At 32.8% G+C, this 70,125-nt stretch overlaps 8 protein-coding genes and 2 pseudogenes across 15 annotated transcripts in view; 3 read left to right on the top strand and 7 right to left on the bottom strand.

Annotated features, from left to right (window-relative positions):
• The window catches only part of PAT2 (protein affected trafficking 2), a 10,117-nt gene extending 6,969 nt beyond the window's left edge, over nt 1-3,148 (top strand). For both annotated transcript variants that reach the window (XM_011028910.1, XM_011028911.1), the window contains exons 10-11: nt 1,528-1,794; nt 2,514-3,148. In XM_011028910.1, the coding sequence (XP_011027212.1) occupies nt 1,528-1,794; nt 2,514-2,862 (616 nt within the window). In that variant the 3' untranslated portion in view covers nt 2,863-3,148. The remainder of the gene's footprint in view (nt 1-1,527; nt 1,795-2,513) is intronic.
• A 143-nt stretch (nt 3,149-3,291) lies between these two features.
• LOC105127562 (ternary complex factor MIP1 leucine-zipper protein (Protein of unknown function, DUF547)) lies at nt 3,292-7,512 on the bottom strand. Of its 2 annotated transcripts, none has more exons than XM_011028908.1 (11): nt 7,182-7,512; nt 7,006-7,113; nt 6,763-6,879; nt 6,355-6,685; nt 5,800-6,211; nt 5,604-5,703; nt 5,455-5,514; nt 5,201-5,284; nt 4,650-4,757; nt 4,396-4,542; nt 3,292-3,848 (listed from the first exon to the last, which is right to left on the bottom strand). In XM_011028908.1, the coding sequence occupies exons 1-11, from the start codon at nt 7,200-7,202 to the stop codon at nt 3,687-3,689; spliced, it is 1,650 nt and encodes a 549-aa protein (XP_011027210.1). In that variant the 5' UTR covers nt 7,203-7,512; the 3' UTR covers nt 3,292-3,686. The 2 variants fall into 2 exon arrangements, with proteins under 2 accessions (XP_011027210.1, XP_011027211.1); XM_011028909.1 differs by having other exon boundaries at nt 7,006-7,078.
• A 531-nt stretch (nt 7,513-8,043) lies between these two features.
• LOC105127560 (elicitor-responsive protein 1-like) lies at nt 8,044-11,385 on the bottom strand. The gene is made up of 5 exons (XM_011028906.1): nt 11,100-11,385; nt 10,351-10,416; nt 9,452-9,590; nt 8,840-8,975; nt 8,044-8,394 (listed from the first exon to the last, which is right to left on the bottom strand). Exons 1-5 carry the CDS (start codon nt 11,164-11,166, stop codon nt 8,338-8,340), a joined length of 465 nt encoding a protein of 154 aa, XP_011027208.1. The 5' UTR covers nt 11,167-11,385; the 3' UTR covers nt 8,044-8,337.
• A 2,926-nt stretch (nt 11,386-14,311) lies between these two features.
• On the bottom strand, nt 14,312-17,026 carry LOC105127561 (elicitor-responsive protein 1-like; annotated as a pseudogene).
• A 2,481-nt stretch (nt 17,027-19,507) lies between these two features.
• On the bottom strand, nt 19,508-23,855 carry SCL30 (SC35-like splicing factor 30). Of its 6 annotated transcripts, none has more exons than XM_011028904.1 (9): nt 23,726-23,855; nt 23,243-23,294; nt 22,990-23,160; nt 22,820-22,897; nt 21,410-21,574; nt 21,278-21,315; nt 20,541-20,613; nt 20,260-20,442; nt 19,508-19,893 (listed from the first exon to the last, which is right to left on the bottom strand). In XM_011028904.1, the coding sequence occupies exons 3-9, from the start codon at nt 23,151-23,153 to the stop codon at nt 19,773-19,775; spliced, it is 822 nt and encodes a 273-aa protein (XP_011027206.1). In that variant the 5' UTR covers nt 23,154-23,160; nt 23,243-23,294; nt 23,726-23,855; the 3' UTR covers nt 19,508-19,772. The 6 variants fall into 6 exon arrangements, with proteins under 6 accessions (XP_011027206.1, XP_011027202.1, XP_011027204.1 ...); XM_011028900.1 differs by having other exon boundaries at nt 23,251-23,294; XM_011028902.1 differs by lacking the exon at nt 23,243-23,294 and having other exon boundaries at nt 23,657-23,855.
• Nucleotides 23,856-27,371: 3,516 nt separating this feature from the next.
• LOC105127559 (uncharacterized) lies at nt 27,372-29,781 on the bottom strand (annotated as a pseudogene).
• A 1,994-nt stretch (nt 29,782-31,775) lies between these two features.
• LOC105127556 (protein kinase APK1A, chloroplastic) lies at nt 31,776-34,991 on the bottom strand. Its single transcript, XM_011028899.1, has 6 exons — nt 34,510-34,991; nt 33,483-33,808; nt 33,060-33,195; nt 32,805-32,947; nt 32,585-32,708; nt 31,776-32,411 (listed from the first exon to the last, which is right to left on the bottom strand). The coding sequence occupies exons 1-6, from the start codon at nt 34,559-34,561 to the stop codon at nt 31,945-31,947; spliced, it is 1,248 nt and encodes a 415-aa protein (XP_011027201.1). The 5' UTR covers nt 34,562-34,991; the 3' UTR covers nt 31,776-31,944.
• Nucleotides 34,992-40,758: 5,767 nt separating this feature from the next.
• On the bottom strand, nt 40,759-43,996 carry LOC105127555 (triosephosphate isomerase, cytosolic). The gene is made up of 9 exons (XM_011028898.1): nt 43,877-43,996; nt 43,676-43,751; nt 43,368-43,491; nt 43,149-43,233; nt 42,873-43,005; nt 42,256-42,350; nt 41,802-41,880; nt 41,109-41,191; nt 40,759-41,010 (listed from the first exon to the last, which is right to left on the bottom strand). Exons 1-9 carry the CDS (start codon nt 43,913-43,915, stop codon nt 40,960-40,962), a joined length of 765 nt encoding a protein of 254 aa, XP_011027200.1. The 5' UTR covers nt 43,916-43,996; the 3' UTR covers nt 40,759-40,959.
• Nucleotides 43,997-51,829: 7,833 nt separating this feature from the next.
• Nucleotides 51,830-54,671, top strand: LOC105127554 (DNA replication complex GINS protein PSF2-like). The gene is made up of 8 exons (XM_011028897.1): nt 51,830-52,057; nt 52,132-52,206; nt 52,323-52,437; nt 52,603-52,699; nt 52,781-52,811; nt 52,892-52,978; nt 53,804-53,956; nt 54,230-54,671. Exons 1-8 carry the CDS (start codon nt 52,010-52,012, stop codon nt 54,248-54,250), a joined length of 627 nt encoding a protein of 208 aa, XP_011027199.1. The 5' UTR covers nt 51,830-52,009; the 3' UTR covers nt 54,251-54,671.
• Nucleotides 54,672-66,187: 11,516 nt separating this feature from the next.
• On the top strand, nt 66,188-69,436 carry LOC105127551 (uncharacterized). The gene is made up of 3 exons (XM_011028895.1): nt 66,188-66,718; nt 67,692-67,908; nt 68,434-69,436. Exons 1-3 carry the CDS (start codon nt 66,506-66,508, stop codon nt 68,922-68,924), a joined length of 921 nt encoding a protein of 306 aa, XP_011027197.1. The 5' UTR covers nt 66,188-66,505; the 3' UTR covers nt 68,925-69,436.
• Nucleotides 69,437-70,125: the final 689 nt, after the last annotated feature.

The following is a 70,125-nucleotide window of genomic DNA, read 5'->3' as shown; positions in this document are numbered from 1 at the left end:
TAGGTTTATTGGGGGATTGAACTACATAATTTTTTGAATTTACTTTTTACAAGGTTATTCTAGTTTCTTAACTCAGACCATAAATTTGACGAGTTAACTCAATTGATTCAAGTTTTTGTTTTTCTCTTTTCCTAATTGATTTTTTTTTCTCAATTTTATCCTTCAACATTTGGTTGACTAGGAATTAAATTTCGTGATTTGTTTTGGTTTGCTTTCCATGAGATTATTCATATCTTATGACTCAGGTAATAAGTTTAGAGAGTTAACTCAAGTCATTTGTTTGTCTTTTTTAATCAATTTTTCAATTCCAATTCCATCCTTCCAATTATGTTTATTGGGGATTGAATTTCATAATTTTTGTAATTTACTTTTTATGATGTTATTCTAGTCTCATGACCTGGACCACAGATTTGTCGAGTTAACTCTTGTTTTCTTTTCTTTTCTAATCGACTTTTTTCCTAATCAATTTCATCCTTTAACATTGAGTTGATTGAGAATTAGGCTTTGTGATTTGTTTCAGCTAGCTTTCTATGAGGTTATACTTGCTTTATGACTCGGGTCACTAGTGGTAGATTAATCTGAGTTGACTCAATTTATTTTTTGTGTTTTTTAATCAATTTTTATTTTTTTAATCAATTCTCAACCTGGTTGATTGAGAATTGAGACTCATAATTTATTTCAATTTGTTTTCATTGGGGTTGACTCGAGTCATTTTTTAGTTTTTTTATTATTTTTTTTTTTAAGTTTTATCCTTCAACATTAGGTTTATTAGAAATTAGACTTTGTGATTTTTTTTTTTTGCTTTTTAATGGGATTATCATAATCTCATGACTTGACATGCAAATTGACATATTAATGCATGTTGATCTGATTCGATCTAATATGTTACTGTCTCAATATTTATAAAAAAATATTATTTTTAATATTTATTTCGAGTTAAACTATTTTTTTACTGATCATCTGAGTTGTCTTTGGACCCACTAAGTTGACCAGGTTATATTGCAACAATCCCCATATGGTTTAAAATATTTTTTCAACTAGAAAAAATATTTTTATGTTAATAGCTTTTTTGATCCAACCCCAGCATAGCATCGTAAAATATTTTTTCAACTAGAAAAAATATTAGAAAAATATTAGTAACACCTAGATATATTTTTATGTTAATAGCTTTTTTTATCCAACCCCAGCATAGCATCCGCCAGTGATCTAGTTGATTTCTAATTCCAAGTATTCATGCAACTAGGAGTTTTTTTGGGTATCCTATTATTGTAAATGTGGATTAATGGCTGGAACTGGGCATTCTTTTTTTTAGATTTGTGGTTGTGATTAGTGGACTTTCTTGGGTTTCCGTCATGTTTCATACTTAAGTGGTCAGGGGTACACAATCAACTTGATCTTCAGGCAACCATAGGAAGTCTGTCCCATCTAACATAACTCCAAGGTTTCTTTGACCATATAACATGCCCTTCTGTTTTACTGGATTTTAAGCATTAATTACAGCCACCTGTTTTTAACTCAATACTGCAGCTCACCATCTCATAAGGATGTGCCAACACTGGTTCCTATGGAAGAGATTGCTTTACTGGAACCTGGTCAGACAGTAAAAAAGATTGTCCATGTTTGTTTCCATCACCATCTATTGCCTCTGAAGCTGGCGTTACATTGCAATGGCAAGAAGCTTTCTGTTAAGTTGCGGCCTGATATTGGATATTTTGTGAAACCACTTCCAATGGATGTTGAAACTTTCACAAATAAGGAATCTCGTCTCCCAGGAATGTTTGAGTACACCAGGAGGTCAGCTCATTTTTTTAGGCATATTATTATTTTTCATAATTGATATTTAGAGAGATAAGGAAATGAAGGACTTATATTTCATATTCAGAAAATCTGCTTATGCTTTTTTTTTTTCTTCTGCTTTGTCATGTTAGCATCATTTTTGTATTGGTGATCTAATTGTTTCTGGTTGTGAATCCAGAAAAGTTGTCGGAAACATCTATGGACAATTTTTTTTAGCTTTGAACTTTTGGATTTAGAAATATGTTGTTGGTTCAACATATCTCCTTACAGTTCATTTTGGTAAATCAAAAGTTCATCTCACGTTCTCTGGGAAGATGCAAGAAACAGTCTATTCTTCCTGGACTTTGAGGGTTTGATGATTGTTCAAGTAATAATGATACGAGTAGGAGACTTTTATTATCTTGAAGTTTCATGACCTCCTTCCTGATATAGCACAGTCAAGATGGAATAACACAAGAAAATATATATGTAATGTCATTTATACTGATAGCTGCTGTAAAATGTCATTACATGTTGAAAAACTTCACTTCTAACTTCCCATGATGAACTGAAGCAATTGCAAAAGGCGTTGTACACACACATAAAAGAAAGGAGATTCTTTTATACTTGAAAATCTCTTTCTTTGAGTGACAGTGCAAGTTTTTATCTTCCTTTTCTTTTTTAAACCTACATTGAGCATTCTGAACCAACCTGGATATTTTTTTTTAACGTGCCAGTTTCACCTTCATAGACCACATTGGGGAGCTCAACAAGGAGACTGGTGACAATGCGTTAGTGAAAGACAATTTTCTATTGGTCTGTGAAAGCCTAGCATTAAAGATGCTTAGCAATGCAAATTTTTCTCTCGTATCTGTTGACATGCCAATTTCTGCCAAACATGATGATGTCTCTGGTTTGTGCTTACGATTCAGTGGTGAAATTCTGAGCAACGCAATGCCTTGCTTAATTACCATTACTGCTGAAGGTAAATGCTCTGAACCGTTAAATGTGTTGGTAAAAGTCAACTGTGAGGAAACTGTATTTGGCCTAAATCTGTTGAATAGGATCGTCAATTTCCTTAGTTGAGTCCTCTTTTTATTTGCTTGTAATTGTTGATTGTGATCAAAATAGTGAACTCATTGATCATTGGGTTTGATAAAAAAGGTGAAATACTGGGAATTTGATTGATGCCATTGCTTTAAACTGTAATTGAACTTGCTAATTTCTGTAGCTGCTTACATACTTTAAATATTGCCTTCCAAATTCTTTTATGTCAGACAAATGTATAGCTTCGAAATCATTTATGTAACTTGAAATCGCTTGGATCCTTGTCACTGTTATTGTTGAAAGGTTTTCTTTGTTCTTATTGATATGATACTGTTGTTTTCCCTTTGAATTTCATTTGCTGTTTCTGTTTCTTATGGACGAGAGATTCGTTGTCTCAATTAAGCCAAACCTTTACTGGTGGAATTTTCCCAGTGTGATAAAAGCATTGGTTGCTCAGAGAAAACCAAGTAGTCCAATGTTATGAACATGCTGCTTTACTTCTTTGTAGAACAATGTGCTTTCATATAGGTGGTCGTTGTTTGGCATTGTGATTTATTTGGTCTCAACTTATTACATTATGGCTGCTGTCTAGTATTGATAAAGGCTAATAACCTATTTATTTTCCTACACGAGAACATTCAAATTTATAGAATTTACATCAGTTTTGCATGTCGAAATTGATATTCATTTGCTAAAAGTCTGATATTAGCTCAGTCATTCTAAATAATTGAAAGGAGCTGGTTAGATCTCAAGCTAGTTACAACTTATCCTTGCTCTTTTGCTCTTTGAGATACCAGGCACTGATAACTCACGTGCAGACATTAGCAGTTGTGATGGGGCTTCTCACTTTCTGTTTGTGAGTCTTAAAAGGGTAGCAGGTAGCGAAACTCTGATTCATAAGGCTGCACTTCTACCATTTTTGTCAACGGAAATTTTGATTCTCCGTTTAGGCACTCCATCATCAGTCTTTTCAGTGATCCAGAGCGTGGCAATTGGCTATAAATCCATTCTAGTAGTGATTCCATGTCATCTGCAAAATCTCGCATGTGCCACTGCAAAAGCTTGGGCACCACGATCATCCTCTTGCATGTAACTCCCACTGAAGCTTCCAGATACTCCACCTTTGCTCTTCCCAATTCATTTACCACCTCTTCTGGGGTATAGATCCTAAGCTGAATATCAGATCCCATTGTGAAAAAAAAAACTTTACGGGTCTACACTCGTGGTTCGAAGTAGATGGATTTTAGAGATCAAGTGTTGAAAAGCATTATGCACTTACCGCGGGAGAGGACCAACTTCCTCGGCAAAGAGCGAATGTCACATTTGGCTCTGGATACCCCAGACCATAAGCATGCCGTAATAGCATTTCCTTCTCATCCGCATGGCCCTTGTAAGCGAAAACATAACCTTATCAACTATTATATAAAGCGAAGGTAGGAAAAGACTGCATCATGGCCTGAAATCGGATTTGATATCCATTCCGTTGCTGTTCACCTTGAAATGGAAAATCTAAGCCTTGCGGTTTTGGCTTTCTTTAGGGTGTTGTGAGTGTGCGATATACTCAGATGAGATGTCATCTGCAAAATCTCGCATGTGCCACTGCAAAAGCTTGGGCACCACGATCATCCTCTTGCATGTAACTCCCACTGAAGCTTCCAGATACTCCACCTTTGCTCTTCCCAATTCATTTACCACCTCTTCTGGGGTATAGATCCTAAGCTGAATATCAGATCCCATTGTGAAAAAAAAAACTTTACGGGTCTACACTCGTGGTTCGAAGTAGATGGATTTTAGAGATCAAGTGTTGAAAAGCATTATGCACTTACCGCGGGAGAGGACCAACTTCCTCGGCAAAGAGCGAATGTCACATTTGGCTCTGGATACCCCAGACCATAAGCATGCCGTAATAGCATTTCCTTCTCATCCGCATGGCCCTTGTAAGCGAAAACATAACCTTATCAACTATTATATAAAGCGAAGGCAGGAAAAGAGTGTGCATCATGGCCTGAAATCGGATGTGATATCCATTCCGTTGCTGTTGACCTTGAAATGGAAAATCTAAGCCTTGCGGTTTTAGCTTTCTTTAGGGTGTTGTGAGTGTACGATATACTCAGATGAGAACATTGAAGTTTATAGGATCTTTCGCAATAAAAAAAGAAGATGGATTGGAAGAGGAATGCAATTTTGAAAATTCTGAAACGTGGCAGGGAACCGTCAATCTAGGTCCATAACATTGAAGTTTATAGGATCTTTCGCAATTAAAAAAGAAGAAGATGGATTGGAAGAGGCATGCAATTCTGAAAATTCTGAAACGTGGCACGGAACCGTCAATCTAGGTCCACGAACAGAATGAATAATTAGATAACTATGAACTTACATGGTTTGGTTCACATGGATGCCGGAGAATAAAGTGTTCAATGGCTAGAGCATTCAGCACTATCCCACCCACATTCACTGCAGCCTGGATTAGAAAAGTCCCATTAATTTACTAATGGTTACCGTAACTGGGAAAAAGAAAAAAAAGCTGGTGGTCATAGTTGAGCACAACGCCATGTCAATGTTTGTGTAGCCGAATATTGGGCATTTCAGGCTTGATTTTTTAATCCATGGTTTGTCTACGAATTGAGATACCTTGTTCATAGTCGCCAGCAGATTCTCCTGTGACGAAGGTAGCCCATGTTCTAGAAATCCCTGAAATTTTATGACAAGCAGAATCTCATTAAATATTTGACAGACATTCCTCTCATTTGCTACATGAAACTTGAGATTTCTTACAGTACATGCATTATGCAGGCGTTGTAGATATTGATCCAAAATGCTAGCTTCTGCTTGTAGGTCAAGAATGTCAAGTCAACGTTACATAGTCTACGGATTAAAACCCTGAAAGAGGTACAGAAATAGAACATGTGAGGAACTTTGAAATTTGAATTATCGGTGTCTAAATAATCATCATGCCCTGAGAAAATCAGTAAGCACCTCAATTTTCCGGCCATTGGTAAACACTCTGATAAACGACGAACATCTAACGAGTTTCTTTGTATCTGAATGAAGTTCTTGTAAGGCCCAATGTCCCTGACAGTGCTATCCAAATCTGGCATAATGCGGTAAGGGTCGAGGTTTGATTCATTGTGGTTGAAAGGAAAGATAGATGCTTTATAGTTGAACAAGGTCTCTGGGCCCTTTGAATTCATGCAGGATAGGCTAAGTTTTGGAACAATAGCTAATTCTTCTCTATCTTGTTGGGGTGCCTGGTGTAGCTCAAGGAATATTCCTATTAGGCTTTTGACAAGTTCTTCTGACAGTTCATTTGGATTCTCATTACAAATTTCTTTGCAGATATGGTGTTCATTTTGTATTCTTCCTGTATGCCTCCTTGGTTTCTCATTTTCTGTGCGGTACAAGAACAGAGGAGACAATAAAAAAGTGGATTTTCCTTGTATATTTTTTTCCTTCGTCTACTTTTTGACAAAACTTAGAAAGTAAAAAGACAACAACTTGAGCCAGGCTCAAGGAATGTTCATGCAAGCTTACTAGTGGAACTTGTAGACAACATGCTTAACATTTCTGCTGCAGAACCTACAGAGGGTCTTCTGAATTTCATTTTCTCCTTTCTGTATTCGTCATAATGTTGTGATCTGGATAGCTGATTGAAATCGTCTTCGAGCACTGATCGATTTTCCAGTCCGCTTGGTGGTAATTGATTTTGTTGCTTCATCATCTTCTTTTGCTGTTGCGGCTGCCTTTTCCATTCCATGTTCTGCTTCCTCTCCTGATACAAGTTGAGTTTCAGCTCATCAACTTTTCTTTCAAGCCATACGATCTCCTCCTCCACCATTGCCAGTTCTGCAAGGAGGCTCTGAACCTGCACATGCACCAATCCTCTTTATAACATCAATTCCATAGAAAGAGTGATAGCACTACCCACTTAATTGCTCTTACTTGGGGTGGTATCAGCGTGGCAAGACATGGATGTGACGACACTGAACCATGGAGTGCACACTGCAGAACCTTGTTTATTGCCTGTTCCTCGTTTAATTCTGCTTGCAATTTCTCAACCTGCAACGTTTACAAGCCAAAGCCACCATTAGTAATCCTTTAATGACATTTTTTTTTGCTTCTACTCCTATATGCTATACAGAACAAAAGGCCAGGTGGAGAAATGATCGAAATAAGGTTCTTCACCTCCTCCTCGAGATCGACTCTTTTCTGTTTCTCATCACTCTGTTGCCCAAGGTAGTCTTCAAATTTCATTGTTCTTGCAAGGCCAAAAAATGAAGAGAAATCTACAATCTAAGAACAGTGGCAAAGGAAGTTACAAGAAGAAGGTGCTTATTAAAACAGAGAGATAGAAGGTTCACCTGGACAGTCGTGGGTGCCATTAAGGAAGTTGAAAGATACAAGCCTTGAAGTGGAAGTGAAAAAAAGGGGGGATGGAGGATTTGCAAAAAGGGATAGTGAGAATCTGCGGTGGAAGAATCTTTAGCTGTGATTGGTGGCGGTGGTAGCAGTCGTGGTTGTTAATGTTATTAGTGAAATGCATGACCATCCCATGAACCCAACACAATACATACAGGTCATCCATTAATTTCGACCAATTTGTAAGTGTTGTAGTGGCAGACGTGAAACCCATGAACAATTCGATGCACTTTTTCGAAAAGTTTCTTTTTCCCTTCCATTTTCCTTCCTTATAAGTTACTAAGTAATTACTAATTGCTGTAATGATTTATTTTAAATGAGAATATAACGAATTGCACCAATAAAAAAAAAAAAAAAAGCAGAAAGAGAAGACAACGAGCGAGCGACTTTAACTAACAAGACAGTGACCGATAATGATGGGAATTTTATTTCATTTCAGGGAACACCGACATAGCATTCCTTTATTCACCAGAGGTCAAAGAAAGAAAGAAAGAATATTACCCAAATTTTAACTAGAAAAAGGGGAAATCAACAATTCCTAAGAAGAATCTAAAGTTTTCCTAGCGTGTTCAAGAGTACAGTAACTTTTGTTTGTAATCTATCTCAAAATTATATTTCATTTAAAAAATATCAAATTTAATAATTTTTAAGTGTTTTTTTATTATTTTAATTTGTTGATATCAAATATTAAAAACCTTAAATATAATTATTTTATTTTATTTTATGTATGAGCATATAATTAAATATGAGATTCCATGCCAATAAATTTGCAGTTCAATTAACACCTCGTGTTCTCTTCTGGTAAGTCTCTTGTTAAAGCTTCTCTTTTATAACCAAAATAAATAAATACAGTAAAATAAAATAAGCGATTCCATACAAATTCAAGTAGCAGAACATATCAACAACGACTTAAAAAAGAAAAGAGAAAAATAGGAAACTTCCAACCCAACACTACAATGCCATGCAGCCTTGAGCTGGAGAGACTCTCATGTGCAGTCTACGAGGAACAAGATTACTGAGTTCCCGGTTTAGGGTTGCAAAGGCTTCCGCAAAAATTGCAAACCACGGAAGTTTAACTCAAACAGATTAGCAAGAGACCTAAAAACTGCTTTGGTTCCATCCGCCGTACTCTTCCCGGTCATAATCCTTTTCCTCCTACAGAATCCAACAAAATAACCACAGTATGAATCAACCAAGATAAACAATGGCAGGCAACAATGCATGTACTTCTGTTATTCAATTTTTAACACTGATTTGATTTGATTTTGTCTAGACTTATAGCCAACAATGCTCATTGATTGTTGCTTCATGCATAGCTTGGGCTAGCTACACTTTTATGGTGCTTATAAGATCTAAAGTAGTATCATTTTTTCCTTTTTATGAATCATTTTCTGGGGCATCATCATCTGTTAGCTACCATAAACCACTATAGAATTCTAGAAAATTCGTTAGTCAAGGTGGAAACGGGCTTAGAAACATTGATGCTAGCACTCAATGAGACAAAAACGTTTCAGTCTCCTGCTAATTAAGAGAAGTGAGAAACCAAGACAAAGAAAACACCGTGCACTTATGCAGGAATAAAATATATATATATATATACCTTGAGGGTAAAAGTGACACCAACTTGAATCTCTCCAATATATGATTCCGTAGCACTAACCACTCTATACTTGCAGGGATGTAGCTCAGCAGATCCATTTTCCACTCCTGATGTCAACAAATCCTTCACATAGATCCTACATGAACAAAAAATGGAGAAATAAACATGACAATATGCCTAACATACAACAATCCATTTATCAATATTACTGGATTTATCTGGGAATAAAAATAGTAACTCTGTTCGGATTCTTCTATTAATTCATTTTTCTTGAAGAAACTTTCTCATCCCCGGTACATCAATCAAAAGTCTGCCCCTGCAGCATAAATTGCATAATAATACTTAAGAAGCAACCCTGAAGCTTTTCATTTGTCAGTATTGTCATGGTTTGAGGCATTTTCTCTGGCAAACGAATTTAGTGACCTGGCTCCTATGACATCTTCCTCCTTTTCGTTCAAAGCAAGCTTTATATGCATGATTTCTAATGGTAGATAAAGCGCATAAAACAACCCGAAATGTATTGCCTCAGTAAGTAGCTTTATATGTGGGGGGAGATTATTGAAACTCAGAATTGTAATCGGTAAGCTAATTCTAATTACTACTATGTCTTACGTGGCTTCACCAATGAAGTCGTCGGCAGAGAAGGTGTCTTTGTCCATGATTTTAAGACTGAGCTTATATTCGCCAGCTTGTCCTGGATACTCTACCTTGAATGTGAGCCTCTCATTCCAAACTGGATGACCACCTTGACCTGCACCGTTGATATGTTCACAAAGCAAAAGTTAATTTAAACAAAAATCCGGTTGTAAATATGGTGCATACCACATACAATTAAATTCTAGGCTTACTTCTTTCTATCTGTATGATTGTTTAAGATTCTTGATTGCTTTTCCGTTGAGCAATCATTGAAATAAGTACAGGTGAACTTAGAATATGATTGCACATGAATGAGTGAACTACGGTAAAATTAACATGGCATCGCCTTTGCTTGCAATGCTAAAAATGCAGGCATTGTTGCTGTTCGAATATAGCAGTTGCATATAATGCAATGCAAGCAATGCTGAAACACACACCCTTGTTGCAAGAAGAATGGTTAATTCTAGACCTTGATTTGTCCAGAAATTCTCTATTCTTTGGCTTGTTTTCATTTCTTGCCAACTGAATCATGAATCATTTACTTTTACTAATCAATGCAAGGATTCATTCATATACTAGTTGCTGTAATTATGTAGCATTTTTCTACTGTTATATACTTTTAAAGGTAATAAAGAACTACATATCCCTTTAGGCTGCAGATATTGATTGGCTTAAAAAACTCCCTGTTGACATAACTTATTGGGACAATGCTGGCATTGATCAGTGACCAACTAAGTTTTGTGATTTGGAATTGGTCCAAGGAAGGATTATTGGTTGTTTTGACTTTTGAATCTGATAAGTGCGCGCGCGCACCCACACACATATAATAGAGTAAGATAATTATTAAATATCAGTTTGCGTAAGCCACCAATTACCTCTAGCTACACTGCTCTTGCGCTCTTGGCTTTTGTATTGCACGATAACATATGGATCCATATCACCTGCCATCATATCAAATATACTGAAATTAGAATCTTCAGTTCACAAGCAGTCAGAACTTTAAAAAAGGAAAGACTTTAGTTGTTAATGTGTTTCATTTTCCAATGAGAGGATTCATCCCCGCACAGGTCTCTGGCTTTGGCACAAGTATGTGTGTTTAATGGTCTGATTACAGAGTGGGGGGGGGGCCCCCCCCCCCCCCCCCCCAACTTGCTTGTATCTATGTCCCTACACAAGTCTACCAGAGACATGCGATGGCTATTATCGCATTATTTCACTAATATATGTTTAATTGTTCATGATATACGGTTATGAATGGCAATTGTTCATCATTTCACCACTATGGTCTGCTCTTCCGTGTTGCAGCCCATTTAAAACCACCTTTATCTGAATTGAAGTTGAAACTAGACATAAAAATGGCAATTCAATGAAAGAAATGAGATTTCTAGCCAAAAAAGAAAAGGAAAAAAACCCCAAGAAAATAGGATGATGAACGGAAAAAAACCAGATGGAGCCAAATATCACGACACGCATTTCGGGAACCAGAATAGCAAGTACCAAGAAAGGGACGATGACAGGATCAAAAACACAGAAAAGAAAAGAAAAACATGATATTTTACATAACTTGGAACTCTAAATAAAAGAAACAAATATACAAAGAAACACAAAAACATGGAGATTGTACCTATGAAATCAGTATCTCCAAGGCCTTTTGCATTCACCAGCAGCACTTCCAATATCCCGCTAGCCATCTCTTTGTTTCTCTCTCAGGCTTTGAGCTAGGATAATTCTATATGATTCCGATTCAAGGGTCTTTGGCGATGACTTGTTGAAGCCTGGTATTTATCGAAAAAGAGTCCATCATGGACAAATATATAGCACTTGATGATACAATGACGGACTGTGAAGATTCAAGAATGACCAACCATTGCCTGTCTTCGGTCAAATCATTTCATTGTTTTTTTCTTTTTCTTTTTCAAATGATGAGAGCTAGTTTTTGTTTTTTAGCTTTTATACATGTTTTTAAAAGTATTTTTTATTTAAAAATAATACTTATCAAAAACAAAAAAAAACATGAAAATTATTTTCTGAGAAAAATAATACTTATCAAAAACAAAAAAAACATGAAAATGATTTTCTGAGTTTTTTAATATTAATATATCAAAATTATTAAAAATTATTAATTTAATAATTTTTCAAATCAAATATATTTTAAAAAATTATCTTTTAATTGGAGTAACAAACACCCCTTATCAGTACCAGACTTTTAAGTATTCAGATGAACGATTATCGAAAGCTACAAAATACAAAAAGACTCATGTCAAGTGGCGGGTGTAGGGGTGCCGTGGCGGTAACCGGAGCTAAAATGATGAATAACCTATTAAATAATGTTCACACGTAGTTGGAAGGTAATCCTTTCTTTCTTTCTCTTCTATTTTTTCATGGGCCATCAGTCCAATTCATAGATCTAGTTGCTCATTTATATTAAGCTGTTTTTATCTGATTTATATCGAAGGACGTGGATCTAATAATAGCTTAATTAATTAACTATCAAAGCAAGTTTGCATTAGATATAGACATTTTTTATTTTAAAAAATGTCTTCTCCCTAATACCTCTTACAAATTTCTGCAACGATTTCTATGATTATTTTGAATGTTTATACCAATTAAAACCAGTTATGAACATCGATGTTCCCTAGCAGGATTCCGCAGGAAATTGGACGGCGCCGTCCGATTCCATGGCTGCATGCTTTCTAATTTGACCATGACCGCATGTTTCCTTTGATTTCCATATAAAAACCACCCTCTCTCGAAAAAAGAAAAGAACAAAAAAAAAGGGATGTTCTAACTTCTCCGAAGGCTCTTCGGGATGGCTGCCCTTAAAGGTGTGGGAGAGCCCAGCTATTCCTGGAAGCGCCTTCTGGAAGTTGCTTGATACGAGCCTATGCTTCGTTTTGAAAGTTCTTCGCTCCAACGCGTCATTAATGGCTGCTGCCATTTTTATTTTTATTTTCATGTTCATTTTTGTCATTGCATCATTAATTTAATGGCGCGTATTTGATGATTTTTTTTCTTTGGTCACAAGAATTTGAGGGGACGAATTCACCCGTTCATGATACAAAGTTGTTTCATAAATTAAATTACTAGCTAGTAGCTCAGCTTGAGATCGAAAAAAATAATTGGGAATCCTGTATATAATTAGAGAAATAGATACATGATTCAAGTTTCCAAATGTAATGTTATGTTTCTGTATAGTTTTTTTTTTCTTCCAACGTTTTAAATAAACATAACTTAGATCAAATGTATTTTTATTTTCTGTAACTAAACGATGTAATAGAAATGCTTTACGTATTTTTTTTTATATAACAAAAGGTATCAAGTCATTTTAGTAATTAGCAATCACTAATTAATTTATTTAATGTGATATTTGTTTTAAGTAATTAATTAAAAAATTTGATGTGACTTTTTATTTATTCTAAATTTTAAATTAAATTGTATAGAAATTATCTGGATAATATTATGTTAAATTAATCCTAATAAATTTGTTAAACCTGTAATTTGGGATTTTACTTTTAATAAATTAAATTAATTATTTTATTTTATTTTATTATATTGACCAGTAGATCCAACCCATGACACCTATCTGCACGCTTACCACTTGAATAATAACACGGGGTTATTAATCAATAGTTTTTAGTTGTTTTATTTATTCTTTTTATATTGTCCCGTCTGAAACTTAAAAGTGCTCGTTATTAATTTGACAAACCTCAGGAAGTGGGCCACGTACAAAGAGGACACGATCTGAGGTCTTTCTCTCCTCTCTCTAATTATAGCAACCATCACCTGTAATATCACAGCTTTAGGCAACAAATATTGGATTCCAACAAGTAAAACCATGGTAAGAACCTGAATGCCACCACTGCAAAAGAGAGAAAGCCTGCAGATAGATCATGGTGACTTGCTAGTAGGAATGGTTGGTTTCTTACATGTGAGTTGATGGGCTGCCACGTTAATTTTGCCTTCAACATCCAAAATCCCAAGTGATAAAGTGAACACAAAATAAGACAATGTCCTCCCCTGCCTCAAATGTATATGTATAGCATGGACATTACACGCGTGTAGCTCGGAGCGGTTCAGATGGTATGAGGCCATGTATTGCAATTTTAGTGGCTTACTTTTACATGAATTTTCTTTCTTTCTTTCTTTTCTTTTCCGGCCACGCCACACAACATTCATAGCACTAGGAACATATGTATTTTTATAATTTAAAAGTATTTTTTAAAAATATTTTTTATTTATTTTGAAATGATTTTGATGTGTTGATATCAAAAATAAATTTTAAAAATAAATAAATATTATTTTTATATATTTTCTTATAATTTTTTTAAAATAATTATTATCATAATAACAAATAAGATCTAAGTGATGGGATAGAAAATAACATCTAATTCCCCTTTTCTCAAAAAAAGTTCTTATTTAAAATTTTAAAATTCTCCAAAGGTCTTAGTTGCAATCTATTATTGTTGGAAAGATGATTACAAACATGTATTTTTGTCAATTTTAAACATCCATCTTCTAAAACAACGAAATTGTTTATGTTATATCAAGCTCAAATAATAAATAATGATATATTATTAGTTATTTTATGTATTTTAATTTTTTAAAAGAAAAATTAAAAAAGAGAATTAATCTATAACACACCAAAAATAATAAAAATATCCTCATTTATAATTTATTTATATTACTAATTATTCGCCTTGCAATATAAAATTACTAGAGCCAAACGGATTCTGATCCGAATCCGTTTGGCTCCCCTACATGTGACCATCCTGAGGTCATTAAGATAGAAAAAACGTTAGGAGGGTCAAAGATAAATTGCACTAGTCTTTTTAAAAAAAACAAATCCGTGTTGATAAAAATACATGTGCAATGATAACACTTACGAGGAAAAAATAATCTTGTACAATCCGAGATTACAAATAAAAAATTTAAAAATCACAAAGCGTTGCAAAGCATGGGGATTCATTTATGAACAGTGGCAATGAAATCGAACTAAACAGAGCTTTGCTTCCATCCACCATAATCTTCTCCAGCTTCTTCCTCTTCTGCCTGCAGAGAATCCAACAAAACAAGATGCATTATTTTTACTTTTTTAATTCAAGTTTTAGTACTGTATATATATATATACATAACCCATCATGCATCGATTATCTAATCATCAAACGTATGGATTACCTTGAGGGTAAAAGTGACGCCAACTTGAATCTCTCCACGATAAGATTTGTCAGCATTAACCACTCTATACTTCTGAGTCTGTAGTTCAGCAGTTCCATTCTTCACTCCTAATGCCAACAAATCTTTAACGTAAATCCTGCATAAAAGAAAAGGATTGAAATAAATCTAACAAGATTCATTCAGAAGTGATGCTGTTAATGGATTTATTTTGCTTGTGGGCTCTCCCGTTTGATAAAATTTAAGAAAAAAATCGAACTAGTAATTTTTCATGCTTCTTTTACTTGCTAGTATCAAACTCTTGGCATGGTGTCAGGCAAATTTCTCAACTAAATAAATTTAATGACAAGCATTACTTAGGTCTGGCTCCTGCTAGTTCAAGTATATTTTCCTCCATATTCTCTGTTAAAGCTATGCTTGCTATTTGCAATCAACCCAAAATGCATTGCTCCACCCTAAATAGCTTTATATATAGCATATGGAAATCAAAAAAATACTGCAATTGGAAATTTTAATCTATAAAATTAATATACATTCGCCACACACATATATAACAGTGTCTTACGTGGCTTCGCCCACAGAATCATCAGCAGAGAAGGTGTCCTTGTCCATGATTTTAAGAATGAGCTTCTAGTTGCCACCTTGCCCTGGATACTCTACCTTGAATGTAAGAGTCTCATTCCACACTGGACGCCCACCTTTACCTGCACCATCGATTTGAAGTTACTTAAAGAAAGCACTTCGTCTGTAAAACATCTGTGCATGCCTTGTACAGTTACAATCTGTCTTTACCAGGGGCTTCTCAGTTGAACAATCACTAAAATAAATCTAGATCAATTATGGAATTTAGAAATCGCATGCTTAGAGGTAAAGAATAATATATAGTATAATTGACATTGCAATATTGCCTTCACTTACAATGTTAATTTTAATCTATAAATTCATGTCTGTAATATTTGCTGTCAATACAAACCAAAGTATACGTTAACCAAATTATTTGCAACATGAGTTGTGAATTGTGATTTCATTAACATTGCCTACATCCTTGCCAATAACGACATTTTAAGTACAATTATTCTTTACTACCTGTTGGCAATAATGGAGATTCTTTTGTAATCCATTTACAAAGATCAATGAAGAATTGCGCATTCCTTTAGGAGGCGGCTACAAATTTGACTGTCAAAATAAGACCTTATTGGCGCAAGTTGCTGGGGGAATTTCTACACTGGTTGGTCACCATCTAGCACAAGGAACTTTCGTGATTTGAAATGGGTCAAATCAAGAAAATAATCCTTAATTGATTTGTTTGAGCCTCATTAATTGTTCTCGAAGTCTATCTGTCAAAGGGGTTGATAATGCTTGGAGGCTAGTGCCATCAACGGAAGATAGCATATAATAAGATAAGATTAGGGTTTTTTTTTTTTCAATTTGATTTTCTTGTGGAACTAAGATATATTAAAATACACATCAGTTTGAGTAAGTAAAGAACTAACCTCTTGCTACTTTGCTCTTGCGCTCTTGGCTTTTGTATTTTACCAGAACATACGGGTCCATGTTAGCTGCCATCGTATCAAAATTAAAATCTTCGGAGCTCACATTCGTAACCGAAAAAAAAAACATTTTGCAATTCATTTTTAATGAATATTCAGTGTTCAAGTAAAAAAACTCAATGCTTTTCTTTTCCAAGTCATGTTAAATAATTGGTATGTACAAAATAGAAAAGTTAATGTTTAAGAATCGAGGTCCCTTTTTAGCCTATTAATGTTTTAATGCCAACCCATTTAGTGCATGTTTTTCGAATTATTTTTTGTCTAAAAATATTAAATTAATTCTTTTATATAATATATTTTATATTCTTAATATGTTAATATTAATAAAATAATAATTTTGAAGTATAATATTTTTTCAATTGAAAAACACTTTTAAAAAAATTATTAAAAATACACTTAATAAAATCTCAAAACCATCTAAATTAATTTGAAACGGATTTGTTGAGAGTAGATATACAAATGGCATAGAAATTTAATTATTAAAAATAGAAGAAAGAGTTTTCTTGCTAGAGAAAAAAAATCAAGAAAACATCACGATATGGACGAAATGAAATCAGAAACTACTCCAGATGAATTTGGAGTACAAACAAGATACGCACTCGTAGAAGTGCAAGAACATGATCAATCAAAGATATTAGAAACAACTGATCAACTCAAGATGAAATTGGAAAAAACAAAGAAGATGCATACTCGAAGAGCTGGAGCAGTAACATGATAAACCAAAGAAATCAGGGTTTCCAAGGCCTTTTGCCTTCACCAGCTTCACTTCCAATATTCCAACGGCCATCTCTTTGTTTCTCTCTAACTCGACGATCCTATAAGATTATATATTATCTGCACTACTTGTATGTCGACGATCCTATAAGATTATATATTATCTCAGTGTCTTCTGCACTACTTGTATTTTCAAGCGTGGTTTATATCGAAAGAGTCCATCATGCATGGACATACATATACTCGATACAACGACGACGGGCTGTTTTAATCAAGATTGACCAGATCGTATTGGCTGTCTTCGGTCAAATGTACGAAAGCAAGATAGTTGTTGTTTTGTTCCCTGTTCCATTCTTAATCACATGGGCAATTAGGGCTTAAACTAAGCTACATCAAGTGGCCGATGTCCTTTATTTTATTTTATTTTTTCCCTTTCGAAAATAATAAGAAAGCATGGTGGCAAACAAAGAAGCAAGACGTGACGTGTTGTTTTTATTTGTCTACATGAGTTCAAATTGATAGAAATCAATAGCCTGTCAATACATTTCACATTAAATTGCTCAAGTTTAAACCTCTCTAACGCCATCTAGTAATCAATAGCTTTAAGTTTGTTGTTCTTTTATAACAAATACACACAATTAATGGTCATCATGAAGTCTTACGTACAATTAATTAATTAGATTTACATATAAACTGATCCGAGAGTATCAAAACTAAAATATTATATTCATAATATTATATTTTCATAACAAACGGATATTCCTCGCACCATTAATTAATCATTTCTTATGGATAACAATATATTTTTTGTTACAATGAGATTATTGGCAACCAATATGAGATTTGAAATTGCTCTCGATTTGAATAGATAAATCTTTTTTTAAAATAAAGTGTTTTGTTTTCTCTGTTGGGTCTCTTGTAGAGATCAATTCGAATCGGTTCATACCATAAATCAGTTTGATATTTAGGGATTCAAGGAGGTATAAGAGAATCGTCCAGCAAAATAATGTATAAATTAAAGATAACTCATAATTAAGGGGGAAAAGACAAAGAAATAAAAAAGGAAAATGACCGGTTAATGAAGAAACGGTCTTCACGACGGCTGCCTTCATGGCATGAGAAAGCATCGACTTTTCTGGCCATTAAACTAGTTTCCTGCCTGCCTTGGAATTTGTCTACAGGCCTAGATTTTCTTAACCTAAGTCAAAGTATTTCAAGGCCAAGTTCTCGATGATACATCATCAATGGCTGCTACCGCGTTTTTTATGAATTTTACTTGTTCATTAATTATGTGCCTTCAAAAGTGACGCCGTTTGACTTCTTGGTAATCACGAATCTTATGGTCGATGGCTTGTACCTACCTAGAGGTTTTCAATTCAGTAGCATTTTATAGGGTGCAACTTTACAGAATTCACTTTTTAAAAAGCTTTAAACAAACGTTCTTTACTTCCCCGGATCTGGCCATGCAGTTACATGTTTATTTTTATATTTTAAAAATATTTAATTTTTTTATTTTAAATTAATATATTTTAATATTTTTAAATTATTTTGATGTACTGATATTAAAAATAATTTTAAAAAATAAAAAAATATTTTAATATATTTTAAATAAAAAATATTTTAAAAAATAATTATTGTAATCATATTTCCAAACAAAATACAAGAAATTATCATCAAACTGAAACTTGCCTGACCAGTTGCTACTCCCGATACATTTTGAAGGCACAGATGACATTTATCATAGTATTGTTAGTATAATTTTTCGCAGCACGACCAGCTTGATGGAGAAAAAGAGAGCAGCAGCGATGACAGAAGGAACACTCCTGTGTTGCAAGAAGCCCTCTAGTTTAAAATTCTTCCATTTTTTCTTAAGTTACACTCCATTTAAAATTATCCAACAATAAGAAAATTCCCAACTCATTTCTATCTGTTTTTCAACTCCTCTTCTTTTGAAATTCTAACTTCTTGAATTAGAAAACGCTGTTATTGAGAAGGATGAAATTGCTTTTAAGATCTCTTTTCATTTTAGATCTGTTGATCCACCTGCTGCCTAAGAATTGAATTGAGATCGCTTGTATTATCGACCGATTCCTTAAACTGGTTGTCGTGAAGTATTAATGAACAAATTAATGGGTTGCCACAGTCCAATACCTGGTTTCCACTTGTTTCTCTGTGCCGGTGTTACTGTGGTTGTTTATGCACACACACATATATACACCCGCGCTTTTTTATTTTTTACTGTGGTTGTTTATGCACACACACATATATGCACCCGCGCTTTTTTATTTTTTATTTTTAATTTTTATACATTTTAATTAATATTCAATTCAGCATAACTTTTTTTTTTTAGAAAGAAGATATTAGCCAAATTGTTTTAGATGGCAGGTCAAGGAAAAAGGAGAGGGAGAGAGGCAATCGTTGCAAATTTGCTTGGATTAACCAAGTTTCAGGGTTAAGGAGTTGAGAGAGATTGACGAGCTGGAGTTCTATTTATGATAATTTTAAAGGAGGTATCGTTTGTCTAGCCAAAGCAACAGAGAAAAATAGAGGAATTTCAGACTAAAGGGAAGCATGACCCATCATAACACAATCAGCACGTCCGGCACAACTGGATGCATTCAAATATCAAGATCATATGGAGATAAAATCTGGAAAGCTGCATTGCATCAAGCCAGTTGAAGTGCATAAACGATTAAATCAAAACATAAGTTTACGTGGGTTTTGGAAAAAATTTAGATATTCTAATTCATCCACTAGAGGCAACATAGGCCTACTACCATCTGCTGATGCATTCTGAAAACCATGTTAATCCTGGCACACATCAGACTCATGACCATAGACTAGATTCTAATTCATTTGCCTTATCTAGCATGCCTTGGTGACAAGTCAGCCGACCTAGATCTTGATCCAGAAGGTGACCTTGATGCTCTACCAGGTGACAGCCTCCAAGCTCGTGCTTCCTCAAAATCATATGCCGATTTCCTACAATCAACATGTTTTCAAGTATAGCTTAAATGCACGTGCCTCCTAAGAAATTTGGGTCAACTGATAAGCATAAACAAATTTCAGAGTGCATTCATACCCTACTAAATTAACTTTGAGCTGAAAGAAGGATATTAACTGCTCGGTTTTATAACAGGGTCTAAAACCATGAATAGCATTCGTATCATTACCAGTCAGGCATTGTGATTCTCACAAGTAATTAGGAATTTGCTGTTATGAAAGCATCATAAAACCCAGCTTTTCAATGCCTGTGCTCAATCACTTCTGCGTGACAGCCCACTACAAGGGCATGGAATGACCTAAATACATGGATGACAACAGTAGAGAAGAGAAATCTACACTTACTCGCCAAACCCATTGCCATTTTCATTAAGATCATCGCCATGGCCATAAGCTGGAGAATACGACCTGCGGCTGTGGTCACCATCTCGCTCTGGTGGAGGACCTCTTGGAGATATTGGATGGCCTGCATGCCTTCTATCCGGGGAAGCAGAGTAGTCCCGCCGTCTCGGGGCAGGAGAGTATGACCTACCAAAGTTAAAACACACATCTACGCACATCTATCAACCTGTTTCAGATGTAGATTAGGACAATATGATGGCAAATTTGTAGCCATGGAAGCTTACCTAGAGCGATATCGAGACCTAGAACTGGGATAATGGCGAGGGGACCGTGATAATGAACGAGAACGAGAACGTCCTAAAACATATTTGATACAGAGCAGTGATTAATTTTGTAGCAAACCAATTCAAGATTTCAGCAGTGGGAAAAGAAAGGACACAAAGATTAACACCAATGCAGTAGTTTGATTGATAAAGGAAATTTGCTATCCCAATGTCATATCACAAGATTAATAAACATTGATAACTCAACTTGAAGCTCCCCGCCAGTATATTTTCTAGGATGATTTAACCACAAATTCCTTCCTCATGAGCCGAAAATTCAAAAATAAAAAATAACAAATAAAAAATCAATGCCACTTTTCTGAAGAAAGTGAGCATGTTATAGGCTAGTAATCTTTTATAGACTGATAATCATAATCCTACAAAAATAGCAGCAGATCCATGTTATACGAATCATTGATTATCCATTGCTTCAACATCACAATCACCATTATTTCAAAGACTTCAATTTTTTCCAAAGAACATATTTTTACTTTGGAAATATGCATGGCTTCCAGAAACATACACAAAATGCAGAAAAACTAGACTTCAATCAATGCAAGAAACAAGTTGTGCACAGGGTCATTATCAATTTAGTCAGCTGAGCTGAACACGGTCATTTGTGGACAACAGAAAATGTGGGCAAGAACTTCAATAAATCATGGTACTGGAAAATAACACTGTAATGAGTGATGGCTTACCATAATGGGAGGATCTTCCTCCATGACTCGATGGTCCTCTGTGGAATGTACAAAGTAAATGTAGAGAATCTAAGAAAACTAATAATTATAACAGTAAAATCACAAGGTTTATGCACAAGGGAGAGATATTACCTAACCCTAGCTCTATGGCGCATCTCCTCAGGCCTTTTTCTTGTCTCTGCTGCTAACACCACAGAAATCTGCCTCCCCGCAAAAATCTGCCCATTCATACGATGCTGAGCTTCCATAGCTTCATATGGATCCACAAACTGCACAAATGCAAACCCTCGAGGTTCCCTGCATATAAGACACAGCAAAGCATCAATCAAAGTATGGAAAGTTGTGTATGAGCAAACACGACTTTCTGAGAAGAGTGACTTACTAAAATAGCTTGCCTAGGGATTGTCATAATATCACTACCTAGTACCTTCCCTTAAAAATATACAATCTAGCTCCAGAGCACTTACACATACACGGACATGATTTTACTGAAAGCAGGCTTAATGGCTGACCTTTTCTTTAACAATCAAGTATGAAAGGCAACTTCAAAAGAGGCAAGTCACTTGAAAAATCTTCACATTCTTGTAAATATAAGATGCACTTCAATTCAACGTTCCCAAACTTAAATTCTCCTCAAGTTGCCTTCAGTTGTCAAGAATCAATCTTCTACCTCATCAAACTTTAGTGGTTGTTTTTTTTTTTTATCTTTCTTCATAAAGGAACATTCTTCATTGAACATTACTCTTGAGACCAATATGTTAGCGAATGATAAACAGTAGGTCTTCATCAATGGTGGGGCTTGGTCTTGATTTTTAACTTCAAACCAACATACCCCCTGACAAACCAGTTCAAAATTTAATTCACTGTGAAAAAAAAAAACAAATACCCTGATAAATAGTTTGGAACGCAATTCAAATATGCTTTCCCATCCCTATTTGAATATTGTAACTGAAGTAGCTAGCGTGATTTAGGAACATAGAATCAGGAGGTAAAATCCAAAAGAACAGCATATTTTCCCTTTCCAGTAAAATTGAGGGCTGCTAATTTACACTGTGATTAATAACTCCCAAGATTTCTCCTCACATTAATATCGACTAAAACAAACAAACAACAAAACCATAATCCTAAAACATTGCTATCAACTGGAAAAAAACAAAAAACACTTTATTGAAAGTCAAACACACATAGAAGAACTCCACACCATTTGTGCTCCTATTGACCACTCGTGCTAACCATTTCACCGATCAAAGCACTACTGCTCATGCTTATTCTCAAGCTTGGTTATTTAAAGGTAGAGGCAAATGACTGACTCTAACAGGATTGTGAATAGCTATCATAGGCATTGCATGAATAGAATGAATTAATAAAGTATTTCTATAAAAATAGATGGAGAAGAGAAGTAGAGTGGTAAACAAGAAAAAAATATGACTTACACTGGAAGTAACAATGACAGAAACATAAAATAATTGAATAAAACCATGGCAATATCTCATTACAGATTTAACCAATTCCCCGTAGGGGGAAAAAAAAAACAAAACTCACCCTGTGTAGTAGTCCTTAGGAATATAGACATCTCTTACAACTCCGAATCTCTCAAATGGCCCTCGAAGTTCTTCTGGTCTGCAAAAAAAAAAAAAAACAACTCAATAGGGTATCTCCTAAGAGCTCAAACCCAGTTCACCAAAACAAATAATGGGTGGAATTTCAAATACCTGCAATCAAGAGGAATGTTCCGAACCAATAGGCTTCCACTATTTTGGTCCTTGCGTCTCCCATATCCACCACCACCTCCATATCCTCTTCTTGGTGGGCTTCTTACACGCCCTCCATATCCCCTCCTTGGAGGACTGTAGTATGGTGGACTATATCTCCTCATTATATACCTATCAATTCAACCACATCATAATTTATGTCAATCTATCACATAAATTGCATCTTTTCAACAAAAAGAACAAGACTTCTAGCCCCGTTACATATTCTTCTATTTGGAGTAAAATTAAGCCAGCCCGTTGTGTACCTAGTAAAGAAAAGTAAAAAAAAAAACAAAGAGCAAACTACAAAACACAATCTAGTTCTAATCCCCACCCATTTGTTTTCTGCTAGTATCATAATCAATTGAAGTTAACTGCACTAGTTAAGTCCATTAACTTGACTGGATTATATAAAAAACAAATTTTACCAATCAGAAAGAGCAATCGACCTTCGCTTTTTACAGGATCAACTAAAAAAACCCCGATTATAAGGACTATTTCAGCTTCAATTTTGGTTTTCATCAACTTAATTGTGAACTAGGGTTTTAAGCTTCTTTAATGAGATTTGGAGAAAAAATAGAATAAAAGAAGAAGAAGAAGAAGAAGAAACAAGAGATTAGGTTATTACCTGAACAATGATAACTTTTACGATGAGAGACAAAGAAGAAAAATTTAACTTAGATCTGCAGGTACTTACTGTAGTAAAATCCGATGATCTTGTCTTTTAATTTTTGTCAGGCTTTTATTTCTGAAGCGAAATCAGGAGGAGATTTTCTTATAAACCCTAGATGGACCGGAATAGTGGCGGGTCAATCCGGTTTCTTATATGACTCGGGACTCAGGAGCAGGAGGCGTCCCAAATAAATCCTACTTCATGGCAATAAATAATAAAATAGTCCCTCTAGTTGTACAGAATAAAGTGGAATGGTCCCTCTGGTTGTACAGAATTAGTTGGAATGGTCCCCCTAGTTTTAAAGATTAAGAAATTAGTATTTCTCTTCCAGTTCATGTTCTTTTCTAATTTATTTTGTTATTTTGTTTTAAGATATAGAAAAAGGAAAAACATGAAAATAATACCAAAATATCGATGAGAAAAACGAATCTTTTTAAGTAAAATAATATTACATTAAGCATGGTCAATACTGGTCAAGAGACTAGTAATTAGTTTTTTAAAAGTAAAGAGACTACTTAATGTATAAAACTATAAATTAATTTATAATTAAATATTACTTTAAAAGTCATGGGTTTTTTTATTATGCAAAACTCCACTGTTCATTCTCTTGCACGTTAATAATATGGATGGGCTTTGCAAAATTTTACTTTTCTTCAATTCGCTTTTTAAATTTGTTTTTAGTAGTATGGAATTAAAAGAAAATGTACCAAAATGAAAAAGATACCAAATATAGAAAATATAGATAGTATGCCATAAGTTTCACAAAGGATACATTTTAATCCTTAAAACTTTAAAAATCATATAAACTATATAATTTCAGCATCTCGATATTTTTTTAATCCAGTTTTAGTATAAAATCTAAAACTTTGTTGTTATTAATTTTTTTAGTCATCGGTTAAGAGATGAGAGAGAAAAGTTATCAAATTCCAATTATAGAAAAAGAAGTGTTATTAACACTGATATAGACCACTAAATCAAACAATATTTTATGTTAAGTAGTTTCACTTGAAGAGAGAAGTTTATTTAAGTGTTTTTTTTTTATCTTTAAAGTTTATGAAAAAATAAATCTAAACTCATGTTGATTTTTGGATTTGGATTGATTTCGGTTTTTAGAACAGGGTGTAGATAGGTTTATCATGGTTTCTACATTGTTTTACAAGGTTTTAGGTTGAAATGAGTCTAAAAACGAGTTTTTAAGTAAAAAAACCTAAATTTTGATTTTTTGACCATCATAATAACTGAAATTTGGACAAAACATACGATGTTTCATTTGTTTTTTTATTTTAAAATTTTTTAAGGTGAACGATATGTTATCCGTTTCGGTTGCAAACAAAAAAACTAAATACCCCACCATACAGACCTTGGTAAAATGGATCAGGTGTGTTGGTCAGGTATGTCAGGCCTTGTAACGCCTAGCATTTGCTCTTTTTTTTTAATGTTTTTTTTGTTATTGATTCTTTTATAGTTTTTTCTCTATTTTTTAATTTATATTTAAATTAGCATTTTTTCTCTATTTTATTTTGTTTTTAAATCCTCTTTTAAATAAGAATTATTTTTTTAGCTATACATTCAAATTTAAAAAGTTTTTATGATTCATTTATTTATTTTTATTTTTATTTTTTTTTATAGATAATTTTCATGATTCATCTATATTTTTTTATATTTTGTATAGATAATTTTTTTAAATAAAAAAATATTTTTAGATAATATTTATAATACATTGAGCTCTGCATGATGTTGTTTTATTCTCTTTTATTTTATTAAATCAATTTAATTTATATTTCTATTTCTATAATTGTTTACTTAAATAAAAAAATATTTTAATAAATAAATTTAGCAAACATAACCTAATAAATATTCTATCTCTATTTCTAGGGCTTTGATTTTGAGATGGGGTCTTCTGTGGGTCAACGACGAGAGGCTATATGGGCTTACAGGTGTGCATAAACCAACTATCCACCAAAGGTTTTTTTCGTTCTCCTGGCAAACATTCATGAAGCGTGCACTGGGAAATTTCTTTTTTCACGATATGTCGTCCGAATCATGTCTCAGGTATTAAAGTAAAAAAACAAAAAACAAAAAACAAATATGTAACTGTTAGCCTGACCTGTAAACTTGCTTGGTATGGTACAAAGGAATCTGAGATCAAATTTAGCTCGCTCTAGAAAATTATACGAGAAAAGTCATAGTTAAAAAATCATTTTAATTTAATAGATTAAGTTATTAGATGGAATATCATTTTAATTTAATAGATTAAGTTATTAGGTGGAATATTATGATATAATTTATATTATTTTATAATATTTTTTTTTAAGTAAAGTATTATTTTATAATATATTTTTTTAAGTAAAGGATTTTTAAATATGAAATTTATACGGATTTATAATACCTTATATTTAATTTTTATTAAATAAATAAAAATAATAAAATTTAAATTTATAACATTTTAATAATTAAAATTTTAATATTATATTAAAAAACTATTTTAATTTATTAACTTAAATTATTAAATAAAATTTTATAATATAATTTATATTATTTTCTAGAAAGACTAAAATGCTGGGATTTTATAATATAATTTATATTATTTTTTAGGAAGACTAAAATGCTGGAATGGAGGTTCAAAAGAGTAAAGAGAATATTGGTGTAGAGAATGAAGAGCGCGGATCTGCGATACAAATTTTAACGATTTTGGCATTTGCACTCATGATGATTGTCGTCAAGAAATTAAATACAAGTATTGACCTAAAAAACTACTGGAAAATATCATGCTACCGGACTGGAAACTGACTCGGCGGAGATTTCAGGTCTTCGGGTCATCTGCTGACCAATGTGGTTAATAAATTGACCCCTTTTCAATAATATAATATAAATACATTAAAGGTGATTTCTCAGTAACATTTTGTAGCTCGGTGTATCATTGCAAGGGTTAGAAAATCTGTTATAAATTTGTTTTTTCTCAACAATTTTGATATAATTATTCTATGCACAATTCATGCCATGAAACACATGTAGATTGGTAGTGGCCTCTTTTCTTTCTTCTTTTTTTTCCTTTTCTTTTGCGCTGTGCTATGACAAAAGCTTGGTCAAGCGAGCCATGGTCCTCTTCTTGTTTGCAGGTGCCAGAATCACTTGAAGACTGACTCAAAAAAATGATTTGGTTCATTGGGTCAACCTAGTAGATCAATGACGCTCTACATTAAAAATGGTTTTTGAAATATAAAAATGTCTCAATTTCAACACAACTTTTAATTAATAAAAAATAATAATAATTTAAAGACCTAAATTTCAAATTAACAAATATAACTCAAATAACTACAATGCAACCTAAATTTAAAATCTTGAATATTTAAATGACAACAATCACAATCTCTGTCTAAGAAAACACACATCTGTTCATTTTTTGAATGAACATATTAAGTTTTTTGGTATCTAAAAAAAATAATATATTTTTTCTTCTTAGAATTGACCCGGTCACTCAAGTCATCAAAAACCTTGACCGGATCAAATGAGTTTTACAGGATCAATTTTGGCTGGTTAACTAACAACCCAGACTAAGTTAGACTCTGGGTCTCGTTTTCCGAATCAATCTACAGCAGGATTTTACAATCATGCTCCAGACTACACACATGCATAAGATCAATGATCCCTTTCTCATCACGAGCAAAGATGGAAGCACGTTATTAATAGTAATAATAATTAAAAAAAAATGGATGGTCGTAGGTTACATCTTTAATTCTTTACAAAACATAACTAACACTGTTGATTGTGTTATGTATAAGAGATCATTGAGACCTCCTTTCTTCATCTCATGTGTTTCAGGCTATTAACGACCAAAAACTATCCGAATAAATCAGCAAAATGAGCCCATTCATGAACCCCCTCAATTTTTGCATCATGCATGAGACAAACTTCCACTTCTGCAGCCGCACAGCAGAAAAAAATTCTACATTATGCCATAATGAGCATGCTTGGAGACACCAACTAGCCTGGCCGTCAAGCATTCTTGCACACCAGGGAAGAAAACAAGAGTGAAATACCATCATAGAAGCAACCAACCAGAGACCTCAAAGCACCAGCATGCAACCGTAAATTTCTCTGATTACAAGCTGTCAGAACTCATGACTAAAGGACTCTTTTGGAATTCATTTCTTAGCTGACCACAAGCTGCACTTGCATCCAGGCCCCCCTTGTTTGGCACACCAACAGTTATTTTGCGTGACTCTAGAGCAGCTGCAAATGCTTGTGCCAGCCAAGTGGAAAGGTAAAGCAAATTAAAATGGCAATGCGTGATTTGAATACTCAAGTATTCTTACTGACAGCAGGGGAAAACAGTGAGTTTATGACTGGTGTGCATACTGCCTTTTTGTGTGGATGCTTGTAATCAGAACCTTGAATTAGGTCGAAAGGTATCACATTCACATGATGACCACGTTCCCACTGATGAAGTAGGTCTGCAAGTTCTTTTGCATGCTCTACTCTATCATTGATCCCAGCTGCCCTAGCAAATTATAAATTTATGTAAGGGGATAGAATAGTCCTATTAGTTTTCACCGTCAAGCTTCAAGTGAAGCAGAGAAATATTAAATGAAATTTCAGTACCTAAAAGTGCATACTCAAAGGATACTCATTGAATAGTTTCAAGGAAGTACTCGCAATCTTTCATAATTGCTTCTAGAGGGTAGGATTTTGTACTTGGAACAATTGATTCTCTAAGTTTCTGGTCCACGTAAGCTGGTGCATATAAGAAAAAAGAATGAGTAAATGTCATCACAGGCTAACATAAACTTTTGGCATCAAAGGGATGCATTAAGAGAAAAATGCATCAAGACATGCACATCACTGGAAATGACCCAATTTACTCAGAGATGGATGACAACATTTACGGCGCCAAAGAACATCACTGGAAATGACCCAATTTACTCAGAGACGGATGACAACATATTATTCGACCATATATTCTCTGTTTACTCATACAGTACCTGAAGGCCAATGTTGACTGAAGTTTATGAGAAGCCAGCTTTTGGATAGTGTTTGGAACCCCCACGATTGATATTGTGATCATTCTTTGCCCAATTTCCACATCCTGATGAAATAAGAAAAAACAATTGTACATGAGACATCTGAAACCTATGTATAGAGATCTGTTGAAAATTTACAATAAACGGGAGGCCAGTTGTTTCAGAAGTAAAAAGTATATGAAAATGGCAGAGCATTCATGTGGGCATCTAAGAGTATCTTTGCAGCTCTCATCTTCACTAATCTTTGAACTAGCAAAATCAATGTCAAGGGACTCATTTTTTTCAGCCAAATTTTATCTTAATTCTTTCAGGTCACTGTTTCCACTTCCAAGTACGCTTACAGAGAGATTATTATGGTCAAACTTATCATTGATCGTGGCAGGTAAAACTAACCAAATCAAGAAAGGGGACACACAACAAAGACAATAGCAGGTATTAAAATAATTAAACAAAAGATAGAATAGAAGCAATGGGATAATCGTTGACAAAAAAACTGAAAAGGCACCGCCTTATTTGAGCATTGGTGTGCTTCAAGTTCAACATTGGTTCACCCATTCCCATGAACACCATATTTGTCTCCCTGTGCTCGAATATCTCCTCGACAGCCAAAATCTGAGTGTATAAAGCATTAAGCGTAATTTTGAAAGGAATGGAGTAGTTACAGAACTACCAAGTCTATATGTTCTCAGTTATACAAACAGTAAAACACTCTCAACAGTCCCGCTTGATAATTGAGTTTGAAGAACAATTGCACAAGACATGCAACACTGACCTGCTCAGCAACTTCATGCCTTTGAAGATTCCTTGAAAAAACACCCTTTCCAGCGGGTATGAAATGAGTGGCGCAAAGGACAACCTACCTGAACGATAAAAGTAAAAAGGAACCATGAGAAAATTATCAGCAACCCGTAAAAACACCATGACCAAGAAACTTTTTACTAAGGCTAATCCTTGACATGGAAAGTACCTGAGATGAGACAAAGGCAGTAAGCCACCTTGAACCTTTCTTATCTTCAACTGAATACCAACAGTTTCAATCAATCTGTTATCCCCCCAATATTATCAATAACTGCATGATCATTAGGCAGCTTGAGTATATGACACCATACACTTCAAATTAGAAAGGGATGAGTGCAAGTGTTCGCTTCCCTGGAACTATAATTACATTGAATGATAAACAATAGAATTTCTTATCATATGATACAACATTCGAGACCAAGTATGTCATGCAAATAAAGAATGACACATAGCAGCAGTAAAATTGCCCTGAATATACCTTTCATTTGGCAAGAACCATGTAGCAATATTAAAACCACCTCGATCAAGTTTGGCACAAAATCAATAACAGGACAGAACGCCAAATTACAAATCAAGCATAACAACATATCAACCTTAACCGTGCCATCAGCTGCGGTTACAGTACGAAAAATTGGTGATCGCCCAACTTTCCATCCAGCTTCTTGAAGATCATTTCTAATTGCCAGTTTGTTGGTGTGGTGCACCGCACAAACAAACGAACCCTGAGGCGGCACTAATTCCATAGGGAAAAAGGGGACAAATAAAACTAACGTAGGCTACAAGAATACCAAAATTGGACTCAAAATAAAAGCTGTCCTAAATTAATTTACGAGTTCAGTACTACTTTTCATTGACTGAAATCCTGTGTTTCTTTTACTTTTCTCCGGTATATTAGATGGTGGAGCTGCTTTCCTCTACAGCGTTGCTATTTATATATTTTTTCAATAGAAGAAGAAAACAACGAGATTGAAATATAAAAAATTTAAGTTTAAAAATAACTAACTAAAACTCAATTTATTTTCTCTTCAATTACTGAAGTTTCACAACTAATTACTTTCTTTTGCTCCATTTTCTCAGGAACCAAACAGAAAACAAGTAACTTTCAGCTTTAATGATGATTACCTTGCCGAGTTCGACGGCGATTTGCTGAAGCTCGGGCTCGGACATGCCGAGTGGGTCCAAGAGAGAGGCACGTGATGGAGCGGAGGAGGAAGCGGTGGTGGTGGAGAGGCTGCGAGAGGATATGATGGTAAGGGAACGAGGTCGCATGGCACGTGCGACTGGCACGGAACACACTTGTTGGAGCAGAGACATTGAAGTGGCAATCATGATCGCCGGTTGTTGCCCACGTTCGCTGTCTCCGTTAACATAAAACTCGACCACAGCATAATGATCCCTTCATAGTAATTTACTTTTAAGACCTTCATTGTTCAGTGAAGTTATATTTTAGTCCTGATATTTTTGAAAGCAACATAATGATCCCTTCTGAACCAAGAATTCAGGGACTTGAAATAAACTCAGTGCTACTCTCATGTTAAGAGAAATTTATGATTTTACTGTCATCAAATGAGTAGTGGATGAGTTTGTTAGGAGATGTTGTTGGCTTTGCGTTGTCATTTTAAGAACAATTGAAAGCATTTGAGCTTGTAAATGTTACCAAAAATTGCAATTTTGATTACCAGGAGTTAAATGTTACCATAGAAAAATGAATTTCTGCCAAGATTGAACAGTTTCTGATCTATTTCATATTGCCGGGGGACATTGCAAAAACAGGGCTAATTCCTGCTCTACTCTTGGACATTTGGTTTTCCAGTAATTACAAAATCAGGAAACTTAAGAGAAAAGAAGTAAGAGCTGCATCTACATTTATTAACGGTGTCATGTTTTTAACCATAATCGGTATGCAGGGTCACTTGAGCTTGTTGATAGTCTCCTGAGTTTTGATGGTGAAAAAAATTTACCATGCTTGTAAGTTTCTTTGCTTGCCGTTCGGGCATGGGACAGCTAGCCCGGTAGGTGCAAATCAGGATATACTTCTTTATTATTTGTACAAGGGTCTCGCGTTCCAATATGAGACTTGATTTTCAAGAACAATTGAGTTCCAAGCCAAGAGAATATTTTTTTTTTTAGGTGAACATTCAGTGGACCGAGGCCAAACCTGGTCCCTCTATCAACTTGTAATCACAGCCATGAAAATTCCATTTCAATCCTAGAGTTTCCGGTGCTTCATCAAGTTCCTTATCACCCGGTCAGTCAGCGTGACAAAAAAACTGTCATATTTAGATGTTGAGTTGAAGAACTGTACAGTAAATGTCATGTTTCTAATTCCATGCTTTACGGGATACAACGCTCTATCAAAATAAATCTGTAGTTTTCTTGGGATTAATATACAATGTAAAGCATGTACTGAATATTCTTCCTCTTTTATGTACGAAGAGGTGAAATATATGGCCCGGCATAAGAGGCAGGCTTTCCATTGGAAACTTCGTTGACATTTTTCCTGTGATATTTAGGACCATTGCTTGAACTTCGATTAACTCTTAGGGGGTTTTCACCATGAGAGCCCTTGGATCCATCGTTGTCATTGGAATTATTAAGTTGTTCCAATGCTTTTACCACTGCTTCCATGTGTGGCCTGTACTTTGGTTCGGCTGATAGGCATTGAATTGCAAGGTTTGCTGCTTTCAGAGCATCACTAGATGAATACTGGCCTTGGATGCGAGCATCCATAACTTGGAAAATTCTGCGCTTGCTGCTAAGGTAAGGCCTTGCCCATTCAACTAAATTCTGTTCCTTGGAGGGCCTGTTTTTGTCTATTGCTCGTCTGCCAGATAACATTTCAAGGAGAACAACCCCGAAACTGTATACGTCACTCCTTGCAGTTAGATGACCTTCATAAATACAAACAGAAGTGAGATGAAAGCAATAAAAAGCCATAGTTGTATAAAATAAGCATTTCTTTCAGGAGAATAACGTTGAGAGAATATAGCATAGGATTGAGTTGTTCCACAAGAAGCACGGATTGCAGAAGTGAGCATGACCGATGTGGTGATTTGAAAGATACCTGTTGCCATATATTCAGGAGCTGCGTAACCGTAGGTACCCATGATCCTTGTAGATACATGGCTTTTACTGCCTGTTGGTCCATCCTTGGCCAACCCAAAATCAGAGAGTTTGGCTCTATAATTCTGTGATTTCACAATGTACAAAGAATGTATAAGAGAGGTGCAAGAACAGTAAAAGCTCATGAAGCAAAACTCAAAATCCGAAACATTTTCACATACCGAATCGAGCAGGATATTAGAAGCCTTAAAGTCTCTATATATAACTTTCGCCTTGTCACTGTGAAGATATTCTAGACCCTTGGCAGCATCAAGGGCAACCTTCATGCGGAGATTCCAAGAGAGTGGTTGAAAATAAGAAGCCCCTGTTCCAGTAAAAAAAACTATTTCAATGATTTTTATCCAAGATATTCGAGGTCATAGAAAATACTACAACTTGAGTTGAAAGGTCGGATATCGGATGTATCAACTGCTCACTTCTGAAAAGATGATTCTCCAAGCTTCCCTTGGGCATAAACTCATAAACCAGAAGCCGGTGGTCATCTTCTAAGCAATAGCCGATCAATTTTACTAGATTTGGATGATACAGCTGGCCCAGGTAGTTTATTTCTGCCTGCAGTCGAAGAATCAGCACAGAATCTATTAATCATACTATCTTTAAAAATTATCATCTATGTACTAAAACTGCAAGAGCCGGATCATTAAGGATTTTCTAGTGAATCTGTTTCAATTCTAACTTGGTTAATCCAGCTCTTTACAAGAAGCATTGAATACCAGTTCATATTGGACGATTGATTGTATCTTAACTTGTCTCTGGACATTTGTAAACCTTTCTACAAAATTCAAGAGAGAGTTTTAGAAATAGGCAGGCAAGGAACGAATGGAAAAAGGGATACTCACCAACCATTCCTGGTGACCCTGGGAACTCTCCTGGTTAAGCCTCTTTACAGCAATAACTGTACCTGTTCCAGGCTTGGCAGCTGTCAATGAATGCTCATCAATCCACCCTTTGAAGACACAACCAAAACCACCTTCCCCCAACACACTATCAGGACGGAAGTTCCTAGTGGCTGCTTTTAATTCACTAAAGGAAAAGCTCTTCAAATTTGAGGACTGCAAGATCTCACCCTGCGTCCGAGGAGTTGAAGGCACTGTGGAAGAAGAGACCTTGCTGCTTGACCCACTCTTGTCGTTCCCACTTTTGCCAGCATATTTTGTGTTCACCCCTGAATAATCAACGCATCATATCTTATAAATTCATCTAGATGTCTACAAACGCAAAGCAAGAAATGAACCGTCTACTTTCAAAAAGACTTGGAAAAGAAAATAAAGGAAAGGAAAAATTTCCTGATCAATGCCAAATTTGCCAAGAAAAACAGAAAAATTACTACAGATTAAATCTTTCAAATGGTTATGTTTGATCTTGATTCGTTCAGTAATGAAGCCCCATGTAAACCATTCCTAATGGTTCTATTTAATTGAGATTATTTTCTTGTTTTTCTTTTGCTACATCAGCTATCTTAATTAGCCTAATGGAACGCGACAAGATGGATGATTTTTGTTATCTTCTTTGGTGGTAAGCTGAAAGTTTCAGCGACAAGAAAGTAGTGAATATTAGTACGTTAGAATTAGAAGCATGGTTGATCTTAGAATGGAAGGAAAGACATTAGAATCAAAATCCTTGATCCCTGTTCACTCTTCCTTTCTCTTATCAGTCAAAATTCAAACAGAGGTCCGTATACTGAAAAGGAAAACATCAAGAATCCAAAATAATGCTACTTTCTGAGAGGAAAAGGCTGAAGCAAAAAACTAAAGATTCCTTTTCAACGAAAGATCAAAAAAGGAATGAACAAAAATTACTATCTTTGGCAAACAGTGAGAACAAATATCCATCAAGAACAAGATGTGTGTGAATTTGTGAACATACCGTTTCGAGGAGGACTCTCAGCTTTAATTCTAGCACTGAAGCACGACCCCATTGACACAAAGACGTCGAAAACCCTTCACTTTGGTCACAGGTTGCAGCTGCTAAAGAATGAATAACTATTGAAACCCAGCTCAAGAAAGCTTTGATAGAAACAAGGCAAAGACAAGCTTGAGACAGGGAACAAAGAGAGAAACAAGTCAAGTGTGAAACCAAGAGCTTTATATGTCAAAAAAGCTAGTTGTAGCCTGCATCTCCTACTACCATGACCAACTAGAAAAGTTTGAATGATTAAAAGAAACGCAAAAAGGAGAAAGCTAAACAAGAATGAGTAAGAGGCAAAGATGGACAGATTATGGTGTTCTTTTGTGTTTTTGTTTGCCTTCTGGGAAAGTTCTATTTATTAGAACTTTGCCTTGGACAAAAGTGAAAGGGTTGTCTTGGCCTCCATTTGCGTTTCCTTTTATCTATCTACCAGGGGGCAATAAAGGAACCTCAGAACGAGAGGAAAAAAGATTCTTTTATCTACGAGTGGAATAGAACTCGTCACCGCAAATTAATTCCAATTATATATATATTTTTTAACCTTTTGGTAGTATGTAACGGAATCTTGATATCCCCTAAAAGTCAAAGGGGGTGTTTTAAAATACTTCTCAAATTATTTAATCCAACATTAAAAATAAAAACTAAATTTAAAAAATTATTTTAAAAAATTTTAAACAAAACACCATAAACATTATTAGCCTCCAATTATTAGATATTGCTTTCCAAACGATGTTTTTAAGGAATTTAAATTTTTTATTTAAAATTAAAATTTTTTTAAATTATTTTAATATACTGATTTTAAGAATAATTTTACAAAAATAAAAAATATTTTTAATATATCTTTTGAATAACAACATATTTTAAGAATCAATCTTGTGACAATAATAAATACCCTAAATCCATCAATTCTAGTAGTGGGTTTTTATGTATTGATTTTCATAGGCAAAAGGTAATAAAAATAGAAGGGGGGGATTAGAAAATGACATTGATTGCGGTCGGCTTTCTTGTCTGATGGTCAGAAATCCTGTCCCCGTGTACAGACATGCCTGATTTCAATTATTCTTAGCCGTTGGATTGGCATCCGTAATTTATCTATCAGACAACCGACGAAGCAATTCTTGTATTAGTTGATTATGTTCAAATTGGGTAGCGTATTTATTATTTGCCAGCAGGAATGATGGGCGGTCAAGCGAGCTTCTCGATCTGCCTTGGTAGGGCCCTGTTTGAGAAATCAACATTCAGCAACTCTTTAAAATGTCTACGCTTCCACACGCGATCGAGATTTATGGTATCCATTCAATTATTGGCTGCGCTTGTTGTAATTCCCGTGAAAATGAAAAGAATAATGAGACATTACATACAAAATGATGTCGTGACACATTGCTATTTCTCCTGAGATGTATTAATCAATAAATCAGTAAATGCCTCCTGGGGAGGGAAAATAAAACTAATTATATTATATGGTATGATAATATGTGTCTGTGAATGAATGAATGAATAATAATAATAATATATAAATTTTATCCATGGATTTTGTAGAGTGAGAAAGGAAACACTTGATATATCAAATAATATTATGAATTATTATATTACACTAAATAGAGTTAACAAGATTGTTGGATATCAATTTATTTAATAAAAAATAATATTTGGAAAAAGATTTTCTTACTGGAGAAAGACATGCAAGGGAATAACAATTGGAATTGCTTTGGAAGATCTAGGATTTATATTATGATGCCAGGTGACGTGTCTTGCAAAAAAAAATGGAAGGAGATTTCCCTCCTAATTTCTCATTTAGTTCGGATCATACAAGAAACACGTCGATATTTTTAAGGATCTATCAACTGTATTTAATGAAATGGTCGAATTAAAAAGCAAAATCTCTCTAACCATGAAATTGATATGAAAAATGTCTTCGACGTATAATCGAGAACATTGATGTTAAATCGGAGATTTGTCCTGAAAACAATCACTCTCCCGGAGTAAATAATTGGCTTTCTTTTCATATACCCCGGTGACGGGCATCTGCTACAAGGAGAAAAGGCACACTACAAGCATCCGCGGGGGATAGATTGTACGTTCAGTATCACCGGGATTTGAAAAAAGCAAAGAGACTTTTACCGGCATCCTTTTAATTATCTTTTAGCTAGTCAAAAGCAAATAAATAAAGTAGGCGTTCTACTTGCTTTATGCAGCACAGTATATCTATCTGCAAAAAGATAACAGTGGACGGGAATTGAACGTGAAAAAAAAAACCAGACAAACCCGTGACTGTTGTGCCTCTGGCCAACTTTGCTGTTGACTTCTTACAAAAACAATAAAGTAAAGAGAACTTGTTTTAATTTCTCCATGGTTGCGATTACAGGATTCACGTACGCGTCACCAGTTGTTCGGTATCCATTGACCCTTTATCCCCGACGAGCAATATTTCTCTTCGATGGAGTAGAAAAATTCTTTTTTCTTTTTTCTTTTTTCTTTTTCGTTTTTTGAATAGCTAAAAGCCCTTCAAGCCCTTTTCTAGAAGTTCACTGATGAAGCACACATACAATGTACGCACTCACCGATTCAATAAAGCATTGCACGAGAATCCCACCTTCATCAGATTGGTTTGCCCTGTTTGCAGCCGGCAGTGGATGAATTTTATTAGCATTATGGCAATCACAAGCTTAATATCTCTGGGAAATGCCATCACGTTAAACGAGAAAGCTGATTTTGTTTTTCAAGATATGCATGGGAGGCCAACAGGCTTCACCCAGACTCTTTATAGGATACACTGTAGTAGTTACGCGTACACATATTTAAATGGACTTTTTTATGATATCCCGAAGTACATGTAACTAAAATGTTGATTAGTGTTTTGGATAAGAGTTTATTAATATATTTAAGTGTTTCAGTTTGATCTTTTAAAAAAATCTAAAGAACTATATGTTTGCAATAAAAGCTTGGATACCTAAAAAATAGTTTTAATCAAGAAATTTTATGATCCTCTAGAAAATATATAAAATAATTTAAGACAATAAATAATTTTAAAAAATTTAAATTTAACAAACAAATATGCTTGTTTTTTAGTTTTAAGTTGGTTAATCCTATTAAAAATTATATATTTTTTATAATAAAAAATAAAAAATTAGAAATACTTTACCTAAATAGTTCAAGTGATATTTATAACAGTTGAATCTTGTTATTTTTCAAAAATAAATTAAAAATCCTTTATTTTGGCGATATTGATAAGAGGCATATATCCTCTACATATCATTAGTGAAACATTAAGTATATTAGGTCCTTTAAGAAATACTATATATAGCTATAAATATATGGAAATCATTATTTTAATAAGAATGATTATTTCGCATAACAACTTTTATTTTTATATTATAGAGAACCATATAAAATCAAGCATATGGTATTAGTGCTTAATGATGTCTGAATTTTTCAGATTTGACATGTTTAACAAACCCGCATTAACTTCAGCTTGACCAACTATCAATTTTAAGTTCTTCAGATATGACATATTTGCTAGAGCCATGTTACTTCAGGTCTGATTAACTGTCAAGGTTAAGTTGTCCAACATGTTTATTAGATCTATTTTATTTTTGAACATGGTTAATTGTCAAGTTTAAGTTCTTTAGGTTTAACATATTTACCATATCCATTTTACTTAAAAATATTTTTTATAAATAAAAATCTTGACAAAAAAATTATCTTATTACTTTTATTTCATTCATGTCATGGGAAATGGTAAAATTATAATTTTTAGATTAAAGAGGGAATTTGAAAAAAAAAATAAGATAACTTTTTTATGGAATTTGAAAAAAAAAATAAGATAACTTTAAAAAAAAAAAAAACAATAAGGGAGAACTTGAGAGTGCAAACTATGATTTTTATATTAAACAAGTTTTGGATCAAAGGATGTAATTAAAATCTCAAGATGCTTAGACTTCAATGTAAAAAATTTTCAAAGTCTTGGTGCCACCATTACCCCTCATAGCTCATAAAGCTTAGAAAAAAAGATCTCAATCATACAATCAATTATATAATCATGATATAAAGGTTAAATATAGCATGTATAATGAAGAGCTCAGCTTGTCGATGTGATAATTTTTAATTAATTTTTTATATAGCTAAGATTAAACTCATTAACTGTTGTTATCTTTCTGTATGTGTTAACAATAATAAAAAATATTTTAATTACATAAAATAAGATATTTACTCAATTATATTTACTAAACTTATTTATTTATATTAGTAAAAAATAATATGAAATGATTAGCTAGATAAAAATCATGTTGACAACTGTTGATTTTTTAGATATTTTTATTAGAATAATATTATTTTTACTTTTTGCATAATTAAAAATCAAATTGATCTCGATAACCCTGATTATTCGACCCAAACTATGACTATGGACATGATGGGGATTGACTTTCGGATCGAGTTTTAAAAATATGATTAAAAAAATAAATATCAAATATAATATGAAAATAAAATTAAATTAAACAATAAAGGATGAATTTAAGGGATAAATTTATAAAAAAAGAATAATTAATCAAGAATAGAAATCAAAATAAAAGAAATTGCAACCATAAGAATAAAGATCAAATTCAATAAAAAAAGAATTAAAATAAAATAATCAGGGATTAAATTGAAAAATAAAATTCAATTAAAATAAGATTAAAAGTAAAATAAATAGAAATAAAAAAAATAATGATTAAATTTAATAAAAAAAATCAAATAACAATATATAAAATAAATAAATAAATAAATCAAGTTCTATGTAATTAAATGATCAAGAACCATTTTGTAACTTTGCTAAGTCGACATGTCTTTTAAAGTGGAAGAAAGAGAAAAGAGAGAGAAAAATTATACTAGAAGCTGTTTTTGTGTTATGAAAGCCAACTTGCGCTTCCCACCATATAAAGGGTGACACCCACCATATAAAAGCTGACATGATACTTCAAACGCAGCAAAAAAAGGCTACTGATAACTAATGAGAGGTGCTCCATGTATTAACCATTTTTTTTTAATTATAAAAAGATCAAAACACTATTAAACCCATAAGATAATTTAAAGAAAACTGAAGTTAAAAACTTAAAATGATCATTGACCTTAGAAAAAAAAATCTCGAGTGTTGTGCGCTAATTATATTATATAAAAAATGTAAAATCTACAAACACCACTCATATATTTGGCATACTGTATAATAAATATCTGAAAGTATAATTCTACCTCAAGTCTGCGTTAATTTTGTTAATCATTAAAGGGCTGATAAATCGTTTTACCGTGGATTCCGGAGTCTTAGTTTTATTTCTAATAATTCAGTCAACAATTGACCCCCCTCTCAGAACAGCCTGGAGAACTATTAGTCTAGGTGGCAGATGATCTAATTATCAAATGAAAATAGACTAAAAACTAATATAGTGTCACCTAACCCGTCGGGTTAAAGCTCAACTTGAAAAGAACAAAAAAAGGAAAAACACAAATTTCCATTTCTATTCGTTCAAGCTTGACCTCGAAAGATACAAGGATAAGAAAACTCAATTTTCATGCTCAGCTTACCAATAAACAACAAGAGCACTCCTGAAATTCCCATATCCCCTTTTTTTTTATCGGCCATCAAACGAGTTCCAACAGACTTACAGACAGCATGAATGATGTGACTGCTTATGTAACAACTATCCCATGGTGGTTGTGTTAAATAACCAAACAAACCCACTCCTAGACAGGGGAAAAGATCAGGTCTCAGGACAACCAAGAAAAGACACGAGAAACTTAAGCCTACCTAGACCCATAATCTGCGAAAAAAGATCCATCAAAATGACGTGTAGCAACCTTTTTCTTGCATAACGAGCAATAACTTGCCTTAAAAAAGGTTGATCTTGCCGATAGAGAAACTGAGGAAAGGGACAAGGCGGGAAGAAGACGAAGTGGAAAAACTTTTCCAGGAGGGCTTTACCTGTATTTTTGGTTTCGTAGGCAATATAAATTGGAAAGCAACAGGACAACACCCATTGCAGTAGTTTAATGAAACATCTCCTCTTGGGTGAAGACTCAAGTCAAAAGGACACCACACTTTGATGTTTTCCCACACCAGTCCTAAAGTGTATCCCTGTCATTTACAACCGATGCCACTTCAAAACAGATGAAGTGGCCAAATATAAAACAAATAACTGGATTGTGTTCATGCAAACACGTCAAAGGCATGGAAGCAACCAAGAACTCAAAATGTAAATGGCATTGGGAAGGAAATAGTTATCTTTATTCAAACATAAAGCCGGTTAAAGTGCTGATATCATTAGACAAGATTGAAAACTTATTTCCTCGAAAACATGTCTAAATTGTACATGATGAGTTCTATACCTCCCCAAACATAAGTATCAAAGAGTCGCCTCCTGTGCCCTGGTTCTGTGCTCAGGCACTTTTCTTCACTTCAGCAGACTTGATAATGTCAATGAACTCCGGCTGATGATGAAGGCACAATGAAAGGGAAATATCATGAAAATCAACAGGTAAGGAAAGGTCAACTGAAATGAAATTAAATAACTAGTAAGTTTCGCTACCTTTAGGGAAGCACCACCAACCAAAAACCCATCAACATCAGGTTTTGCTGCCAATTCCTTGCAGTTTGCACCATTAACGGATCCTGGATCAGGCACCAAATTAATGAAGCATAAACAAAAAAAGGGGAGAAAATTAATCATCATTCTATTAACTCCCTCACCACCCCGTTAAGAAACCAAAATGACAGCAAATATCATCCAGCAGCATGAGAAAAGCACATTGTCTTTTTAGATATTGGTTCAGGATACCACAATATCTTCTATCTCTGAATGCAAACAAGGCATGCTCAACTTCGCAATAAGGTTCAGGTTCAATCAGTTCCCTCAGTATTGTGATGGTGCCCACGCTATAAATAGATATATCAAGGAAGGCATATCGATCCATCTGGACCAAGCATGGTGCACAACCGCTTACACTTCCCCAAGCATGTTTTCAATGAATTTGTGTTGAAGAAAAATGCATAGCATGTTCTCTACTCAGTATTTTATGCAAGCATCTGCCTTGCTTACAGAATGCAGTATTTAATATGTAAGGCTTTTTTTTTTTATTTTTCCCAAAACAAAGAGCAATACGAAAAAAAAAAAGTACTTGGAATTTTCAACCAATGTATTCATCTTATAGGTCTGCCAAAAAAGAACAGAACAAATCAAGAAAATGAACTGACTGCAAGTAGCATTAACATATGAAGATACCTCCATAAATAATCCTGGTGGTTGCAGCAACTTCAGGGCTGGTATTTGCATGAAGCCATTTCCTCAGTTCAAAATGCACCTATAACATTAAAAAACAAAAATTTCAAAAAACTAGTCATGGGAAACCAACAGGCAAGACACAATCGCAGATTAACTGGTGTTTAACATGCAGGAAATAACCTGAGAAAACAGGCAGATAAGAAACAACATAACAGTTATGGGGCAAAAACACCAGTTGCCTGCTATAAATGAGCTAATACTGTGAGATTGAAAGTACATAGAATCATAAAAGATTTTGAGTTCTAAGAAAACATAAAGCTCAGCACGTTAATTTGAATTATTTATGTTTTCGTGGTACAGGAAATAAACAATGGGTGTTAAATGCTCCTTTTTCTTTCTCGTTCGGTGCATATAATGAGTGCAACTTAAACAAGAAAACAAAGTTTGGACTTGCCTCCTGTGCCTGAGCAGGACTTGCAACCTTTCCTGTTCCAATAGCCCACACGGGCTCATAGGCCAAAACAACATCAGCCCAGTTTGATACTCGCGCTGCAATAAAACAAAGTTTAAACAATTATTGATACTACTATAAACTCTTTTCGGTTAGGATATAGTGAATGCAACAAGATAAATAAATGAATCAACATAGTCATATGTTCCAAATTGATGAACACATCTACTGAAATAATGAGGGCATGCATATATGAAGCCCCTTGGTATGATCAAAATCCAATTAAATGAACGATAAATACAGCAGAAGTTTTAAAACGTTCATTTGAAGGTGCACTGCAAAACTTGGAACCAGGAGGAAGAGACAGTTGATTTCAAGCTCATCTAAAATGTGTGGCCATGTGATCAATTACCCCCCTTAAAACAAGGAACACTGCATCACTGTATACAAGAGTACAGTGTTTCAGTTAATAACAGAATGATTCTACATGCCCAACTAGTGACCGATTAACTTAGTCAACAATGTTCCACCACTGTCTGAAGGCCAGAACTTCTTATTTGGAAAAATTAAACATGTACAACATCATAAATCCAAAAAAGCATGGTTAATATATGCTATACCTGCAATTGCTTTGGTTTGTGCAGCAACAACCTCCGTGGTAGATCCTGCTTCCCGCTGCTCAAGAGTCTCACCAACACAAGCTATCACCTTCAACCCTTGAGAAAGTGCATATGCAACCTTGTCGCCCACAAGCTAAAGGAAACACCCCCCAGAGTGGGAAGTTATTACATGAGTGAAACTTTAAATAGTTATGATAAAAAGAAGCACTTGTGAGGCATTGACAGTACAGATTAACTACAGATAAGTTATTGCTATACCATGTAACACAAACTTACCTCATTTGATTCATTCAGGAGACTTCTCCTTTCGGAGTGACCAAGAATGACCCAGGGAATACCCAGATTCACAAGCATCTCAGCACTGCACATAAGAAGACCAACTTCAGCATTTGGAAGTTCAAATCCCACAGACAATAAATATTCATCGATTCCATATGTCTAATAGTCAGCACAAACAAAATACTAGGCCAGCTAATAAAGATCATTAGCGCATACCTGACTTCACCGGTGAAAGCACCCCCTTTCTTAACCCAACAATTTTGAGCCGCAACATGAAAATCAGGCCTCAGCGAACTTTTCACCAGAGGAAGAAACACGTATGGAGGGCTTACAACAACCTCTGTAGAAGATCATACCAGTTCTTGATACATCAGTACGTTAAAGGCAGATCATGATTAAAAATCATCAGTTTCTTGTGATTTTTGTAAATCCAATTTGTGTAATTACCTTTCAGTTGTGCAATCAGATTAACAGCAACACTTTAATTGAACAAAAGAAAGCGAGAGTAAGAAAGACACACTTACCAACAACATCAGATGAGGGCACTTGAGCATCATTGAGAGTTGACACTATCTTCTTCACTTCTTCGGTGGTTCCATTCTACATCCAGAAAAAATTAAATCACCAATTCAAATAACTGATTTGATTACTTAAAAAAAAAAACCTGATCTGAATCAGATTTCGATATCAATAACGGAATAGATAAGAATAAAAACAAGACTCACGCATTTCCAGTTACCGCCAACGAAAAACTTCCTGCCCATTGTAGATTGTGGAGTGACGGGTTTTGATTTTTAGTTTTTGTTTTTGTTTTCAGTGTCGGGTTTTTGTTTGATATTTGTGGAGTTTTTATGGTGATGGATCGATAAATCTGTGGTTATTTTATTTACTTTTCTAGCCTCGAATCTGTTTCGAATATGCTTGTAGGAGATGGATTTGATAAGGGTGGTTTTGGAAATTGAAGTGAAAAGGACGTTAGGATTAACGAAACAGCCTGGCAGTTTTGTGATGCTTATAGGCCCATGGATTAGTACGTCATGGTTAGCTGAGGATAGGACGGTGTATTTCAGGGATTGGGCCATCTAACAATTTTTGGACCGCTCGTAATGTTAAACATGACAGGAATCGTGATTGAGGTGTATTGAATTGGTTTGGTTTGTTTGTTGAATTTTTTAAAAATAGTTTTAAAATTTATTTTATTTAAATTATTAAAAAATTATCATTTAATTAGATTATTTTCTTTTTAGAAGAAAAAATTTTCCAATCAATTATACGAGGGAGATGGAGAGATGATAATGCTGCTAAGATTAATTATTATTCTGCCGCTCTGAATATGATTTGCAAATTTATTAAAATTTATAATTTTAATTATTTGTATCATTCATTCATTGTTTTTTCAAGTATTAAAATTTAATAAATAATTTGGAAATTATTTTATTTCTGCTAATTCTTGAGATTTTCAAATAACCTGTAAATTCTTTATAAAGGTTTTTTTTTACAGACAACTATAGTTGTTGCGAATGCACTGTGTTTGATTTGTATAATGCAGGGGATACGTAAACCGATACTTGCAATGTTAAAGTTGAACTTATACTGTACTAGTTATGTTATCTTTTTTTATAATGCAGGGTATCAATTGACGTTGTATTAGTTATTTCAGGATTGGTTTAATTTTTATTAAAAAAACAATTAAATTAGAATTGAAAGAAAAAACTAAAACTAGTTCAAACCGGCTAGTTTTAGTTCAATTTAGTTAGTTTTTAGGACAAAAATCAGTTCGAATTATTTGACTCGGTTTTTTCTGTATTGGCTCGGTTTTTTTATTTTAACTTGGTTTTTCAGGGTGGCTCGGTTGTAGCTTGGTTTTCTGGTTTTAACTCGGTTTTTTCTATTTTTTCTAGTTTGGATTCGGTTCGATTTTTTATTTATAAAACTAAAACTGAACAGAACCGACTAATTTTTTTATAATTTTAATCGGTTTTTTTATTTGGTTTTTTCAATTATTTTTTTAATTTAATCAGTTTTTTAGTTTTTATATTTATTTCTACTTTGTATCCCTAACAAGCTATTTTTCAGTTTTTTTTTGCTTGTTTCTACTTTGTATCCCTAACAAACTATATTTCTCTTCGATGGAGTAGGGAAATTCTCTTTTTTTCCCCTTTTTTTCGTTTTTTGAGTAGCTAAAAGCCCTTCAAGCCCTTTTCTAGAAGTTCGCTGGTGCAAACATACAATGTACACGCTCACCGATTCAGCAAAGCATTGCACGAGAATCCCACCTTCATCAAATTGGTTTGCCCTGTTTGCAGCCGGCAGAAATTTTTTAAATTTAACATGTTTGTCAAAGCCGTATTACCTTAATCATGATTAATTGTTGAGATGAAGTAATTTAACATGTTTGTTGTATCTATTTTATCCTTGAACATAGTTAATTGTCAAGTTTAAGTTTTTTATGTTTAATATATTTACCATATTTATTTTTTTTAAAAAGATTTTCTATAATAAAAATCTTGATGAAAAATTATCTTATCACTTTTATTTTATTCATGTCATGGTAAATGGTAGAATTATAATTTTTAAATCAAAGAGAGAATTTGAAAAAAAGAGAGTAAAATTTAAAAACAAAACAAGTAGGGGAGAACTTGAAAGTGCAAACTATGTATTTCGTATTAAACAAGTCACGGATCAAAGGATATAATTAAAATCTCAAAATGTTTAGACTTAAATGTAAAAATTTTGAAAGTCTCGGTGCACCATCACCCCTCGTGGCCCATAAAACCTGGAAGAAAAAACTTAAATTAGACGAATAATAACATAATCATGATATAAAGGTCGAATATAGCATGCACGGTGACTCTCTGTGCCCGCTGATGTGGTAATTTTTTATGCAGTCAAGGTTAAGTTCATAGTTATATTATCTTTTTTTATAAAAACAATGTGATGGCTTATTCCACGTGTTTTTGATGGCAAATGTTTTTATTTAAAAAAAATGAACGTGCAGGTTTATACTGCTCCTTTCCCCGTCAAATCACAGAAAAAAATATAAAAACTAGAAATAAAAACAAAATTAATCTTAAAAAAAAAAAGTTAAGTTAACCAGCTATACCACCAAACTGAATTCATAATCCTGCCAGGTATAACAATTTTTTATATAAAAAACCATTTTTCATGTAAACACATGCTAGCCAAATGCATGGGATTTTTTCATACCAAGTAACAATTTGCTTATTTAAAAGACAAAAAATAAAGGTGGTATGCGACCTTGAAAGATAAAAAAGTTTATTTTTTTTGAAAATACAGCAAAAAAGAACAAGAAAAAGAGGAGGATTTATTGTCTAATGTAAAAATATATATATAAAAAACAAACAAATAATGAAATGATTGGTTAATTTTTAAAGATCAAAGAGTAAAAAATATCTCTAATTAAACATGCTTTTTAAATAAAAATAGCTAAAATAATATTTTAATTATATTCTCATAATAATGAAATATATGAATGGGCCCAAAAAAAGAGACTCAAAAAATATGAAAAGATAAAAAAAAATTGTTGAAGGAATGAGAACAAAATAAAAATAAAAAATATATAAAATGTTAGGGAATAACATGGTAAAACAAAAATCAATTAAAAAAATAATATAAAAAACAACAATTAAAATAAAGATGACTAAACTTGTTATAAAAAAAAATTCAAAAATAAATAATTATTAAAATAATGATAATCAAATATGATGTAAAAAATAAATTAAATTAAATTTTAAAGGTTGAAATTGAAAAAAAAAATAATAACTAAAAAAATGAGAGTTAAGTCCAATAAAAAAATCAAATAGAATTAATTTAAAAGGATGAAATAAAAAAATAATAAAAAAATAATTTTAAATAACAAAGAACTCATAAAAAAAATCATGACTAAAATAAAAATAAAACAAGAGGACATATTTTTTTATTGCTTGTCAAATCACACCTCATGCCATAAAAAGAAAACACGGGGGGAGAGAAATCCCAAGCACCACTAGGGCGTTGAGAACTGTGATACACGTGACAACTAGAAGTGCTGCCACTCATCGGAGTTGGTGGCATGATGATTTGGTGTTTTTGGCCACCAGAGAACATAGCATGTGCTGCTTGCATGCGACGAATCTTCCCCGCGTGCATGCTTGTTTTCTTCAAACGACTAACACAATTTTTTTATATTTTTATTTCTTGCAATAGACCAAACAAACCCTATAATGAAAAAACCAAGATAAAAAATCCAAAAAGCCCCTGGATGGTAGTTTGCATACGAGGTTACGCAAGTAAGTATACTATATATATAAAATAAATTAACAAAAAAACCTTTCCAGGAAAATTTTAGTCATGAGAGTTTGACAGTAATTACAAAATGCATCAAAAAAACTAAAATGACAAAAAACCCTTTAAATGCAAATTATTTTTTGACTTTCTTTTCAGGGTGTTATAATACTTAACTGTCTATTTTTTTCACGTAGAAAGACTAATTCGACCAGCAAAAATCAATAATGATCATCACATCCCCTTAAAAAGACGAACATACTCCAAAATCAATGCAGATTTTCTGTGAGTTAAGTAGTAAAATAGTCATTCTATTACAGCAATCTACAATAACATGTGTTTATTGCTACAGTCACAGTTAAAATTTGTTGGTTTAAAAATGGACGGTGCCGGATTTTGTTTTTCTTTAATCATTATCGCTTTATTATTATTATTATTATTTTCTGGACATCTCTCCAGCCATACGAGCGAAGTCATTGATTCTCTCCCGTGATCGACAACGTTATCGTTCGAAAAGAGCAGGCCATTGACTACACCGGCTCGAGAAATTGGGTATAACTTGTAAGTATAAAAGTATAAAACCACGTGGTTGGTGGGATTGATCCTCATCTAGTCCTGGTTGCCCGCCGAAGTGTGACTTTTTGATTGACACTCGATAATAAAACAGAAGGTGACATATCATCCTCAAGCTGCCAGGACTTTGTAATTTTGGATGGGTTTGCGGTGGAGTATTATAATATCACACCATATAATGGCAGCCAAATTCTTCCTGTGAAAAATAAATCTTGAATGCAATAACAATGCCTTAATTTCAAATATCCAGTATTGATTTAAAATATCACAGGCCAGAAGAGTTGTGGGAGGGTTCGATTTATATCGAAACAAGGCTGAGCCTTTGGCCCCTGGTCCCGAGAGCCAACTCATATGCTACATGGATTTATACCCATACAACCTTTGATTAACAGCAGCAAGAGGTAAAGATCCAGCATGGATGCTAAAATTGATTTCCTCCATCGACGTCACCGGTGTCGAGATACGCGGATTTGTTAGTTTCAATACCGAAGTCTGCTTCAAGAGACGATGGCACAATAATAAGATGGAAATATAAAGAGGATGAACTAGCACCGAACAGAATACTACATGTCACTACCTTCGGAGGAGCACCGTCAACCAAACAGCTCCTAACACCAGGCTGTGCTGCCAATTCCTTGCAGCTTGCACAGTAAAATAGAGAGAAAAATAAACACGACCCCACCTTAATTCTCTCACCCCTTCGACGAATCAAAGCGGAGATCAGTTTTCCAATCAGCACGCGAGAATGCAGAAAAATCATCTTCTCGGACATCATGTTATGTTAGAATAAAAACCATTATTTTCATTATTGATATTTTATCTTTTAGTTTAAATGGCTAATTAATACAATATAAATTTCAAGTTCGTATTTGTGCCATCTACATTTTTTAATCAATTAAAAAGAATTAATGCAGAACGGGTTTCCCTCTAAATTAATTTGGGTCGGGTTTTATAGAAAGATCAAACAAGGGGAGGACCATTGCAGTAATCAAGCTGCGTGCAAACCATGGTTACATAGATCACGTACTGCATCAGGACCGAACAAGGAACCACCGCAGGAGTGGCAACCTTCCCTGCTCTGCTGCCCACACGTGTTTCAAAGATTTGTTTATTCTCTGTTTTAAAAGTGTTTTTTTAATTAATTTTTTTTAGATATTTTGAGTGTTAGTATTAATTTTTTTTTAAATAACAAAATTTATTTTAATATATTTTTAATTAAAAAATAATTATCCCTAAATCAAAAGGTTAGAGCACCTACCAGGCCAACTTCACACGTCTTCTGCAGTACGAGGGAAGTTAAAGCAAGATTTACCCAGGTGTGTTGTCTTGTGTGCCCATGGTTTTGGGTACCTAGGGATTACTAGAGCTAGCTTGACCTCTTTTATATTGCGTTAAAGTGTGATTGAAGTTATATTTTATTTTAATTAAAACTTTTAAAAGTTATATTTAATTAAAATATATCATAATTTTATATGGATAAATGATTTTTTTATATATATATTAGTTACGGAAAAGCTAAAAAAAAAAAAAACCACAATATCAAATGCTATCATCCTAAACCTCGCTTGTGTTTCATATTTTTGCAAGTCCATCATTGTTTGTATACCAGTGGTTTTCGTAGGTGTGTTTTCTATCTATTAAAAACAAACGCAAACGGATTCCTCCTTTTACTTTGACCAGTTTTTTCAGGGTATGTTTGGTATTATATTTTAGAAATGTGTTTGAAAATAAAAAATATTTTTTATTTTTATTTTAAATTAATATTTTATTATTATTTTATTGTGTTGATATTAAAAATAATTTTTTAAAAATAAAAAATATTATTTTAATATATTTAAAATTTAAAATAATTTAAAAAAATAATCATTATTACATTTTCAAACAGATATCATTTCTTCCTTCTTCTTTTCAGGGCTCGTCACTCTCTCCCCTGACTTCTCATACCAGAACAGAGCAAATACAATGAGTTTCCATGTGAAATTTGATTGTTTATACGTATTTCTTTGTTTCAACAGAACAATTGTTAGGCTACTAAAGATAGTTCTCGGAAAAATTAAACAAACTTATCTACTGACATTAACACAAAAAAAAGCCTTTTATATCAGCCAGCTTGATACATGAGAGAATGTCACCTGCAGATATTTTATTCATTTTTTTTTTGGGCCAGTACGGGTTGCCCTTTCGCTTGAATCCTAGGCCAATTGACCCTCTTATCTCTCATTAACAACCAGAATCAAGTGGATGATCGGAAAAAAAAAATAAAAATAACTAAGTATTTACACTGTTTAGGCTGAGATTTAGTATTTTAGAAAGGGAGAACCTTGTTTCGCTGCCTCTTCGAGCTCTTGATTCATGAGTTAAAAAAAACTCTTGTTTTGCAGACAAATCTCATCCCTTTAACCAAATGGATAAATTATCATGATATTGCACTGATAATTTTAATTTTTTAAAATTTGACAAAACTTCATCTTGTTTATGTAAACATTACAATTTTTTTCTAATCCATTACATCTTTGATTTTTTTAAAATCATTTCCAAGTCATTTTGAAAATAAAAAATATTCATAATATTCATAATTTTTTGTATAATCACCGTGGTTAATTTTAATGCGTCATAATCATAAACAAACTTTCTATTTTCCTGTTGTTTTTAAATAAAAAGGATGCATGTAAGAGGCATGGTATTTTCTCCAAAACTAGTTACTGGAATGAATGATATATGGGCTCGGCTCATTGTTCATCCATTTACATACGACTGGGTCAACGGTAAGCCTCTCCTAAAATCCCAGGTAAAAAACATTTCTAAAAGCCAGCTCTTAAAACAACCACGCTCGGTGTAACAATGGGCCCCCATCGATGGTTGCTAGAGGAACCCAGTGATCCAATGATTGGGATTTGAGTTCATTCGAGGGGGCTATCCATCAAAAACATTTGAGTCCGTGGCGGTCAAGAATTTTTCAGAGTTCACCTATTTTTGGCTCGAGTGTACTGTGTAATTTCTTTTTTCACGTGCCACTTATATATTACATTTAGGAACGATAATTTAATTAAAGGAATTAAAATTTAATAGATACTAATACAATGTTTTAAGGATAAATAACTTATTTGATTGATAATAAATAAGATATGAATATTGAAATTCGATACAAAATATATATTTATATCATATGAACATATTGGTAATTATATAGATTTTTTTTTAATACAATATGATATATATATAAACATACATATACATATATATATATATATTAACTATAAATATTTTTTGTTAAATAATAGATAATAGTAAATAATAAATATTCAGAATTTAATTAATACTTTATAAATATTTAAATTTTTTATTCAATAATTAATAAATATTGAATGAATATCCACGAGGACTATCCCTGCTTTGCATTCGCTGAACGAGGAGCAATATATATATATATATAAAAAAAAATTCCTCGACAAAACCATTACCAATTGAAAGTGGGCGTTAATCCTGTAATGTTATAAATTATCATTGGGCACATGTGCCTTTTCTCACCACTGTTTTGATACGCTCTTTTTTTTTTTCTTATAAAATTTGTTTTCGAAATTTTCATTAACCACAGTAAATATTTATCTCTGCTCATGCCTTAAATAAATCGTTAGTTCGTCGACTGTTACTTTTAAGTTTTTAAAAGCTGTTTTTGATCCCCTAAAAGCTGTTTTTGACCCCCCCCCTCCCCCAAAAGAAATAGCAACGACACCAAACAGCCTCTTCTTCATCTGATCATCTAACTTACCGTCTGGGCCACCAATCCGAAGCCCAAACTTCCTCAACGCCCGCCAATTTTAAAAATTAAACCCAGTTTTAGCGCGCCCAGCCAAAAAAGAAGTAAAGCGCACACTTCACACCTCACAGTTGACAATTCCCATCTCTCTTTCCTTCCACATCACCACCCCTTGCCTCTCCTAATCTGCGATTGCTCCAAATAACCATCTAGCTAAACCCTAGATCCGCCCACGGTGGCAGAAATGGCTGGTCAATCTGACTCTACCATGTCTCTATTTTCTTCTGAAGAGGTGCCTTTCCTTCTCTCTATACACGATAAATCTGTGGTTGGTTGTTTATGCTTGCCTGCTGTTTTGCTGTACAGATTGAATTTATGGCAGAAGATGAAATGGTGGAGATTGTTCCGAATCTGAGGATGGATTCTCTCAATTTTATTTGTGTAATGCCTCTCTCTCTCCCTCTCTTACTCGCACAAAAGTACTTCATTCGTTTTTTTTTCAATTTTGTTTGATTCAATTTTTCTTTTTGTAATTTATTGATTTGGTGTAATGGCAGGGGGATTATGGACCATTTCATCCACAATTGGCAGCTCAAGTGCCGCTTTGGTTAGCTCTGGCTTTGAAGAAGAGAGGGAAATGCACAATAAGGCTTCCTCAGTGGATGTCAATTGGTGCGTTTTGGACCTTGTTGTTATTAGTTTCCTGCTCAATCAGATGCAACTATTTATTCCAGTACCATCTCAGGCTAGGAATTTAACTGTTCTTGCTGTATTTCTACCGGAAACTAAGTTGTAGATTGCAAACTTTCTCATTGTTCTTTTGGCTTTGTGGACTAGAAAATTTGACTCAGGTTTTGGAAGCAGAACGGGACTCTCATGCATTCCAGCATTTACCCTTTCATTACGTGGAAATCTCAAGACTTCTTTTCGACCTGTAAGTGCTGAAACACTCCTATTTTACTCCGCATTTCAGTGATGACAATATTGAATGTCAACTCTATTTTTGTGAATGCAGTGCACGTGAGGACATTCCTGACATGTATATGGTGAGCTTTGATGATTCCTTCATCTCTTTCAGTTATTTTTTTGTGTTTTTGGCATAAATTTCATATTTACCTGTTCATAGGTGAGGTCACTCATCGAGGATATCAGAGATGTAAGATTTCATAAAGTGGAGACTAATTTAGAAAAGTTTACTGCATCTACGGTGACGGTATGCTTGCTGTCTCTCTTTATCATTTGAAAGTTGTATATTCTTGTAAAATCTGATCTTGGCTGAGAGGATGATCTGGCTTATGTTGGGCAAAAGTGAAGAGTAAATTGTTAATATGCACGTTCCGATAAAGCGTGCTATTTTTATTTGGTCTCTAACAACATGAATGTGAGTTTACACTGCATCTAACTGGGACAATGATGGACATCAATAAATTAATTAAAGTGCAAGAATCGGAGCACTTGGTAGTGTGCCTAAGTGCATCCATGGGGGAAATATAGATCGTGAAATCAGGGATGAAAAGCACCCTTCTTATTTCAAATACCAGTGTTCTGAAAAAATTACTTAAACAATGGAAGGAAAAGAGATAAAAAGTACCTCACCTTTTCCAATTAAGTAAAGATGTAGATATAAAAGAAGTTTGTCACGCTGAAAATTGATGCCGTTGTCTTGCATGCTTGAGTAGCCTTCTTGCTGCCCCCATGCAACCGGCAATCAACTTCATAGTTGAGTAGATGTTGAGACTTTTAACTTATCATACAACAGTATCTTATATCCTTTCTGGAAAGGAAGGACGAATTGTTCTTAGGAACTTCCATTAAGAATACAGGCAGTGGGTTATGCTGTTAACAGAGACATTCTATCTACCTGTTGGATTTAACAAATGGTGTCAGCTTTTGCGATTGCCTACTAGTAGGATTGTTGGAAAGCTTTGTTAATTCTTGGATTTTGATTCATTCTTCATCATGTTGTGATATACTGTACCTTTGTTAGATCTTGCATTCTGCTGCTCTGTGAAGTGATCTCTTGAATTTGATATCGCAGTGGAAAAATATGTCTGCAATGGAAGTCAATGTAATCCGTGCATTTGCTGGGAGAGCTCTGCAGGCATTTTATAAGCATGATAATGAACAGCAAACAACAGATACAGATAGAACGTTGGATAAACAGCCACAAATACCTACTGACAGGCCAAAAGTATGCCATTTCTTAATATCAGATTTATATGTCTGTGCATTGGCGGACTTATGTGTTCATTTTATTTCATTATTATGAGATCGAGAAATTTATTGGTGCAGTGGTAAATGATGGTCAGACTTTTTGTGCAATGCTCAGTTCTTCTTCTTTACCTCCTAATCATTGAAATGAAAATTATGTAACAGTGAAAAAAGAATTGGTGGACTATTATTTCAAAAGTGCTACGCCACCAGCCTAGGTTTCCTTTATTTAACTAATTTTCTTGTTATGCAGCGAAATTTGAAGCCTCGATAAGAAGTCATCATCCTCTCGAATTCCCTTCCTATCTCAACCTGAAAAGAGTACATTCTGCAGGTGACCACAGAAGGTATTTCAGTTTCTTAGACCTTTCTCACAAAAATCGGGTACCACCCATGCTGAGTGTAGTGATGAAATGACAGTAGATTTTGCGCGGAGCCTTTTTCAGCACTATATGTATAAGCTAATTTTATTTCTTTTCTTATTAAGCACAATAGCATGTGAAGGTTCCTCGATATGTAGAATCCAAATGTCTCCCTCCATGTTCACAGCTATTCAAAATGTATTTGTCAAATTGTGGGTGGAGTGATTTCTGGGTCTTTTTTCACAGTATAACTTTGTGTAAGGCAATTCTAGGAGGTAACATGTTAAAATTGATCTTCTGGGATGTGAATATCTTGATGTTTAGATGAAAATATTTACATTTGTTAAAGGTCTGACATTGCAGTGAAAATGTGGTAGAAGGTAGCATGATAGAGATGATTCAGATGCATACAAGGAAGTTAGAATCAGGATTGCGTGCTTCCAAACTCAACCTTGTCATGCTAAATCTGGTCATAATGTTTAGGTTTCTATCTAGTCAGCATATTATAAAACTGAATCTATAGTCTGACTGTTTGGGCATTAGGATAGAATTTTCATTTGATGTTGTAAATTGTTTTGATTTCGTCCCATGTTCTGAAACAACCATGGGTCACGCAAGCAATTGTTTGGTGACTGATTGCGGTCTTAATCTTGGACTTCTAGATTTTCTGATGAAAGTTGCCTGAATGCTAATTTGGATTTATTTTGGTCATGCATTTTTTCCTGAAAAGAGGTGCCATTATTCAAATTGATTTCAAAACTTAATTTGAGAGTAAATATTTATTATTTTTTTAGGCCGAAGAAGTTTGGAAAAGCAGATGTTAGGTACTCATGGAAATGCAATATTTGTTTTTGGTGTGATTTTTTTGGAAAATAGTTTTTGAAAAATTATTTTTTTTACCTGTATTTGTTTGATATTATAAAAGCATGTTAACAAAAAATATTTTCTAATTAAATAAAAATTTAGTTTGGTTTTTATAAAAGTGTTTTTTTTATATTTTGGATAAAAAATATTTTTTGAAAATTATAAAAAATTTAAAAGAATTATATTATTTGTTGATTATATTAAATTTAGTTATATATATTTTTATTTTTATTTTTTATATTAATTTTGGTTTTTATTTTTATTTTTTTTATTTTTTTATCTTTCAATTTTTTAGATTTGATTTTTATTATTTTGATTATTATTTATTTTATTTGAGATAATTTATGAAATTATTTTTTTTAATTTTATTCTTATTTAATTTTTTAGTTTGTAATATTTATTCCTCATTATTTTAATAAATTTTAAAAAATAAAATATTAATAAGTTATTTTTCAGCTCAAATCAAATATTAGAAAATGTTTTTCAATTTATTTTTATTATATTATCAAATATTAAAAAATAATTTATTTTTTTAAAAAATATTTTCTAGGAATTCCTTATTGGCATTTCACAAGACATTGTTTAACAAATGCTACAAAAAATTCTGTGCTCCCTGCCATTTTTAACACATCTACCTATTTGCTCTCTGTTTGGCTGTATTTTGTTCCTAGACACGCCTAAACGTTTCTTGCTCTATACTTTTGTTTGATGACTTTACGCTTCCTAGGTAAATTATTAAGTAATACTTCAAAACATGTTGAGAAAGTAATGTAGTTTTTTTTATTTTGTTTTTTTATATGTTTTTTAAAAATTATTTTTGTTAAAAATTTAGTTTTATAATTTTTTTTAAATATTATAAATTACTATAATGTTTTTTTACATGGTTTTTTATGAATTTTTTAAAATTATTTTTGTTAATTTTTTTTAATGTTGAATTAAAATTATCTTTGTTAATTTTTTTTTAATGTTGAACTTATTAAAAATTTAGTTATGTAGTTTTTTTACAAAAAAACATTATAGATTACTATAATGTTTTTCTTTTTTATCAAAATATTCTTTATTGATTTTTTTTTTATATTGTGTTGGTTGAGAATTTTGTTTCATAATTTCAAAATATTCTTTATTGATTTTATTTTTTTATATTGTGTTGGTTAAGAATTTTGTTTCATAATTTTTTTTAAACACTGAATTGCTATAATATTTTTTTTTATAATTTTTTAAATTATTTTTATCGCATTTGTTTTTTATATTTTTTTTTATGTTTTTTAGAATTGTTTTTGTTGATTTTTGAGCTGGTTGATAATTTAAATTTATAGTTTTTTTTGAAAATAATGTGGATTGCAATAATTTTTCTCCATGTGATTCTCTATGATTTTTTTCATAAAAATATACAAGCATGCCCCAAGCTTGAAGCATTATGCGGGCATGAAATCTAGTATATTCTAATTTTTTTTAATTAAATTGGTGGCTGCTATGATGTTACCCCTTACACCAATTTCTTTTACCTAAAAAGAAATTCAATAGACTATTATGTTTTTATAAAAGTAAAAATTAATAACTAGGTTAACTAGTATATTTTAATTTTGAATTAAATTATTTTTTTTGGATTCGAGTAAACCTCACCTCCTCTTGAAAATCGTACTTCATGAAAATAGGTAAACGGGTAAAACTCCAATTGTTTCAAGTTTTCATAAAAAGTGTAGATCTTAAACCTTTTTTTTATCATGTTATACCTCTTGGGGATAATAAATTTGGAAACAATAATGTAAAAATAAAAGATACAAAAATAAACTCTTGCTAAATGTGATTCATATTATCATACTGGAAATATTACACAAAAATCATGAAGCTTAATCTTTAGGAAATAAAAGGTTGAAGGATTAAATTGAAAAAAAAATATAAAATAAATTAAAGTACAACAATAAATTTTTAATTAGAGTTAAATTGAAAAGAATAAAAATATTAATAAAAATAAAAAAATCAAGAGAATAAAAACTAAAATAAAATAAGCAATACATTATAAATGTGGATTGAATGATGAAATTAAAAATAACAAAACTTTTATAAAAAGACCCAAAAAAATAAAAAAATCAAGAGAATAAAAACTAAAATAAAATAAGCAATACATTATAAATGTGGATTGAATGATGAAATTAAAAATAACAAAACTTTTATAAAAAGACCCAAAAAAATAAAAAATCTAAAGAATAAATGATCAAGTTTAAAACATCAATACATTATAAAAAAAAAATTGAACCTTTAGAAATTTTCAACATGTTTTTTAATATAAAAAAATTCCTAAATATAAATTGATAAAATTATGCAAGCTTCCAATCAAATAAATCAAGTATCATCATGTAATTGTTTTTTAAATTTATTAATGATAAATACAAATAAAATTAAAACAATTAAGAGATAAATATAGATCAAAATATTTAATATTGTAATATAAATTATTTACCGGGTTGTGTTTAGTTAATTTGATTTTAAAATCAATTTATAATAAAAATCGACACATAAAATTTATTAAATAAAAAATCTTCTCGATCTTATATTTGTTTTTTAATCTCTTTAAAGGTAAAAAAACACCTAATTTAAATTTTTATCAAATGAAATTATTTATCACAAAAATTAATTGTTTTAGTGATCAGAACTCAGCAAGCCCTTATTTTTCAAAAAAAAAAAACTTGAAATTAATAAAAATAAAGCTTGATATTAAAATTAATATTTCTAAAATTCAGAAGATCGATCACCTGATATTTAAAAAATAAATGATTAGAATATATTTTTCAAATAAATTTGAAAATCACAATTTATTTTACCTATATTTTTTATTTTAGTCTTTTATCTTTTAATTTAATTTTCTAAAAAAACTTATAAATGAGTGCTAGTTGAGGTTCAAAAGGGTTTAATTATGCAAAAAAAAAAATGGTTTTTCACCCATGAATTAGTTTCTATGATAAAAATAAGGAACAGGTCTGCGGCATCTCCCCTTTATTTTTAACAATAATGCCTGTCAATAATCCACAAAATGCACCTAAAATCGCAAAAGGGAATCCTTTCATATTGAAATTTAAACGGATAGATCTACGTAGGTATATTCCTTGAGGTCCAGAAGCAGAACACGCCTGGCGTCCCGTTAAGTTCCGGCCTGTGGGGCAATCAAAGCAGTGCTTGTTTGCATATGCTGTGACCCTTACGGGCTCCGTTTATTGCCAGTTCAATATATCAATTACAAGCTAAATGATGGACAAGGTCTGGTCCTCTTGGATGCCTGGCATCCATAAAATGGCTCATTTTTTGAATAGTTTACAACTTGAGTGGAAACAGAACCTTGGACCAGGAATGCGGGTGGGAAGACAGCAGTCATCATGATTTTCTTTTGGTAAATTAGCCTAAAATTAGAGGGAGTCTAAAAGTTTAAGCATTTTTTCTTGTAGGGGAGTGGGAGATATATAACATGGTTCCGCAATAAAGTTTGTACTGCTGTTTGAAGAGTTTAATGCACGGGAAGGGCAGCTTTCACTGTCTGATTGAGAATGGTGGTTAGATTTTTTTAAAAAAAAATTCTTAATTTTTTTTTAAATTAGCGTATGAAAATAATTAAAAAATATTAATTTGAAGTAAAGAAAAAATAAATAAAATTTAATTTTTTAAAAAAATATTTTTAAAATAAAAAAATAAACAGAAAAAACATACATTTAAGTGAAATAAATTAGGATCCAGAAAAGCTTGTTTACGTAATTGATGAACGGGTCTAATTTTCCGCACCATGAGGTGCTGGTATTGGAAGTTGACTGGTCTGCTTTCGCGTTGCATCAAATCCATCCAGTTAATTTGTTATTAGATGATGAATAAAATATTGTTTTTCGTGCACCATCAGAAATTAGTTCAGCATATGATGCTGGTCTGAGTTGTGATTTATTATCCTTTTCGCCATTGTTTTGGCAATTATTAGATTCCTTCACTCTTTTTTTTCCTAGTTTTTAATTAAGCCATGATTAGATTCTCCTTAAAAGTCGACCCGTTTAGCAATTATTAGATTCCCAAAGAGGCAGGAAGAAAGTTCTTTATTGCACAATTGAAACCCCATTGCTGGGAATGCTTCCAAAATAGGGAGGAATGGATGGCTCTAGCGATTGACGGGTATGAAACTGATTGACTCGCTAATATTTGTAACCACAATCCTAGGCCAAGCATGTTATGAATTGGAGTTTGAAGATGATCCTCGGTTTTATCATAAAATAACGGTATCATTTTCCTGGACACTGAACATTTTTAGCGTTTGACCTTATAAATGGGCCCAGAGGCCATCGCCTGACGTGGACCAGTAGACACTTCCAAGTCAGGATGAGCAGCTAAGCTTTTGCAGCAATTTAATAAGCGACGGTGCTAGTCACATAATGTACCACATTTTTTCGTGCAAGTGTGGTTTGTTTTGGTCTCGAGTTATAGCTTTTATTGTGAGTGTGGTTCAAATAATAATTATTTAGAATTAATTTTATTTTTAATTTATTTTTATATTTTTAAATATTTTAATGTGTTGATATTAAAAATAAATTTTAAAAAATAAAAAATATTTTAAAAAACAATTCTTATTATAATTTTATGCATCCCCGTAAAGATACTAATATATCTTAATTTATCAACTATATGCATTCTTCTGATAGTCGGGGATCATTAAGACCGTCATAAAGTGTTGATGGTTAGTTTCTTATCATGACATAAGATTGTTGTGAAATCACAAAAAAAAGAGTCTTTTATGGTGTTTAGCTCTCATATAGTGTTTAATTTTTACATAAGATTGTTGTGAAATCACAAAAAAAAAAAGTTTTTTATGGTGTTTAGCTCTCATTTAATTTTTTATTTTATTTATTTTTTAATATCAAATTGATGCTTTTCTTGTATTTTTCCAATAAATTTAATGTGTTGATATATATCACTTTAATATATATTTAATTATTATTATTTTTTTATCAAAAATCCTCTTGACTATATTACCAAATACACTTATTCAAGTTGATGAACTTGCGGTGAGGTTTTATTTCATTGCTGGCCTAAATACAAACGGTACATTAGGCGATGCGTTGGATAGTATCTTTTTTTGGTTACATTGTGGAGTTAACAAGCTTGCAAATTATTCTTAAAGGAAAGAAGGCATAAACTTGCAAGACGGTCCATGATAAATACTCGAGTTGGAGACTCATATGGAATTGTACATAACATAACCTGTGAATCCATGTTTAATATTATATCATAGGGTATTTTTTAAAAGTGTTTTATATTTAAAAATATATTAAAATGTTTTTTTATTTTTAATATTAACATACAATACAATTATTGAAAAAAACTAAAAAAAACATTAAATGATGTCAAGTTGCATTGACTAATGCTAATGGAGGTTTTTGTCTTTTCTTTTATTCATTTTTTTATGTAGAGAATAAAAAGAAAAAAACTTATAGCCTAACCAAAATTATACTAGCACTACCTTCAAAAACAGCAACTTAATATTGATATATCAATTAATGTTATTAAATTTGACATTACCAATTAATTAACTTGATAACTTGTTAATTTAAAATCAAACTTAAATCGAGTTTCATGTAAATTATAGCGGGTTAACTAGCAATGCAATTAACACATATTTGATATGATTTTATTTTAAAAAATAAAATGATAATTTTTTAGAATAAAAAAAATCTTGAAATGAAATTGTTTTGAATTAATTGGAGTTGATTCACTTATCTTGTTACTATGGCTAAAGTTCTCTCAAGTAATTTTGACTTTAATATCCATTTATTTCTTTTTGTTAATGCTTTCCTATATGTTACATTTTTATTATTATTGCATCCTTTTGTTATCACATTCTTTCATCATTTGATGTTATTAATGCTGATAAAAATAGATATATGATATTATATGAAATATTTTTTTTTAAATGACTACATCTATTTAATTTCACTTTTACTTTGACCATCTAAAAAATGAATTGATTTTCAAAAAAATATATTAATAAACTAATTACTTTTTACAAAAATATTGTATGCGAAAAAAACACATCTCTAGTTAGTTTCATACAAAAAAAAATTAATAAGACAAACACATCTCTAGTTAGTATTATAGAAAAAATAATTTAAATTAAGATGTTCCATTTTTAGTTTTAGTGATCTTAAGGTAATATGGTCAATTTTTTAATTAATTTCAATTAATGTTAGTATATATTTTTTATTGTTATCTTTTTTTTTTATTTGAAACTGAACGTGTCTTCATTTATCTTATTTTGTTGTATTTACAACTCTTCTTATATATATAAAAATATTTCACCTTTATATATAAAATCAATAATTTAGATAAGTAACGTATGCTTCAACCACATGTGATTAACTTTTGATTTACATAATCAATAATTTATGTTGGCTACTTATTTAATCAGTCTAATCATATATTTCAATAAATTAAATATGACTTGTGACATTATATACATTAAAAAGTAGTTATTGTAAAGTAAAGTATGGGAAGAGATTGTTTAGTGGTGCAATAGTTTTTGTTTTTTGTCTCAAAAAATATTAAATATATATTTTTTGGTTTTAATATGTTTATATTAAAAATTAAAAAAAATCTTAAATATGGAATACAACTGTATCAAATATACAATGCCACGAACAATTAGAAAGTAAAGTTTAAACAATTTATTACTTTTATGTTGACGCCTGGTCCTCTCAAAAGAAGGCATCTAGAGATATTTTTGGAATCTTAACGGAAATTGTGTTATTTAAAATTTAATTTTTTTTGTTAAAAATTAATTTTTTTATAAATTTATAAATTATTTTAATTTACTCATCTTAAAAATAATTTTAAAAAATAAAAAATATTATTTTAATATATTTTTAAATAAAAACCATTTTAAACTACAAAGACTACCTCAGTCCCAAATAATCCCATAATCTTACCAGCCAACTACTTCAAACTTACCAGTTGACGGCAGCCTAACACCGACCCCAATGTTAAGATCTCTCACGAAGTTGTAACCATTTTTCTTCTCTTACCTAAAATGGTCCTCTTCCCACGTGGACGAAATCGGGAGAGGTCCAGAAGAGTTCAAACTTGTAAGAACAGACCTCATAGGATTCTTGCCGGGTCTTAATTGGCCGCCCAGCTTTTTAAAGCTTGAGTTGGGTTGGTCAATTATTGGCCAGTGATTAATTGCAATTTGCAGAAGTGGCAAGTGTCGTAATTTCTTTAAAGAGGCAGATACTGCCACTAGCCTGCGGACCCACCATAGCCAAGCTTGTGCAGGACAGGGCCTTCTTCTTTTTCTCTTTTTTTCCTTTTATTGTGCTTTTCTTAAGCAGCTCCGCTCGAAAAAAACTGGGAAAAAAGAACAAGCATCATTGGTAATTTTCAGGAACTGTATATAAATAAAATAATAATTTACTTTTTGAAAAAAATAGAATTAAAAAAGAAAAACTTAAAACTTTCTATTCAAATGTAATATTTTTCCATTTGATAAATAAAAAACAATTTTTTAAATTTATACCAGGTTTAGAAAATACATTTTTAGGTTCTTCACAATTTTTCTTTATGAGTTTCTTCATTTTTTTTCAAATTAAAAAGAAATTAGAAATTTCAACAAATACTATATTAATATCTTTATATTTGGTACGTGTCATAAATTTATTTTTGTATTAAAACTATAGTACTAGATATTTACTTTTTTTGAGCTAATAAGTATAATGTTTTCATGATATATAATTTTTAATTTTGATTTTAATGAAATAAATATTTTATAATTAGATTATCACAAATACAATTATTAAGATTCTTTTTTGTTTTCAAAAAATAAACACATTTTTCACAAAGAAAACTAGAAATTGAGAAGAAAACTGAAAATGAAAAGGAAAATTGTATATTGTTTTTGTTAATAAACAGGCTCCCAATATCCATTCCTCAGAATAAAAGATTTTCAATAGTCAACTTATACCTTGTTTCTTTCTCCCTTTACTTTCGAGATCTCAATAAATGGATAATATTAAATTTAACTATTAAGATGTTTTTCTAGTTAGGAATTAGTTGTACCTTGTTAACTCCTCGGTTAAAATACTTTAAAATAATTAAAGAATAGTAACGGTTGCCCTTTCTTACCATATAGTCGATGACAAGCTACCTGTGCATGCGAAGGATATGGTGAATGTAATCTCATTTTAGTATACCGATCAATGAATATTGACTTGTCATTTTTTTATTACTATTGATTTCGACCAGTTTAGTTTATTGTGTGGATGTGCACTCGTGTGAAGACCAGGGGTTTGGTGGAGAAGGGAAGAGTGAACGTGATTTCTCATCTGCAAAGCGTCGTTGGCAACGGGCAATATTTAACCGAGTACGTGTTTAAAAACATCATCGTCATCCTAAAAGTTTGAATCATGTATAACAGCTTGTAATAACGTTGGTTTTAAGTTGAAGCTAGATTTTTTTTTTGTATAACAGCTTGTAATAACGTTGGTTTTCAGTTTGATCGACAACCAAACCCTCCAGAGCACGGTACATAGTGGTTTTAAGTTGAAGCTAGATTTTTTTTATTATTAATATGAATATTTAGTTAAATTTACATATACTTTAATTAATTTAACGAGTTTTAAAGTTAATAAATATACAAATCTTTTCAAGCTTTTACCATCAAACTCCTTACTATAAACTTGGTTTTTTTTGTTCTTTAATAAGTTGGACATTAACTTCTTTATATTATTAGTTGTCCTTTAAATGAATTAAAAAGTTGTTTTTTGAAATTATTTTTGAAATATATTAAAATATATTTTTATTTTTTTCAAAATAATTAACATTAAGATATCAAAATAATTTGGAGTAAAAATAATTAAAATTTTGCGAAACTTCGATCAAATATCCGTTAGGGAGGGAAGAGGAAAAAGAGCCAAGTCACCGGTCAATTATTGGGGAGCGGCTCACGTAAGAAGAAGTTAGCCGCGAAAGTTACGTCATTTTCCATTCAGGCAATGACCGTGAGTACTTTTGATTTGTTCAGCTGTTTAATCCAAGTTGCATGGTGACTTGCTCCTCGAGCCCGAAATGCTGTGTCCTTGTTAAAGCATCGTACTTTCCCTGCCATTTCTTGTTATCACTTCCTACTGAAAAAAAAAAAAAAAACTTAGAAATCATTATGCAGTTTTATTTTTCCTATAAATAGTGATTTCTTTTTCCCAGTCTAGCTTCTTCTTTTTTTTCCTTCAGTTTTTAAAATTTTAATTTCATTTTTTGATAAATATTTAAATAATAATTTGATAAATATTTTTTTCATATCAATTTTTTTATTTTATTTTACTTATAAATTTTTTTTATTGATCATCAAAATTATATTTAAATATACTAAATCAATGAAATCATGTTAAGATAACTTATATACTATTTTATTTTAAACTTCAATCAAGTAAAAAATTGAGCCATGAAATCTTTTAAAATCTATTTTATTATTTTTTTTAGTTTTATCTAAATATATTTTTACCAGTTAAATAAGATGATTTTGTACCGACAAATCATATCACCGTAACTTTTATGTATTTTAATATTAAACCTATACTAGATAGGAAGTCATATCATGAGGTTTTAATAATACTCATCTATTAAATCAGGTTTGATACCTGATATTTTAATTTTTTATATATTAAAAAATAAATTAACATGAATGACAAAATACTACAGTCTATGAACTGATATTATCTTGAACCACTGTGTTTAGTTTTTCCCCTTCTATGTTATCTAACCCCGTTCGAATTGACACCTCCACTCCAGTCCAGGGAAAATATCAGCACATCTTGCTGTTTTTGTTAGTAATTGTGATGATAATATATTATTTGTTCAATACTATTTTAGTGTCAAATTTAATGTTTCGATTATAATTCTTAACTATTCATTTGTTGATATAAAACCATTTATTGATAATTAACAGGAGCTGTACGTCGTGCCAAATGGGATATGAACACCTTGTATACCTTTACAAGATCAGCAGGCGACATTAATAGTTTTCGAGAAACTAATTAAATTAATTTCAAGAATATTTGAAATGTCAGAAGGCTACCACTACATGCATCGATACAACTATTTGCAATAAGGAAGTTTAACATCGTAATGAATTGTTGGGTAGACAAAATTAAGACACCCACCCAGCAAATTGCAACAAGTTTACAATGTTTGTTAATGTATTTATATTGTATTTTAAAATGTTTTTCAGTACACATCTTGATTTTCTAGACTCTCTTAGATAATATTGTTATATTAATGCTGAAAATATTAAAAAACATCTAAAAAAATATTAATCTAATGCATTTTCTTCTTTTTATCTAAACGTATTTCTGTAAAACACGTACCCATCATAACCCTAAATACATATAAAATACTCAATAAAGAATAATAATTAAAAAAAAACTAAAACCTACAATGACTCCCGTGTTTTCTACAGGGAAAATACAAAAAAATCTATCAACATGCCGTGTTTCTTTGGTTTTAAAAGATGGCCCGGATATTACCTATTTTTTTCATAATAAAAATTATATAATAAGAACTCATCATTGTTTATCGTTATTATGCAAGTATCACTCTAGAAGTCCATCCTACCCCCTGACTCTCTCTAATGTCCGAGGATATTTTTGCCCATCAACCCTTGCCCTCCTTTCGAATTGCAATATATTCACGATGAAGATTCACTTGCCGGGGAGAAATGTACCGGTAAAAGACCCGAGAGAATCAATTCATAATTTCGTTATCATTAAAAACCAGGAGCAGCAGCGAATAAAGTACTTAACTCCACCACATCCCGAATTGATTTATCATTAATCATCTGTCCTCTTTATCCACCTCATCCCCTCTGGAAATCCGAGGAGTTACTTGGCCACAAAGTAAAATAATATCTAAGGATATTCCCGTAATTCCATCCCCACCCCCTCGATTCCCTCTCTCTCTCTCTCTCTCTCTGTATTGTGTCTGAGGATATTTTAGCCTGTCATTTCTCGACCTCCTTTCAAACTCCTCTTCCTCTCTCCTTCCTCCTTCCTTCTGGGTTTTAGCTTCGCCCCAAGAGAAAGGAAAAAAAACTCAATCCTCTTCCTCTCCTTGCGCCTTTAACTCAACCAAAAGCTTGAACAACTTCGAAGCGGAATCGTTAGGCCTCGTTTTTACGACCACAAAGAAACGTACAAAATTAAAATTTTATTTATAGATTCCATGATTCGGTTAGTTGTCTTTCCATACTTTTGGTGATTTTGAAATAGAGAAAACGGTATTGTTCTGGATTGATGATGTGTGCGGCGACGGCAACAGGAGATTGGGGGGCAAGAGGGATTGTGGGAAAAATAGGAGGAGGATTTAGCCACGAGAGTGAACATGATTTGGCTCTCATGGTTAGCGATTTTCTCGAGAACGGCTGTAGCTCCGGTGCCGATTCCAGGTGTAGCAGCGATAGCGATTCTGGTCTCTCTGATCTTCACCACCTTGGCGACAAGATTTCGGTAACTTTTATTCACACGTTTCACCAGTTTACTGCCTCCTCGCCTCACACTAGAATTGCATAGAATCATTCATAATTGTTTAGAATTCATTGAAGTTTATATATATATATATATATAAATGAAATCGAGCTCAATTCATAAAGAATTGAATTGTTTTAAGTTTATTTATCTTCTTCTTTTGCCTGTGTTCTATTCGTGGAAGTCTGAGAAATCGTTTCTATTTTTTTTTATAAATAAATTTGTTATTTTTTCTTCGTTTTGTTAGGTTTATATTACGAGGAAGAGAGATAAATTTCACTGGTTCTGTTTTCCTTTGAAAAATGGAGGAATGAATTGAAGTAATTTTTATGTTATAATTTCTCACTAAAATTGAGTTGAATTTTGCAATTTGTGAGGAAAAGAAAATTTAGATTTGACAATTGTAGATACTTGTCTCTCGAGAAATGATTCAGCTCACGAATTCGTGAGAATAGTAAATGGTGCCATTTTTATGTGCCCGTGTCAAAAGATTCGTTCTATATAGCATAGCTCTTGTCTCTCTCTTCTCGGATCACCACAAAATTCTAGTTTTGTGGTATAATTTCTGTGATTGCTTGTAAAATTAATCAAATTGGAATTTTTGTACAGAAAAAAAAAACAGAAATCTCAATTACATTCTGTGAGATCATAAACTGAAGTGCACGTGACGATTAGCTATTCTCATGTCTGCCTGTGTGAATCTCCTCTAGTATATACCGTGATGGCTGTCTCTGGAATCAGCAATTTTATTTAAATGGCAACTCTTGTTTTTTTTTCCCCAGTATGGTTTCAACAGGTGCAGTTGACGACTTCCTCGCGAATCTTGGAATTGTATTTAAATTACAACATGCAGTCTATCTACCAGACTATATTGATGCATTTTAACTCCTGTTCTTGTTCAAGATTTTACCATTTGATCATATAGAATTTCGCTGATTATTTGCTGCTCTTGCAGTTTTACAAGCGCACTGTAGCCCAGTATGAGAGTGACTTGTTGTCCATAGTTCATTCTCTTGTGCAATTGATCAAGGAGTCAGACCTTCATCATGTCAAGTCAGGTCCTTGTAACGCAAGCTGCATCAATTTTTCTCTTGTGAAACTGCTGAGACTTTCAGGATATGATGCTGCTGTTTGTGCATCCAAGTGGCAGGGTAGTGGCAAGGTGCCAAGAGGTATGCGATCTTGTTCTTAAGTTGTAGTTCTAACATTTCTTTGAGGGGCTATAGGTGCAGAGGGTTATTGTGACTTGACTAGATTTGATTGAGGGAATTGCCACCATCATTCACCACTAATTTCAAACCTTTATGATGCAATGCAAATGAGAGATTTGGCAGCTTTTTTTTCTGAAACTGCTAGCTATATAAATCTTATTTCTGGGAAGTCTTTGATTTGCCTAAGCACTCACTCTTGCATTTATTTGATGATCTTGCATGTTCACTGGGGCTTGAACGACCCTTCATAGTTGAACATTGTTTTCACTAGATAATCCTGACCTCAAGTTCTAATATCCAACATGTACCCCTTAAATGATTTAATCTGGATTTTATGGTCAAGTTGTTTTTTTGTGAATCTTGTGATGGTCGATTTGGAGGGAGGACCTTCTTGTGATCTTATTTGGAACATGCCTATTTTATCTTGTATCATGTAGCTGCGTTTGCATTCTGTTTCTGAGAATTGGTTCTTATACTATATGGCAGGGGATCATGAATATATTGACGTGGTCAACTGCATCAATGCTGGAAGCTCTGAGCGTGTTATCATTGATGTTGACTTCCGAAGCCACTTTGAAATAGCCAGAGCTGTGGACTCTTATGATAGAATATTGAAGTCGCTTCCAGTCATCTATGTAGGCTCCTTGACCAGGTTAAAACAGTATCTTCAAGTCATGGCCGATGCAGCTAGATCTTCTCTCAAGCAAAATTCGATGCCTCTTCCACCTTGGAGGTCTCTGGCTTATTTGCAAGCAAAATGGCACTCACCGTACCAGAGACAGTTTGATCCAGGTGAACAGAATTTTAGCAGTGGCGATTCTTCGGACCATAAGCAGTGCAGTGGACATTTAAAGAGTCTGCCGTCCTCACTTCAATTTGAAATGGAAGGAGAACGATTCGTGAAGCCTATTAAAAGTGATAATAACTGGAGGGTGAAGTTTGAGAGGCGGAGACACTCCTTATTCAGGGCTCTTTGAAGTGTATAGAGTTTTGTCCGAGAAATGCAAATTCTTTTCCTTTTCTGAGAGAGTAATTGTATTGCGGCTTTCTTTCTTTTTCTTTGTTCCATCGGATAAATGAGTGTATACCAAAATGAAGAGCCATTTCGTATAAGGGGACACAAATGAAAATTACACGCCATTTTGCCGAACATATCTTCATTTTCCTGTTTCATCTCAAGCTGGGAGATCAAACATCGATTTTGATTTTTCGTTCATTTGCATCAAGTGACAGTATCTTGTTTTTGGGCGCTAGATTCCTCATGGCAGCAACTTCAGCCAAATACAAAGTACTATCTTCAACAAGGTGCATCTTTACATAGATTGCTGTTTTGTTTTTGTTTTTTTTTTTTTTTTGTCTTGAATACATTCCTTGCCTTTTTTTTTTTATGGCCAGGGAATTTTTGTTACTTTTTCCCTATGAATATGTATTTGTGCTGAAAAAATCCGAGTTATGCTACGAATTAATATATTTTTGCTTCAGATGTTTAGTTATACCTACTGCTCTTTTTTATCTTATCTTCTTGTATTGCCCTGTTACTTTTGGAGATGGCATCCTCAACTTATGGATCGTCAGCAAATACCATGTGAAATCAGAATCGTTGGGATTTTTTAAGGGGTGGAACAAATGTTTCTCTTACGCGTTTCCCATGTGCAATTTTTAATAATAGATATAATAAATTCCATGCACATGACCCAGTCGTATTCAGATGGCTTTCAGTTGACCTGGGACTTCGTTTTCAGGATGATCATCAGGTCTTTGTTTATTCTGTTCGGTCAACTAATTTAGATTCGAATTAGCTGTACAAGCTGTAAGCTGCTAAGTATTTTTGGCTGTATTACATAGCTGCCAGTTGGCTTTATTTTGGGAAGAGAATCCATTGTTGTGCTTTCACAACTTCATTAAAGCATCCTTTCTGTTTACGCTTTTGTGCCGTCTTGGCTCTGTTGTGAGGTGGTCGTGCAGAAGTTCAAGTGTCTGGGGAACCCGCTGCCTGCATTCGATGATGTACATGTCAATAAGCATCAGCTGTTGATTTTAGCGAAGGATAGAGGGAGCTGATTTTGACTGATTATACAATTGTGTGGTAGCAGTTAGCAATCCTGCAAAGGCAGACCTTCTGGAACTAGTCGAATAAAAGGTCGAGTTCTTTATTTGATTTGGCCCCTGCTGAACTCT

This window comes from Populus euphratica, unplaced genomic scaffold (assembly GCF_000495115.2).
Source record: "Populus euphratica unplaced genomic scaffold, PopEup_1.0 scaffold13.1, whole genome shotgun sequence".
NCBI classification, from domain to species: Eukaryota; Viridiplantae; Streptophyta; class Magnoliopsida; order Malpighiales; family Salicaceae; genus Populus; species Populus euphratica.
The sequence above is the reverse complement of the archived record's forward strand: the minus strand, read 5'-3'. Positions and strand labels throughout refer to the sequence as shown.

Bases quoted from the DNA above. Each gene is read 5' to 3' on its own strand.
- LOC105127562 (XM_011028908.1), bottom strand. From the start codon at position 7,202: ATGGCACCCACGACTGTCCAG. The intron at 7,114-7,181 runs GTGAACCTTCTA...CACTGTTCTTAG, and splicing joins TGGCACCCACGACTGTCCAG to ATTGTAGATTTCTCTTCATT. The intron at 4,758-5,200 runs GTAAGTTCATAG...TTCGCTTACAAG, and splicing joins ATCCATGTGAACCAAACCAT to GGCCATGCGGATGAGAAGGA.
- LOC105127560 (XM_011028906.1), bottom strand. From the start codon at position 11,166: ATGGCTAGCGGGATATTGGAAGTGCTGCTGGTGAATGCAAAAGGCCTT. The intron at 10,417-11,099 runs GTACAATCTCCA...ATATGATGGCAG, and splicing joins TGGAGATACTGATTTCATAG to GTGATATGGATCCATATGTT. The intron at 9,591-10,350 runs GTAATTGGTGGC...TCAACGGTGCAG, and splicing joins CAAGAGCAGTGTAGCTAGAG to GTCAAGGTGGTCATCCAGTT.
- SCL30 (XM_011028900.1), bottom strand. The intron at 22,898-22,989 runs GTATTTGAAATT...TTTTTTTTGCAG, and splicing joins AACATTCCTCTTGATTGCAG to ACCAGAAGAACTTCGAGGGC. The intron at 21,575-22,819 runs GTGAGTTTTGTT...TCTTATATGCAG, and splicing joins CCTAAGGACTACTACACAGG to GGAACCTCGAGGGTTTGCAT.
- LOC105127556 (XM_011028899.1), bottom strand. From the start codon at position 34,561: ATGGGGTCGTGCTTCAGTGCTAGAATTAAAGCTGAGAGTCCTCCTCGA. The intron at 32,709-32,804 runs GTATGTGAAAAT...GTGAAATCACAG, and splicing joins CTAATATCCTGCTCGATTCG to AATTATAGAGCCAAACTCTC. The intron at 32,412-32,584 runs GTATCTTTCAAA...GTATTTATGAAG, and splicing joins TCCTGAATATATGGCAACAG to GTCATCTAACTGCAAGGAGT.
- LOC105127555 (XM_011028898.1), bottom strand. From the start codon at position 43,915: ATGGGCAGGAAGTTTTTCGTTGGCGGTAACTGGAAATGC. The intron at 43,234-43,367 runs GTATGCGCTAAT...TCTTATGTGCAG, and splicing joins GCTTTCACCGGTGAAGTCAG to TGCTGAGATGCTTGTGAATC. The intron at 41,881-42,255 runs GCAAGTCCAAAC...TTAATGTTATAG, and splicing joins GTCCTGCTCAGGCACAGGAG to GTGCATTTTGAACTGAGGAA.
- LOC105127554 (XM_011028897.1), top strand. From the start codon at position 52,010: ATGGCTGGTCAATCTGACTCTACCATGTCTCTATTTTCTTCTGAAGAG. The intron at 52,207-52,322 runs GTAATGCCTCTC...GTGTAATGGCAG, and splicing joins ATTCTCTCAATTTTATTTGT to GGGGATTATGGACCATTTCA. The intron at 52,700-52,780 runs GTAAGTGCTGAA...TTGTGAATGCAG, and splicing joins TCAAGACTTCTTTTCGACCT to TGCACGTGAGGACATTCCTG.
- LOC105127551 (XM_011028895.1), top strand. From the start codon at position 66,506: ATGATGTGTGCGGCGACGGCAACAGGAGATTGGGGGGCAAGAGGGATT. The intron at 66,719-67,691 runs GTAACTTTTATT...CTGCTCTTGCAG, and splicing joins ACCTTGGCGACAAGATTTCG to TTTTACAAGCGCACTGTAGC. The intron at 67,909-68,433 runs GTATGCGATCTT...ACTATATGGCAG, and splicing joins TAGTGGCAAGGTGCCAAGAG to GGGATCATGAATATATTGAC.